The following is a 72,089-nucleotide window of genomic DNA, read 5'->3' on the forward strand; positions in this document are numbered from 1 at the left end:
ACTTAGAGGCAGTACAGACACTTTCTACTGCCATGGTCTGAATCCATTAGAGCTGGTCAAAAATCAGGGACATTTTTCCAGGGTTTGGTTTGGTTTGGTTTTGTGGAGGAGAAAAAAAACTCAAAATGTTGACAAATGTCTCCCAGCCTCTAGAGCTGGCTGGGAAATTGAATGGTTTTCCTAGGTTGAAATGAAAAATGTCAATGAAAAAATGTGTTGAAAGGTAAGAATTTGGAAAACTTCACCCAGCAGTAGAATCAAGGCCATCAGTCGTAAAGCACTGTGCAAATTACATAGCACTAGGAGAGTAACAGTGATAGGTCTGCGTAGCACAGACTCAGACAAGAACAGCATCATGTGGGTTATGTCTTCACTACACAACTTTTAGCAGCACAGCTGTGCCACAAGCACCGTGTCGCTAAAAGGCACGCAGTGTAGCTGCGGTCTGTCGGCAGGAGAGAGCTCTCCCCCCAGCAAAGCACTGTTCACACCGACGCTTTTTGTCAGTAAAACTTTTGCCATTGGGGGGGGGAGGTTTCACGCCCCTGAACGACAAAAGTTTTACCAAAGCAAGTCCAGTATAGACAAAGCCTTAGTCGTGAATCAGTACTATGTAAGGTATTTATTTCAATTTATAACCAATTTTTTTAAAAGCCATTCATCCTGGGCTTTAATAGAATCAAAAGTACAATGACATAAAATTTACACCAACAGCATTGGCTCAGCCCAAATTCAGCAAATAAGGACCTGGTCAGGAATTTTTTGATTAATCTTTTTGAGCTATAATGTACTGCATATTTAGTAATGTAATGCACATGCATACTTAGGGGGTGGTACAGAGGCAAAGTGCAGGGAGACAGGACTTCCCGAGATATGTTAAGAAACCTTATTAGTTTCAATGGGAGTCGACAGTACTGAGCTCATCCCAGGATGCATTCAACACCTTGCAGGATTTAATCCCTCTTATGCAGCAGTGTACTTAGTCTATTAAGTGTAGCGTGTTATTTTATCAATGAACTGTATTCTATTAACTAGCTTATTTCTTTAGTAAATAATGTACATATTCCTTCATAAATATGCCCTAAAGCCTTCTTATACCTATAAAATATCACCTACTTTTCATTCTCTGTGCACATCCAGTGGTATGGATTTGTCAGGATGAACACCTTACAGCAGAATTTTCAATCATTTTTAATCATGAGCTCTGTTAATCCTAAATATAAATAGTAAGGCAATAAATAAAATAATTAAGTCAAACCCCAACCCTTGGATGATATTCTTGTCATCTAGAAATTAATTACAAATTTAAAAGTTTTACTATATTGCATTATGAAAACCTGTTTAGTATGTAGTTAGGGCATTTTGTCAGAGTCTGTAGAGTAAAAATCATTTTACATAGCATTAAAAAAATCACAATGGATCTTATATACATATTCATACAAGATACTTCACACGTTCTTAAGCAGAAACAAGATGCTTAGAAAGTATGCCACTGGAAGAAAAAAAGGTGTAGAATATTTGCAAATGTTGCAGTTTTCCTAGAATACAATATACCTGAATATGCTGGGGGGTTTAAGTGTAGTTCTCCTCTGAGGTGTCAGACTGACAGCCTTGTAGAGAGACTGAAAATATCGGTTCATCTGTGGAATAAGTAAAGCATAAAAAGCACTTCCAGCCTCCCCACATTACCCTGCCAAAGTTGTTAAAATTATGGGCCACATCTAAAGGTGAAGTGGTAGATCAGTCTCTATCCCTATTCAGTTTTTTTCCCAGCTCTCTACTTTATCTCTCCCCCATCACCATGGTCTTCAATTACACACAAGTCTTTGCAGGATAAGGGCCAAAATTTGTAGGATGAGGATTGCCCTAATGAAATCCTGAAAAATATCCGTACATAAGGCAGGGGTGGCCAACCTGAGCCAGAGAAGGAGCCAGAACTTACCAATGTACATTGCCAAAGAGCCACAGTAATACGTCAGCAGCCCCCGCATCAGCTCCCACTGCCCCGCTCCCAGCGCCTCCCACCAACTGTCAGCCCCGCCAATCAGCGCCTCCCCCACCCTCCCCGCAGCTGTTTTGTGGCGTGCAGGAGGCTCTGGGGGGGTGGGGAGAGGAGTGAGGACACGGCAGGCTCAGGGGAAGGGACAGGAATGGATGGAGTGGGGGCAGGGCCTGTGGTAGAGCCAGGGGTTGAGCAGTGAGCACCGCTCAGCATACTGGAAAGTTGGCGCCTAGTAGCTCCAGCCCCGGAGTCGGTGCCTATACAAGAAGCCGCATATTAACTTCTGAAGAGCCACATGCAGCTCCGGAGCCAAAGGTTGGCCACCCCTGACATAAGGTATGAAATTAAATATTTTACCCAAACTAATTGTTGCACTAATCAGGAGGAATGTTATGTGTGTGCGAGTTTTCCTTACCTAAAAGAAAGCCATGAAGCAGGATCCTTCATCTTTTCTGACTTAACTCAGACAAAATTTCACTTTCTGACCCAATCATATCTTTTCTTATATGATGTGCCTTTTTATGGAACATTAAGAGGATAGGAACATCCTAGAATTTCTAAATATTCAAGAAGATGATGATCAAAGAATCATATGTATTAGTGTTCAACAAATCAATATTTACACCACGCATTTTGTAAAGGAAAAGTTTAAGAACACCTAGGATGACATAATATATTTGACTCTGCCACTTTTGATATTATGAGATGGAAGCACCCTGGAAGATAATGCCACCTGAGGATCAAATAAACTTCTCTCAAATCAAGATTACAGAAGAAAACACACAATCCCCCTGTACAAAAGGAAAACCAGTAAAGAAGGTGCACAACACCAGCTTGTACACCAGCTTGTACATCTGCTTGTTCAGTGCCTCTTGATGATGGTAAAGGGCAAGAAGACACTTTCTACTCATTCATTATGCATGATTGTGCATGACCTAGAGGACAGAAGTGTTTAAGTAGAGAAGATAGTTCACTTTGCTTTTAGCCACACCTGGGCAAAGGGTAAAAACAGAAGCACAAAACGGTGTGTAACCATCATTGCTCAGAGCCTGAAAATTCCTTGAAAGACAGTTGGAACAATCTATGTATTTCCCATTAATGGTCAATCATTGAAGGCATGCTATGAGTCCTCCCATGGATGCTGAGAGCTCAGCTGAGAGTTCCTGACATCATTCATATTTGCTGCCTTAGTGTTGTTGACCATTCCTGTTTTTTCAAGGATTAACCTTATTTCAGTGAGATGAATGCTTAGAGAGCATTAAAGGGGTGCAAAAATCTGTCAGGGCCAGTATAACATCACCCCATTGCCACATTGCACTGCACTGTTTTGTTGCAAGGTGCCATCCATAGGAGGACACTCTTTTAAAAAGCATCATTAGGCAATGGGTGGAAGTCTGTTTATTTCCCTGAGTTGTTCAAGCTCTCCATACAAGGAAAATTGATAATTTTGGTTCCTGACTGAGGGTTATGCTCCATTGAAGCCAAACTGTGAAAGTTTATCAACATGGGCTACATTTTCAAAAAGATGCATGGGGATTTACCTGTGTTTTTTCTCAAGTATTATGTCAGAAGTATGGCCTGCATCTGTCTTTTTAACAGAACAAAATCCATGTAAAGGGAAGAAGTAAAAAGACAATCAATACTTTTTGTCTTGTACATTAAAGTCAGAGTCCACTCAGTCTGCATGAATCCAACCTGCACAAGGGCTATGGAGGATAGGAATCACTGCTCAAGAAGAGGAATGTAATTTGACCTATGTGGGTAGGGGGGGTTGTTTCTTTTAATCATTCAAGTCTTTTATGAGTATTCTGTAGTTAAAATAACTGTTAATTAAGGAGAACTAACAACAACATGCTAGAGAAGCACATTATAGGCTACTCATTACAGGATTCTAGGTAGGGGATGTGTCATTTTGGCATGCATCCTGACAATCTTGTTACGTTTAGGAATATATTATAGTCTGCAGTAAGGCAAATGTCCTTGTTGTGAATCCTGGTAATAGGAAATTTTGTTATTAAATTGAATCTACTCTAATTTTTTGCCTCGCTTCACCAGTCTTATAACAGCAATTATAGCAAATATATTTCAAATAGTAGTATGTTCACATAAACCTGTGACTTTAATATTGCCAAAGAGCCTACAATAAACTTTCCTGGTTTTTTTTTTAATTTAGCATGATCAGAAGGATTTTTAAGGATAAATTCTAAGATTTAAAAAAGGTAGAGCTTAAAGGTAGGCTTCTATGTCCTCATTAAGACTCCTAAAAAAGTAGGATGATTTTCAGAAGTGCTCACCATTCCACAACCCCCACTAAGCTACTGGCTGTAAAGCAATTTTGAAAATCAGCTTGCTTATATGAGAGCCTAAGGCCCTGATCTTTCAAAGATTCATGTGTTTAACATTACACATATGAGTATTCCCATTGACTTCAGTGCAGGAGTATTCCCAGGACTTCAGTGCAGTTTTAATCAGGATTTTGGGGCCTAATTTTAAGCACCTATTTTTGAAAAAATTGGTCAAAACAATTTTAGGCATATTTTATCATCAGTTGACTTTAACATTCTATCTCCTTTTATATTGACATTATAGCTGACAAATCAAAATTCGTTTGTTCTGAGTTTCTCAGTATAAATCTAGACCACTAAAGCCAGATTGGCTTGTTATGTGCCAGACCTACAGATTGGCCAAAAATAGAAAAAAATAACAGGTTTTAATTTTAAAAAATTCAAAGACATTTGTCATATAAATTTGACTAAATGTGCACATATATATTCACCCTGATGAATAAATTGAACAAATAATGAAAAAAATTCAAACAGCATACTGAAACAATTGTGAAATTTGGCAAATAAATGATTTGATTAATATTATTTGAGCAAATATAGCCAGACCACATCCCAGTTGTTATGTTATATTAGAATGTATTTAGTGCACATTTTCTGATTTCATAAAAATTTAGCACACAAAACCGACATTTCAGCTGCGATTAACTGGAATGGTTTTTCAAATGCACAGTACTGTGACTGATACAATGGCACTGACGGTGCTTTCGTTTACAGCAAAATAACTCCATTGGAATATGTGCCACTTCAAAGTTGGTCTGAAAGAAATCAGAATCAGGCCTGCTAATGTTTACCACAGTAGCAGCTGTTACTACTCACAATCAGACCAATTTGGAACACATGCTTTCACTAACATGCAAGCTAAGCCAGGGTGGAACACAAGAGGGTGGATATAATTATCCCACCCACTTGCCCACAACTTCCTCAGAAAATCACACATTATGATTTCAAGAACAGACTAATATTGTGTGAGTAAATAAAGTCCACATTTGCTGTGTTCATCTGCTATATCATGTTCTTTTCTTCAACATGATCAAAATATTGGCAAGTAAAAAAGATTTGATGTTTCAGTAAGCACTACTATGGTTCTAAAGCAAGCACAGAACTTTCTGGAAATAAGAATCTGTGAGATTCATTATTGTCCCATTTCAGCACAGCATTAATCATGTGCTCAACTCCTTTGTAAATAAGAATGGACTGTTAAATCAGGGCTTCGATGAGCTAAGAAGGTTACTAAGGCCTGGTCTACACTACAGGGGTGGATCAACCTAAGATACGCAACTTCAGCTATGAGAATAGCTTAGCTGAAGTCAACATAACTTAGGTCGACTTACCACATGTCCTCATGGTGCGGGGTCAACTGCCGCCGCTCCCCCATCAACTCCGCTTCTGCCTTTCATCGTGGTGACATACAGGAGTCGATGGCAGAGCAATCGGGGATCGATTTATTGCGTCTACACTAGACGCGATAAATCGATCCCCTGATAGATCGATCACTACCCACCGATCTGGGGGGTAGTGTAGATGTACCCTAAGAGTACCCCAGGGGTACTGGAACTAGAGGAACTAGAGGGATGCGGGAGCACCCCAGCTAGAAGTGGTTTCTATCACATTCACATACAGGGTTTACAGCTTGGTTCAATAGCACTCAGCGCCCCCACTGTACAAATTCTTCCAGCACCCGTTGGAGTAACCTCAACACTTCTCATTATAAAGTTCTATCTTGCTAAAAAATTGCCTATTAATGGACTGAAGTAAATATTTAAGAGCATACCAAAAAGATAAGATTTTTCTATAGCTGTGAAAAACAAAAATTTTAAAATTATTCTAACTGTATATATTATTTATTTAGATTTCATATGCAAAAATGTGCCCATACACAAGCTCTAGGCACTCTGACAACTAATTAAATTGTTAGTCCATATAGGACTAGCATAACACCAAAAAGGAAATTACTTTACTAGCCAATAAATCAAAGTTGTGGAACACCATCCTCCCCTTTCAACCTCATACATGACTTTTGCTGCCAGCTCTGAAAGTCAGCTATGTTGTACTAAGAGGGAGGATAGGTTACATATACGACAATATATAAAATATTATTAAATATTTGCATTGTAGTAGCACCTTGAAACCACAGCTAGGGATGAGGCATCAGTTATTTTAGTCACTATATATACATAACAAAAACACCATGCTTATTATCTATAGTCCTGCAAAGACTTATATATGTGTGTTGCTTGAAATCGGTGGAACTATTTACAGTGGGTAACATTAAGCAAGTGCATAAATCTTAGCGGGATTGAGGCCGATATTTATTATATATAAAGCACATATATGTCTATACACACACGCCACATTTTTTCCAATGTCATTTTTCAGTTAACCAGTTTACATTTTGCCAAGCCATGTAGCTTTGAGTGCAATCGCACAATAGAGAAAAGAACAGTGCTAAACTGTTTATTCTAACACTGCTAAAAATGACCTAAATGTTTGGAATCAGAATATGAAATTGCGATTGGGGAACAGTTACTTAATAATGGACTATTGCCCCAATGAAGTCTTAATCAGTTCAGTATCCATTTCATGTGGGACCATAAAACCCACAGTATACATGACCTCCAAGGTTAGTTTATGTTGGATTATAACTTGCATCTCTAGAGACTGAGATAGTTAAGAGAAATTACTATTGAAGTACTCCTTTTCTTTTTGCGAATACAGACTAACATGGCTGCTACTCTGAATATTGACAATTAATCACTTTAAAGAGTTTTCCAAAATGTATTCTATGTATAATGTACGACTATATGCTGAATTACAAAAAAATATAGATGGGTACCTATATATTTCCATAAATATATAAAGTTTTCAAAAAAGTCCTACATAATTCCCACCCAAAAAAATTATCTTACTGAAATTTAAAGAAAATAACCCCAAGTACAGTTATAGGCATTCCCTAGGGACCTTTCTGATACTAGTGCACACTCCAGTAAAACAGTTTTATGAACATTTAATTTATTTAATTTTGAAAGGATTAGAAGTAGAAATGTTAGCATGACTGACTGCAATCCACATTCCACAGTACCACCCCCACTACCATTTCTCATTCCAAGAAAATGGGAATGCCTGATACGGTCAGCATGTTTGTGACTTGTGGCTGCTCAGGAAAGGTGATGAATAAATTTGAGGTTTTTCAGCTAACTAGCTACTTAAAAAAGAAGCTGTAAGCCAAAACCTCTCTGAATCATGTCAGCTAGTAAATCCCTGTCTCCAAGTCCACCATCTTAACTGGAAAGAAATGATTATTCTCAATTATCATATAAATTTATGTGTTAGCCTGCATGTATTATGGAGACGAGGTACTAAATTAGAAAGTGTGGGGGGAACTTTCAAAACACAGTTTCGTGTATTAAGCAGGTCTCACAGAGTAACCCTTAGCACACCGCTCACTATAATATATAGATATATCGCTAGTCAGAAAGTAAGATAGTTTTATGGTTCAGTCGCTGGACTAGGAAGCAGTAGTGCAGCATTCACTTCTTCACTCTGCCACAGATTTCCTTTTCCTCCTGCAGAAAGTTATTTTCTCTGTTCTCCATTTATAAATAGGGATAGCATTATTTCCTTTCTCCCACTCCTTGCCTATTTTGTTTCTTTAGACTATAAATTCTTCAGAAGAGCAACTGTCAACTTACAATGTGTCTGTACAGAGCCTAGCAAAATGAAGCCCATGTTAGGGCATCTATTTCCTATGATATATAAATAATGATAATATCTCCTAAGGCTACATATAATTAGAATAAAAGATTTTTCTGTTGCATCCCAATATTAATATTTGTTTTTATATAAGCACCAGGCTTTTTTCTGTAAATTTAAGAGTCTGTCATTTGGGGCAATTGTACCACTGAAGAGTTCGTCATGATTCATGATGGAAAAGAAAGAAAGAAAGAAAGAAAGAAAGAAAGAAAGAAAGAAAGAAAGAAAGAAAGAAAGAAAGAAAGAAAGAAAGAAAGAAAGAAAGAAACTACCACCAACAACAATAATAAAATGTATCTACTAGCTCTGTGTAAATGAGAGCTGGCATTTTAACCACAGGATGCTGGCTTTTCTGTGTAACATCCATTTAAGTTGGCAACTGACAACCTTCAGTGTTGCAGTAGCAGAAACATGCCAGCACTATCTCCATTCAGGATGACAGTGTAAAATAAAACAAAAACCAGATTACTGGCCCTGGTTTTACTACGGGGGAGGAACTGCTGTTTAAAAGGCATTTAAATAATGTCACTATGTTTCTTAACAAGATTATCTAAAAAAAAAATGGTTGAAAAAACTAGCTCTCCCACCACTACCACCCCACTCAACCCTTTTTGTACTATTGGTTTGAAATCTTCTTCATTTTACATCTCTAGCCTGAAAGAGTGAGATGGGCGGCCATGTGTGACTGCGCTGACTGGTCATTTGTGGACATCATGTGATGACCTAAACAGAGGTTGAGATGAGAATCTAGCGCCAAGGTTTAAAACACCACTCCCCTTTGTTGCAAAGTCAGTGGTATAAATTTAACCCTTCACTGTGAAGGGTGAACAAGGATGGGGAAGGCAAAAAAACACAAGAAAACCAGCTGAAACTGCTTGTGGCATCCAGAGCTATATTTCATTTTTATTTTAAAAATCAAACCGATTAACCAACTTTTTTGTATACATATATCCCCTTTCCCAGGAATCTGCTGTATATCCAAATATAGTCAAGAGGTTAACAAATTGGCTCTGGAACTGCAAAATATCAGGGCTCCTGCAGGGAGCAGCATATTCTATGGGCACAGAACTGTTAACTAATTTGTCATCAAATTCTCTTACCCTTTTTGCAAAAGTTGGGACTCAAGTGCTGCAGAATTTCATGGGCCATAACTGTGCATTAACAGTTCACCAAAGCAAATATATCTGTGTGTATGTGCATGCTGTAGGTCGATGGTAAAAAAGGGCATTTTGAGCAGCTGTAATTTAGAGATCAACATTATTTTCATGAAAAGAAAAGGAGTACTTGTGGCACCTTAGAGACTAACTAATTTATTTGAGCATAAGCTTTCATGAGCTACAGCTCACTTCACCGGTTGCATCCGATGAAGTGAGCTGTAGCTCACAAAAGCTTATGCTCAAACAAATTTGTTAGTCTGTAAGGTGCCACAAGTCCTCCTTTTCTTTTTGCGAATACAGACTAACATGGCTGCTACTCTGAAACCTGTCATTATTTTCATGGAGACTTTTATTCATGTTAGTTTTAAATTGTTAAAAGAGATATTGCTTATCTTTAAATGTTCGTCTTTATAATAATTTATCCACTCTATTTAAAAATATGGATGCTGTAATTTAGACTTTTAATTAAATGAATTAGCTTTTTGACATTTTCTTGGAAAAAGATATTCCCTGTGTGGTTTGTTTTTTCACTCACAATTAAACATTAGCACCATGTAAGTATTTTAGTATGGAAAATGTGATTTACAACCATGTAACAAGTTCTGAAGACACTCCAACAAGTCAGTTGTTAACCTCAAGGATTATTTACTTTTGTGAGGGACAGAAGCAGAAACTGAATCTGAATTTTTTGCTCCCAATAATAAACAACAAATGCAAAGAGTTATAGTACTGACAGCAAAACTTTTCTAACCTCCAAGATGTCATTAACTCTGGTCGCTTGTGTAATTACTTATAATGTTGCCATTCAGTTCACTAACTACACTCCAGATCTTGCCCGTACCTGGATATGCCTTAACACTGCTTTCATGTTTCGATGGCAAATGTTCCATTGGCACATTCCTGTTGCTTGAAGTTGTCAGAGGAGAAAGTTAACTCTGTCACTAAACAAAGACCTTTTCATAATTTCCTAAGCTTTTGCTGAGTGATCTATGCATATTTAACATTAAACAAAACTACAGGGACTGTATCATCATTGTGTAAGTCTCATGGAATCACACTCTACATAATGATGGGTGACAAAAAAAAAGCTATCAACAAAAAGACAACTGAGGTTTTTTCCTCACTGCCTCTGTCATTTTTCATGTCGACTGTTACAATGTAGCTATTGTCGTGTTCCTGCAGTGCCCCAACTACAAACCTTTATACTTTAGATAAAAGGATGCTGTCAGCTCCCTTTTGTATTGTAATTTTTACCTCTTTTTTCATACCAGCCTCCTAGAAGTTTAGAAAATAGTTCTCTCTACTTATTTTGTGTCTTTTTCCCCAAGCTGTATGTACTTATTACGATTGAAATGGCTCTTTTAAGTTGACTTCTCTGTGTGTCTTAAAATTGTTTGTTGCTTCCTGACAGCAGAACCAGCAGAGGGAGCATAAGAGCAGGACACAATGTTGTCTTGTAGGTCTTCCAAAAATGATACTGACAATTTTTTTTAGAAAATTCACAGCTCCATATTTGCTGATTTAGATAAATATTTAAATGTGATTTTAAATGTGTATTTAAAACCCAAAGGAAATACTACTCTAGCCTCCAAATATTTTAAAGCAGACAAGGTGGAACTTATCCTACTTGGCAGCAAAGCGGGTGGTTCGGGGGGTGGAGTGACCCTGCAGAAAATTTTGCCGAACACATTTTTTTCTCATTTTCATTGAACTTTTCCACTGAGAAATCAAAAACCCCAAAATATTTCTATCAAAAAGTGCAAAAATATTGAGGAAAGTAGACTCTTTCTAAAAAAAAAAAAAAAGCATTTAGTAGTAAAACCCATTTTCAGTTAAAAAGAGTCAAGACAACAAATTTTCAACCACCCTACTTGATGTAGCCTCTTAAAACATTTTTAAAAATCTGTCTTAATTTAATTAAACCAAAAAAACCTTCTTATTACAGTATCATTAATTTAGAGTAGTGACTCTATAGTTTAGGACGTTACGGTCACTTCTCTTTAAATCTCTCTCTCTCATTCATTCCTTACTCCCCAAATCTGTAATTTTGCATGCCTGGTGTCAAACTAAAGGTGACTGTATTTTGAATGACTGAAGAAAATCCACAAAGACATTTTTAGTTAAACTTGTGAGCCCACAGTGTGTGCATGAGATTGAAAGGAAAGTTTCTATCCTTCTTCTCTGGACCTTCTAAATTCATCTCTCTTATATGAGATGTGTAAAACTGGGCACAGCATTCCAAATAAGCGTGCTTCAATGTTATATGTATATTAATGCTTTCTACCTCTTTTTTAAATTGCTGCTGTAGAAGAGAGATATCTCAACAGGATTGAAGCAATGCACAAAAACTCCCTAGTCTTTTTCCCCCAAAAAAATACTACAAGTTCAGATCTCTTACTGTATGAGTTTAGAATATTTTTACCAATACCTTTACTTTGCACCAAGTTAAATGCATTTGTGCAGTTCATTTCCCAATTTCAATAAATGCATCTAGAATTTTTCACTGTTCTTCACATTTGCTAATTTAGACCACTAGCCAATTTTACTTACTTACTGTCTATCTTCTCATTTAAAATATTAACAAATTCTAAACATTAAACAACCCTAGCCTCAGTACAACTAGTGGGGACCCCACTAGGATTGCCAATTTTGGTTGGAGGCATTCCTGGAGGTTTCGTCACATAATATAATCTTTAATTAAAGATTAATCTTTAACTCCTGGAGACTCCAGAACAATCCTGGAGAGCTGGCAACCCTAGAACCCACTATTATTTTCTGTCCACTTTATGGAGCAGTCAGTAGCTACAATTAGTAGGAAAGAAATCTTTAAGAAGATAACTATATTAAACAATAACAATAACTATATTAAATCCAATTATTAACAAATATTAATAATTTTAAACATAGAAATCCTAATTCAAGGTTAACATTCCAATGCTGCACTGGGAACCTCTGCTCCAGCCCTCAGAATTCCGTCTGGCCTAAAGGTATAAGTTACTTCCCCAGTGTTCATAAACATTACCACTTCTATGAAGCGCTAATTAGCATGAGGTAGTGTGACCTATTGGATGGAGCACAAGGCTGGGACTCAAATGTCTGTTCCTGGCTCTGCCAGGGGTCTGCTGGGTAAGTCACTTCACCTCTCTCTGCCATATCTGTAAAATGTGGATAATGATACTGACTTCCTCTGTAAAGCACTTTGAGACCTATGGATGAAAAGCATTATGTAAGAGCTAGGTGTTATAAACATTTCAATGAGTAGCTCCACCTAGTACTAATCTATACATTGTCTGAGAGCCGTGAGTGAGCATGTTGGGAAAGAGAAGTAGCAAGGTCAAATAGCCCTTTGCTTATAGCACATAAACTGGATGGGGATCTTATATACACAATAGGATTGAGGCAGAGTGAATCAGCTTTCCTACCCAATAATGAAGGGTACAATCAGAGTAGTGGAAAGAAAAGATCTTTAATTTTCTGGAAGAAGAGAAGACTCCTGTGGCCAAGCTTAGCAAAGTGTGGTTTTCTGCTTCATACTTGCCCACCATGAAATATAGGAATAGCCCGAGTGCCAGAAGTGGAAATTTACTTTAAAAAAAAATGTCCTGCAAAAATAGTGTGCATCACCTTGTGTTAAAGAAGCAATCTTGTCTCATTTCTCCTTACCTTCAGGAACCTACTACACAAGTCCACTCCTTCTTACATCCCATATCTCATTATTTTCTACTTCCTCTTTGTTCCCTTCTGTAGTCCCAAACCTCCCCCTAACCACTACACTCTAGTCTTTATGCCCCCTTCTCTGCTGCCACTAAGTCCCTATGGTGAAAATCTTTGGCCCTATGAAGACAACAGCAACAGTCCGATTGATTTCAACAGGGTCAGGCTTCACCTTGGTCTACTCTCTCTTCTCCCTCCCTTTTCATCTGCCAGGTGACATCCTAGCCTTCTTTCAAATCCCTTCTGAGAACACAATTCTTAAGCATGAATCTTTTGTGCAATGAATGCTTCTGATTCCTGCCTCACCTGAAATACAAAGCAGCACCCACTGAACTAAAGAAGCTTAATCTAGTTAGATGAAGCATAGAACTGGGGAATTGAAACACAGATTCTCTTCCTGGTTCTGCCACTGACTTGATTTGTGACATTAAGTAAATCGTTTAACTCTTCGGTGCTTAAGTTTTCCACTCTGTAAAATTATTATTGCATGCCTCAAAAGGGAATAGCCAGGTTTGTGTCATTAATGTTATTAAAGGGCTCTTTGGGGCTGTTGCCACATCAGCAATCTGCTTCATAAAAACTATCCTGGATCCTGGGAAGGTGTAAGGCCACACTACTCACTGGGGAGGTACATTAGGGTGAAATGTGGACGCTTGCCCCATCAGTACTCATGCTATCTCCCCTCCCCACCCCACCCCATCCCCCGCACCACCTGTCTATCGGTTTGCCCCCTCTTACAAAGACAGCAGTTACTTAAGAAAAAATAATTACAGAAATTAAAGATGTGTTATTATTAAACACAATAAATACATTGTTTGAATGCAACTGAAACTAAAGGGAGCAAGAGGAGAAAGAAAACATTTTTTTCGCACGGAGAAAAATTAAATCAATTTTCACAATCCTAAATTTGCATTACAAATAATCAAAATGGGAAAAAATAAAAGTGATGAAGAGTAGTAGACTGTATTTTTAACTACCATGGTACAAACAGTTGACATTGTGTCATGCCACTAGATTAGAGATTAAAATATAACTGCACATGGGTTTTGAATATATAGTGCAATTATTTAATACTGGGTAATTAGTTTACCAAAATCTAAGGCATCTCCTTTGAAACAAAGTTATCAAAATTCCATATAAAGCTAGAAACTGGTCAAATTCCTAGGTACTGGTTTTGGTCTCATGGACTACTAGTTCATATACATGTATTTCAGCTGCAGAAATCTGATGGAGAATTAAATAAATGATTATGATCTCATTATATATAAATCAATTCCATTCTTCGAAATTTTTCACAAAGAGTATTAGATAATTAGGCTGTTCCATAGTAACTCATGCATATCAAATATCTCAGCCAAGAAGGTTAATTGAAGCTCCCTCTTCATCATTGTAAATGTCTTCAAACTGCTTTGACTGGGTCAAGTTGAAACAAAAAGGTACACTCTAATAAGTGCTCCGAACAAATTAATGGCAGAAAAACAGTAACAGGAATAATATATTTCTTTGCATATTTATGGGTTTTAAAAGAATATTACACTAATAATTCTTCTTGGAACTTGTTCCTTTACACCAAGTACCATGTTTCAAAATGTAAAACACATTGTGTGTGTGTGAGAGAGAGAGCGAGAGTGAGAGAGAGAAAAGAACTCTGACCCGGTCTACACTTAAAACTTAGGCCGACCTAACTGCATCACATAAGGCTGTGAAAAATGCTGTGCCCTATGTAATGTACTTAGGTCATGCTAATCCCCACTGCAGATGCAGTTAGGTCGACAGAAGAATTCTTCCATTGATTTAGCTGCCACCTATCGGAGAGGTGGATTACCTACATTCGAGAAAAAACCCTTCCGTTGATATAGGAAGTATGGACACTACAGTGGTACAACGGCACAGTTGCCGAACTATAGCGTAGTGAGGACATACCCTAAATCAGTATTTGTCAATAGTTACTATACAGTGGTAATTGACATGCCACGTTTTTCTGCCGTATTTAGGGTTGGAAATACAGATTTGGAACTAACTGCCAGTTTTAACTAAGCCAAATAAGTATGTGACATCAATATCTACAGTATTCTCTTATACTCCCCTACACTTAATACAGGATGTGTCTTGCACACTGAACCTAAATTAGGCCTCAATTCCACACTGAGCTCAGTGGCAGACAAATCCTCATATTTGCACAGAGACCCACTGAAGTCTTGTGCACTGGGGTCTGCCATCATGGCTTTACTTGGAGAATTGAGGCCTTAGTTATCTAAAGCAATTGACAAGTTTTCAATTACCTCCACTTTGATTGTATGCTACGTGTTGGCAAATGATGACTTCCTAACAGCAACCCCCACTGGACATACAAAATTCATTTTGCTTTCTTTTTCCTTGCTTTTATAAAGGATTTTCCCAAGAGAGAGATTCATGTTTCTAGTTTATGTTGTGCTCTTGTCATTGATTAATTTTGCTGGCCTCACTCCCATTGACTTAAAAGCTTTCCTAACTGTGCGACTATATTCCTCTCCTCCTTCTCTCCCCCCTACCTCTCATAAATATCCCCCCTTTATTCCTTTTTATAATGAGTCTTTAACATGACAGTATCAAAGGAGCCTCTAACAACTAAAGTCATGCTGCAAGCTTTCAATCCACTCATTTCCTCAAGGAGAAAGTGCTAAAAAATTATCAAAGTGTCATGGCCAACCCTATTAAAGTCCAGCTAACATCTCACTGGAAATATTGAAAAGTGTTCACTTACACAATTCTATCTATGTGTCCTATATTTCCTGTTTGTAATTCCTCTCTCTCTTATTTATTACAAGGGACATTTGCATGAAAACTGCATCTTTGTTTCTTTAGGTATTCATCTGCTCCGTCCCATTTACAGTATCATCCTGCTCCCACTGATGTCAATGGGAATTTTATTGTCGAGATCAATGGGAGCAGAAGCAGGTCCTTAGGGCATGATCCTGAAAAATGCTGGGTACCTTCAAGTCTATTGAATTTGACAGAAAACGTGTGGCACTCAGACACTTTAAAACATAATTCCCTTTTTGTGACACCGCAATTAGCTGTTGCACAGATGCTTATGATGTCACCAGGGATTATGATTTTATGTGAGGAGCAAACAGCAGGAGCAGATGAATTGCTAAATCAGAAAAAAAAAAACCTCTCTTTTCATGCAAATATCCCTAATAATACAAAAGAGGAAGATAAAACAGAAAATAAAGGACACACCAGACAAAGTTTTATTTAGGACAAAGTTTTCCATGCAGTGTTGGTGGCTGATTCATCATCTGAAGTCTGCAAAACTCTTCAGCCAGCAGCATAGTAAGCAGAGAAACACGGTTCTTTACATTTTTATTTTAGCAAAAAGAGCTTCTGTTTTAAAATGAAGGCAAATGATTCCTAACTAATTAATTGCCCATGAAAACATGCTGTCACTGTGTGGCAAAGTGCATTGCACAGACACATTTCCTCCATGATACATATTTGTTAAGCTCAGAGAGCAATCATTTTCAAGATGCTTTGTTGTAGGGTTTGTTTATGAAGATGTGACTTGTTCGTCAATAGAACTTCAATTATGTGTGTGACTGAGAGAGAAAGAAAGTTAAGCCAGTAGGGCCAGAAAGTGGAATCTTGATTGGAAAGTCCTGTCAAAGTCTGTATGAATGATGGTTGCACTTTTCATCAGCGTAATCTGTAATCCTCATTTTCATTGGTTAGATATAATTCATTGTCACAGACACACAGAATTCTCTTTCCTGTGCTGACAAGGAAGACACACTTCGCACAAGAAAGGATACTCCTGCATCCAGTCCAAAGCTATTTACATTCAGCCACAGTTGATATATAGGCTGATATTCACAAATTATCTAGTCAGAATCTTCCTTAGAAACACCTGTATATTGTAATGTAGTTGAGAATTTACCGCTTGTCAGGGAAGCACATGTCCTACCATGCTGTGTCAATCATGGCCTGAAGCCTTTTACTCGGAGCCTTCAAGCTGTTTTTCACACTGCTTGAGGAAGTCTGACATCTCATAAAATTTAAAAATGAATTTGTGCTGCAGAGAAAAAGAGGCGACAGAAAGTCTTGCTAATTAAGTAAAAGATAATATACTGTATGTCAAGTTGAGACATGAAACCTAGATATTTTAGAATTTTCACGAATGGAAAGCAGTACATTAGCAACAGGTTAGTATTTCTTGTTTCTTCAGTTTTCTTTCTTCTTATTTTTTCCCTCTAATTGCAGGTTTAAACTTGAAAGGATTAAAATCGTATGTCTTCAAATATATATTTTAATATTTAATTATTGAAGTTTTACAAATAAATTAAGATATCCAGCTGCAAGCAATTATTTTTATTTTCTAAGGGCCCAATCCGTGAAGATGGGACATTGGATGGGGTGGGCCAGGGCTCTGAGGTAGCACCGAGCATTCTGTCTCCTGGCTGGCTGGTTCTTGCTCATGATACTCAGAGTCTAAGTGATCATCATATATGGGTTGGGAAGGCATATTCCCCCAGGTTAGACTGACAGTGACCTGTTTCCCCCCCACACACAGAGAGTGTGGGCACAGGACACTTGCCAGGATTATCTAGGTATATCATTTTCCTGCCATTGCAGGGGCCTCAAGCACTGGTGCACCTCATTCCATCCTATTCTCTGTCTGTGGCATATCATAGTCTTGTCTTCTGTAGGTTGTAATACCTTGGTCTAATTTTATTGTTGGGTTTAGTGTGCGGGTGTTGGTGGCCTGTGATAGACAGGAGGTCAGACTAGATGATGTGGTGGCCCCTTCTGGCCTTAAACACTATGGCTCTACTAAAAGATGCCCTGGTGTGACTTGTGAACTTGCCGGGAGTCCTAGTGAATTCAGTGGGGGATCTTATGTGGGTGTAAGGAAGCATTCAAACACATCTGTACAGGACAGAGATCTAAATAAATGAATTCTGTTTGGATTCAGGTCCAAGATTCTGAAAGACAGTGAGTTTATCAGCAAGATTTTCATTTGACTGCAAGCCATGGGGCTGATGTCCTAATGACTAACTTCTTCCATATTGCCACACAAAGTACCATTTATGACAGTTTATGTGTTTTAAAAATAATCAATTGAATCATCAAGAAGTGCACACACCCTAAATGGGTATATACTTGATCTAAAGTATTGTGAGTGACCCTTGTCCTTCCTCATGCTCTCTCCTCCCCACTTTCTCTTAATTCCACTCATGGAATGACATCTATAATTAGCCTGGATGCTCTTTGGAGCAGTGACCACATCTACTTCTTTGTACTTGGAAGAATCTGTCACAATTTTGGGTGTGTTAATATTACTAAATAACAGAGCAATATCAGACACGGGGATGTTGTGAGGATTAGTTAATGCCTTTTTGAATATCGTGATGAAGGTGAGAAGTGCTGTATGTTCTCTATTTTAAAAAAGAGAGAAAACAAGCCAAAGGAGTATGGTCCAGAAAAATCACAAGTTCATGGTCACCAACCTGTCTCAGTTGCCATCCACAATGTTTATTGATTGGAATGCACACAATATTTGTAATGTGAGGCATTAACATGTGGACCATGATCAGGAACACTTAACAGTAACTAGGGGCCAATCATATGATAGGTAATACTTATGTGCTAATTGGGGTTTTTCTGCAAGAAAAGTTAAATTCAGCCTTCAAACTAAATTTCAGCCTTCAGACCATAGCCAACTGAACAGTTTAAGAAAATCACTTCATTTTGATTCATTTGCTCCTATTATTCATTATTAGCATTTGGAAAATAAGATATTCTGACAAAAACATTCATGAATCTCAAAATTTTCACAGATTTTAATATGATTGATTATTTGTCCAAACATATATTTTAAAATGTCATCATGAATCCAGAACTCTCAATTTTTCAACATGCAATCATCCAATCCAGGGGTCAGATCAAAGTCATCTGATTTAGATTCCCTGTCACACAAAGTGAATAAACAATATTCAAAGTGATCTTCTGCTGAACAATTAATACATTGAAAATTAGTAGCTGAAACTGTTCAATGAATGCTGAAGAATAATGGAAACATTAGCTGAAATTAGGATAGTTCTGTAGCACACTGTGCCTTAAAAGCAGCACCCTGGAACCCCCATATTCACCACTGTCATATAATTACTATATATTTTGTACAAAGCATGTCTTGCGAGGTAAAGGTCTTGATCTCTTGAATATTAATATCCTACTGGATTGTATGTACTATCATTGTATGGGAAATTATGAAGTTTTGCTATGTGTGTGTTATTGAAATGTGTTGTGAGGTTAAGAACACCCACAATCAGCCTTTCAGATACAACAATGGAGCAGCCAGACACTGCTGACAGCCCATTAAAGGGAGTCCACACTCTCAATGACTATCCTAGGAATTGTATACATTGGAGACTTCTCAGATATAGCACGTAGACAATGGAGACTGCTTGATCCACTTCATACCAAAGGCTGTTTTCAGCAAGTTGGAAGAAGCTATAAAAGAGGGGATGTGACATCATCACAGGGCCTCTCCCCTCACAACTCAACACCAGGAAACACATCAGAAGGACAAAGATCTTGAACTGGGGAGGTGGTCCTAGGCCGGAGGAGAATTCCAGTCTATGTATGGAAGATCTGTGACCTATTTGTACTATCTATCAGGGTGAGACACTGCTTGATTCAAATCCTGTTCAGGTTATAGAACTTAGATTGTGTGCTTATTTTTCTTTTCTTTTCTTTTCCATCTCTATGCATTATCCATTATAAGCCTACCACTTATAATCCCTTAAAATCTTTCTGTAATTAATAGATCTGTTTTATATTTTAGCTAAAACAGTGTGTTTTACTTGAAGTGCTGTGGAAACCTCTTCTCAGTGTATAAAAGCTGGAGCATGTCCTCTCCACATTGAGGGAGGGGTGGACAGGATAATAAACTTACAATGGTCATGCTTCTGACCAGGGCAAGACGATACCACTGTGGGGTCCTAGGCTAGTGAGCTGGGGGGAATTGGCTAGAGCTTCTCTGTTGTTGGTTCATGAGTGGCTGAGAGAGGCATTCCTGTAACTCAGCTGGGTGTGTCCCTGCCTATGGATGTCTATGTAAGTGCAATACCTGGAGCAGTTTGCAGCATGTCACAACATCACCATGTGAGAAGTAGCCCAGGTTGGTAAGACAGACAGCTGAGTGGTACGCCAGTTCTACTTCCTGTCACAAGCTCATAGCAGAGTCACTAACCAAAAAAGCCAGCTAAATACATTACAAATATTATACATAATTAATAGTTTAACCAGTGCTAATTCAGACTGTCCTGAATTGTTTGCATGTTTTTGTTATTGTATCTTTCCACTCCCAAAAATGTTGACATAAAAGTTTTGACTCAGAGTAACTATGTAAAAATTCTCTTTGTACATTTTCTAACAAAAAAAGGGTAATGGAATGAGGCAGTTGACAGAACACTCCACTTGCTAATCACGTCTCACCATCTAGGATTTAGCTGAACAAACCTGCACCCATAAGAGTTGTATGTAATAAACAGTTTTCCCAGTAAGAAATCTGACCAAGAGGTGGATCAGTTTGACAACACAGAGATACTTTTAATACCTGTGAATCACAAAATTTTGCTTTGTTTGTGGCCTGTCCAGATTAAGACATTCAGGAAAAGAGTTTTCTGAAGAAAAAAAAACAGATGTCATAAAATCATTTAATTATAAGGATCCATTTGGGTATTTAGACATTTGAGCTGGAAATGCAGAGATATCTTTAAGTCACTGACATATTTAATTCCAGGAGGGAGGAATTAGGTGTGGGCTGATTCCCTGAACTATACACTCATGATACACTGAAAGCATTTCCACAGCTTCAGGAGCAGTATTATCTTTCCCTTTCAGGAGTGGTATAATCTTCCCTGCCATAACTTATTTCATTTTTTTCAAATAAGACACTTCTGACACTTCTCTTTTAAAACTTCCAACTGTGTAAGAACTAGAGCAGCCTCTACTTAAGGAACAGACCATCAAAGGATTCATTTCTTATTACTTCTCCTGGTATTTGAAGCTACTTGGAGGATCAAATCTATTCAAGAGGACTGCACTTGGAAGCTATAGAGAGGGAAGAACTTTACCTCAGAAACAAGGATAGGCATCTTTCTGAATGTTCGCTGCTACCACATAGCAATTAACAGAGTCAGATGTGAAACTCCTGAGTATTCACAGTGGGACTGATTTTCAGAGTACAGTGAAAGTCAATGGGAGGTAGGCACCTAAGTTTGCTGATATATAAATAAACAGAAGTCTAAATACACTGAGATAGAATTCCAATCTTGATTATGCTTTCTGTGTATACAGCTGTGGTATCTAATGTATTCAGATATGACAAATAAATATAGATAGCTCAGTCTTGTGTCCAATGTGCAAACTTGGCTTCTCGTGCCATTCTGTTTGAAGCTACAGTAGTATGTCTGAGTTTCAGGAAAAGGACAGTGATTACAGTAATTTGTCAGCAAAAAAAATCAGTGAAAATAAATGTTCATTTTTTATCTCAGATGGTGATTTACTGGAAGAGTTATAAGGCAAAAATCTAGGACATGGTAACAAAAAAAAATCCATCTTTGAGAGTTTTTTCCATTGGCTTCAAAGAGATTTTTATTAGGCCCCACATGTTGCAAGCAACAGTTACAATTGATACACAAATACAGTCTAGAACTCTTGTCTTTCAATGCCAAAAACCAGACCTCTCCCACTTGAACTGAAGTGCACCTTTACTTATGTATAGCCGTAGTTACCGTTAGCCTGTCTGTGGATCAACCACTAGATAACAACATTACTCACTGATGTAGATTATACCCCTGCCTCCACCCTTTCCATCCCCTCAAACTGAGACAGTATTAAATATACCTAGACCATCCCTGACAGGTGTTTGTCTAACCTGTTGTTAAAAGCCTCCCAGGACAGGGATTTCACAACTTCCTTAGATAACCTGGAGACCTTTATGCCCACACAAGTTCCACTGAAGTCTGGTAGATTCTTAAAGGTTCACCTGGACAGGTCCAAAATACCCATTACAAGAGACTATTTAAATAAAAGCCCTGAGGATATCCCAGCACAGGCCTTTCGATTTAAAATGATCAAGATATATTTTTGTGAAAGTTCCCACTGGAGCTGTATGAAATTCACCATTTTATTTTTGTTTACTTTCACACAAAAATGCTTACCATTTGCTATGGCATTATTTGGTAGTCTCCAGGATTTGTTTTATTCATGATTGTGAGGAAATGGTTATGATTATGTAAAAGACTTGCAAAAATATGAATGTTCAAAGGTATTTTTGTTTTTAAAATGTACCCATTTTGGCTCAGAAACAGGCCCATTTTTACCAAAAAATTAGTCCATTTTCATTGGGAAAAGGATGCCTGTAAAGTTTTGCAGGGGTAGTTCTAATAAAACAGTTTGAACTGATAACAAAATTTTAAAAATTTGAATTTCAACTTTGGATTGACTTATTAAGTAGTTTGCACAGCCTTACAAATACTTAATGCACATGAGACTTAAGAACAGACATGCTTGTTCTTTCGAACACAGGCCCACACACTGTTTGCATTGTATATCCCTATTGTGAGGGATTTGACTTGTCATTTTTATAATAACTAGGCTTCAAATAATCATACTTTGCATGACACTTTATTCTATGAGTTTTGTTAACATTATGAGCCAAATTCTCTTCTGGCAGAACTTAAGGTTAATAATTGAGAATCGGGCCGATAATAAATTTTCTACACTATCTAATCTCCTATTCCAGATCATAGAATCATAGACTTTAAGGTCAGAAGGGACCATTATGATCATATAGTCTGTCCTCCTGCACAACGCAGGCCACAGAATTTCAACCACCCACTCCTGTAACAAACCTCTACCCTATGTCTGAGCTATTGAAGTCCTCAAATTGTGGTTTAAAGACTTCGAGGTACAGAGAATCCTCCAGCAAGTGACCCGTGCCCCATGCTGCAGAGGAAGGCGAAAAACCCCCAGGGCCTCTGCCAATCTGTCCTGGAGGAAAATTCCTTCCTGACCCCAGATATGGCGATCAGCTAAACCCTGAGCATGTGGGCAAGACTCACCAGACAGACACCCAGGAAAGAATTCTCTGTAGTAACTCAGATCCCATCCCATCTAACATCTCATCACAGGCCATTGGGCATATCTACCGCTAATAGTTGAAGATCAATTAATTGCCAAAATTAGGCTATCCCACCACATCATCCCTTCCATAAACATGTCAAGCTTAGTCTTGAAGCCAGATATGTCTTTTGCCCCCACTGCTTCCCTTGGAAGGCTATTCCAGAACTTCACTCCTCTGATGGTTAGAAACCTTCATCTAATTTCAAGTCTAAACTTCCTAATTGCCAGTTTATATCCATTTGTTCTTGTGTCCACATTGGTAGTGAGCTTAAATAATTCTTCTCCCTCCATGGTATTTATCCCTTTGATATATTTATAGAGAGCAATCATATCTCCTCTCAGCCTTCTTTTGGTTAGGCTAAACAAGCCAAGCTCTTTGAGTCTCCTTTCATAAGACAGGTTTTCCATTCCTTGGATCACCCTAGTAGCCCTTCTCTGTACCTGTTCCAGTTTGAATTCATCTTTCTTAAACATGGGAGACCAGAACAGCACACAGTATTCCAGATGAGGTCTCACCAGTGCCTTGTATAATGGAACTAACACCTCCTTATCTCTCACCTCGTCTGATGCATCCCAGACCGCATTAGCTTTTTTCATGGCCATATCACATTGGCGGCTCACAGTCATCCTGTGGTCAACCAATACTCCGAGGTTCTTCTCCTCCTCTGTTACTTCCAAGTGATGCAGCCCCAGTTTATAACAAAAATTCTTGTTATTAATCCCTAAATGCATGACCTTGCACTTTTCACTATTAAATTTCATCCTTTTACTATTACTCCAGTTTACAAGGCCATCCAGATTTTCCTGTATGATATCCCAGTCCTTCTCTGTTTTGGCAATACCTCCCAGCTTTGTGTCATCCGCAAACTTTATTAGCACATTCCTGCTTTTTGTGCCAAGGTCAGTAATAAAAAGATTAAATAAGATTGGACCCAAAACCAATCCCTGAGGAACTCCACTAGTAACTTCCTTCCAGCCTGACAGTTCACCTTTCAGTGTGACCCGTTGTAGTCTCCCCTTTAACCAGTTCCTTATCCACCTTTCAATTTTCATACTGATTCCCATCTTTTCCAATTTAGCTAATAATTGCCCATGTGGAACCATATCAAATGCCTTACTGAAATCGGGGTAAATTAGATCCACTGCATTTCCTTTGTCTAAAAAATCTGTTACCTTTTCAGAGAAGGAGATGAGGTTGGTTTGACACAATCTACCTTTTGTAAAACCATGTTGTATTTTGTCCCAGTTACCATTGACCTCAATGTCCTTAACTACTTTCTCCTTCAAAAATTTTTCTAAGACCTTGCATACTACAGATGTCAAACTAACAGGCCTGTAGTTACCGGGATCACTTTTTTCTTTCTTAAAAATAGGAACGATGTTAACAATTCTCCAGTCAGACGGTACAACCCCTGAGTTTACAAATTCATTAATTTTTTTTGCTAATGGGCTTGCAATTTCATGTGCCAGTTCCTTTAATATTCTTGGGTGAAGATTATCTGGGCCCCCTGATTTAGTCCCATTAAGCTGTTTGAGTTTCGCTTCTACCTCAGATATGGTAATATCTACCTCCATATCCTCATTTCCATTTGTCATCCTACCATTATCCCTAAGCTCCTCATTAGCCTCATTAAAGACTGAGGTAAAGTATTTGTTTAGATATTGGGCCATGCCTAGATTATCTTTAACCTCCACTCCATCCTCAGTGTTTAGCAGTCCTACTTCTTTCTTTGTTTTCTTCTTATTTATATGGCTATAGAACCTTTTACTATTGGTTTTAATTCCCTTTGCAAGGTCCAACTCTACATGGCTTTTGGCCTTTCTCACTTTATCCCTACATGTTCTGACCTCAATGAAGTACTGCACTGCAATTTGAGATTTCATCTCTTAGCAGGTTTCAGAGTAACAGCCGTGTTAGTCTGTATTCGCAAAAAGAAAAGGAGTACTTGTGGCACCTTAGAGACTAACCAATTTATTTGAGCATAAGCTTTCGTGAGCTACAGCTCATTTCATCGGATGCAACCTCTCCAATTGTGAACCTTTGGTAGACTTTTTCTTTACTGGAAACTATCTTATTTTTCTTTGTTATGATTTGATTGGTTGTAAAATTTAATCAGCATTTTTATAACAAAAAGATATGAATAAAATATTCTACATGATTCATCCATTTATTTTTATTTATTTTTACCAAATCTTCATTCGTTCTTTTAAACCCTGAAACAGAAATGGGCGTTGGCTTTAGCAATGACACCCTGTATTCTTATTTCACTCTGCCTTAATTTCAAGACTGGTAACAACTGAAGAATTCTGTGGAAGCCAACCATTGTTGTTTGTTATGTTTCAGGGATTACTACTTGTTTTTCTAAAAATAATGAAACCAGAATAGTCACCTCTGGAATCTTTACCACAAAGCACACAGATGCTAGAGGTATTTATGCATTTTGATAATACATATTCAGAATTATGACTAGGCAACACAAACACTGTCACTATTCAAGTGTGTCATATGAAAAAAATCATAGTAAAAAAGTGTAATGGCACATAACAATTTTTCTTTTAATGATGGAGTAACATAAACAGAGTAGATGTTGCCCATATAAATAGGGCATGGTGTTCCTTATCCATGAAGAATTTGCCTAATGAATTCTCTGAGTCTTTTGACAAGGAAAGATTTGAACAAACACCTGATGAGTTAGGTATTTAGTGTTTTGAATAGTTTACACCTATTCTGAAACTCAGTCACAAGAACATGTCAGGTTTCAGAGTAGCAGCCGTGTTAGTCTGTATCCACAAAATGAAAAGGAGTACTTGTGGCACCTTAGAGACTAATTTTCTTTTTGAAGAACATGTCAGTATTGCATTTTTCTCATTTACATTGCTGAACAAACCTACCACATAAGAATGAAGCAGTCTCTACTTAAGAAAGCAATTTAAAGAAGATATATACATTCAGATAATGCAATGAAAAAAGAAAAGTTTAGTATCTCTACATGAGAGTAGCACATCCTGAAATGAAGGGCTATTGGACATAACATATCTCTCTTTAATCTCCCACTACCAGCTGATCTATGGTATAATATTGACATTGGTTTAAAGATAGCCATCTCTGATCCACCCAGCTGGTGAATGAGTTGCCACCAGAGATGTCAAAAGGACATGTGGGAGAAAATGCAATTACAGATTTCAGAGAAGGGCAAAAATTAATTGCATGTTTTGCCACCTAGTAAAGAAGATATATTTCCCCTTTTAAATCCTATAGGGCTTGATTCAAAGTCCATTGAAGTCAATGGGCACATTCCCATTGACTTCAATGGGTTTGGATCAGGTTGATATGCACCTGGCTTTTAGATGGCAAAATAGTCACTGAACAAATAGTATTGTTTAACTAATGCATATAAGTCCATCAATACTGGCAATGCCATACTTTTCTTAAATTCACATACCACCTTGCTACAGAGGATGGGATTTTCAAAAGAGCTCACATTTGACTTAACTCTGCTCCCACTGAAGTCTCAGTAACTTCAGTCAGAGGAGAGTTAAATCAAATGCAGAGTGCTTTTGAAAATCTCACACAATAGGTAACAGCCAAAAGATTATAGCTATGTGGTGGCCTACATGAAATGGGTTGATAGCCTAAGGGTATGTCTTCACTACCCACCAGATCAGTGGGCAGCGATCGATCCAGCGGGGATCGATTTATTGCATCTAGTCTAGACGCGATAAATCGACCCCCAAGCGCTCTCCCATCGACTCCTTTACTCCAGCGCCATGAGAGGCACAGGCAGAGTCAATGGGAGAGTGGCAGCCGTCAACTCACCGCAGTAAAGACATTGCGGTAAGTCAATCTAAGTACGTCGACTTCAGCTACATTATTCACGTAGCTGAAGTTGCGTAACTTAGATCGATCCCACCCCCCAGTGTAGACCAGCACTAAGCCTAAATTGTGGCGGACAACTGAATATATCTCACATGAACACCATCATATTTGGCACTTTTATTGACAGCCTCAGCAAAGGGTGCTAGGACTACACAGGCATGGAGAGTCTCACCATTACAAGGAGAATGTATAAAGCACTTTGGTGAACAAGATAAGGAAGCTTGTACTGATGCTACTGGCACTATTCTAGTGAAGGACTTCATCCTCCAGGGAAGTCCATCCGACACCTTTACTGAGCACTAAATTCACTTAAAACCACCACACATACACAGGAAGTCTCTGGAAAAAGAGAATGTCAGAATTTTAAAGTTTTTAATAATGCAATTCATGCTTTTTCTCCATTAGAAATAAAAATCACAAATACTATTGTAGCTGAAAGTGTACCCTTTGTAATAACCTTTCACAATATATACTGTCATGTACTTCTCAGCTCTCTGATGCAGAAGTCAGGGACCCCTGATATGCATAAAACTAAGCCTCAAAGAAACAAAATCAGGGGCAGGGAGGGACTCAGATTTTCACTGGTCCCCAAATGTGTGTGAGAGTGCAGAAGGGGATAAAAACAAAATGAAGGAAACATACTGTACCCTCACTGCAATGTCCTGCTTTCAAGTATCAGTCACTATTGAGGTTCACTCCAAATCACTTATTTTTTTGAGGCAACATCCTTCAAGTTCTATTAGTGTGTAGATACTTTGGAGATAGACGGATTAGAAATGTCTCAGAGCCCTGGTCTACACTAGGACTTTAGGTCGAATTTAGCAGCATTAAATCGATGTAAACCTGCACCCGTCCACACGATGAAGCCCTTTATTTCGACTTAAAGGGCTCTTAAAATCGATTTCCTTACTCCACCCCTGACAAGTGGATTAGCGCTTAAATCGGCCTTGCTGGCTCGAATTTGGGGTACTGTGGACACAATTCAATGGTATTGGCCTCCAGTAGCTATCCCAGAGTGCTCCATTGTGACCGCTCTGGACAGCACTCTCAACTCAGATACACGATTGTTTGCCGTTGCTCTGACGCAGGGAGGGGCGACTGAGGACACGGCTTACAGGGTTGGCTTCAGGGAGCTAAAATCAACAAAGGGGGTGGCTTTACATCAAGGAGTATTTCAGGCAGGACTTCACAGAGGGTTCCAATAAGAAATGGTGCACCTAAGTTATTGTTCTTATTGGAACAAGGAGGTTAGCCTGGCCTCTGATTGACACATGGCTAGATTTACCTCGCTGCACCTTCTCTGTGAGTGACTGCAGTGTGACCTAGAGGAATGAGTCCCCTAGACAGGGGAGGGGGAGAAGCAAATGAGTACAAAACAAGTCTGGTCTATTTCTTGTTTTGATCCACTCCATCTATCTTTTACATCTTTGGCTGGCAGCAGACGGTGCAGAAGGACTGCATGCCATCCACATCTCATGGCTGCTCGGCAGAAGATGGTACAGTACGACTGCTAGCCATCCTTATCTCTTGCCTGCCCGGCAGAAGATGGTACAGTACGACTGCTAGCAATCCGTATCGCCTGCCTGCTCACCATAAGACGGTTCAATAGGACTGACTGCAGGACTAAAGAGAATGACCTGGTCAAGTCACTCCAAATTTAGTCCCTGCGCCCATGTCTGCCCAGGCGCTCCCAGCTGACGTGGCCAGGAGCACCTCGGACATGACGAGGACGACTACCAGTCGTATTGCACCGTCTGCTGCCAGAAGGCAATGGGTTGCTGCTACTGTGTAGGAATGCCGTACCGCGTCTGCCAGCACCCAGGAGACATACGGTGACGGTTACCTGAGCAGGCTCCATGCTTGCCCTGGTATGGCGTCTGCACAGGTAATTCAGGAAAAAAGGCGCAAAATGATTGTCTGCCCTTCCTTTCACGGAGGGAGGGAGGGAGGGAAGGGGGGGCCTCACGATATGTACCCAGAACCACCCGCGACAATGTTTTAGCCCCATCAGGCATTGGGATCTCAACCCAGAATTCCAATGGGCAGCGGAGACTGCGGGAACTGTGGGATAGCTATCCACAGTGCAACGCTCCGGAAGTCAACTCTAGCCTCGGTACTGTGGAAGCACTCTGCCGAGTTAATGCACTTAGAGCATTTTCTGTGGGGACACACACACTTGAATATATAAAACCAATTTCTAAAAAAACGACTTCTATAAATTCGACCTTATTCCGTAGTGTAGACATACCCAGAGACACACCAGTCAGAAAGATTTAAAACCTACCATATTGCATGGCTTTGTACATTAATGTTAGAGTACTTGAACATACTTTTCCCAGGTCAAGTTACTTGGCACTGAATTAAGGTGCCAAGGTGGTCTTTGAGGTGTTTTCCTGATTTTTTATGATGTAGGGGTTTTTAAAGTCACTTTTAGTTTCTTAAAACTCTATATTTTATGAATTTCTACTTTTAAAAGCTGTAATATAAGCTACCCAAATTTATTACCATAACCAAAGTGTACTTTGGAAAAGACTTATGGCTAGAATCTCTTTTTGGCACGAAGTTAAACTTGTGGTTCACAGAAGCACAGAAACTCCGCTAAGAAGCCTGTCATATTTTGAATAAGCAAATTTTTTTATAATCATAAGCTATTTTGGCTTGAAACAGTGATAACATATGAGGAGCTGACAAAGTATGATATCATAATCACACACTAAAATGCATAAAAAGAACCAGAAAAGTCCAGTTTTAGATTAGTGATTATTACAAGAAAAAATTTCCTCTACATTAGGAGACCCGTACAGCATGTGTTTTTATTAAGGGTGCTGCCTTTGTAAAATGGAACTAATGGAAAGTTATTTGCCAAAGTTTGAGATCACCCACTGGAGCCACTTTAACATTTTGGCATGTAAAATGAAAATGACAAAATGTGCCTTTATGTCAAAGATGAAAAAACTACTTTTTTTACCTGTTTTCCTTTTATGACTGGATTACAGGGGAAAGGCCTTCTAAAGTGAAATAAAACCTGCTGTAGCACAATAAGTCTCTGTGCATGTGTCACAGCATGTGGACTTTGTCACAGTAGGTGTGCACATGTCAAGCAAAAAGGATCAATATTCAATGCTAGCAGGTACATCCCCTATTAATTTTAATATTTGTATTGCAATAGTACCTGGAGACTCGAACTGAAATCAGGGCTTAATTGTGCTAGGCACTGTACAAACACAGAATAAGAGACAGTTCCTGCTCTTGAATAGCTCACATTCTAAAAATAAAAATTGTTATAGGCCTGTAACTGCCATTAAAATGAGAGTTCCGGCCCCTAAATCACTTGGGCAAGATTTTTAATGGAATTTAGGCTTTGCTCTGCTCAGCATTGCAAGACCTAAGTGATTGAGACAGCTAAATCCCATTTTCAAAAGTGCCTACATTACTTTTGAAAATGAGACTTAGCCATCTAAATTGCTTAGGCCTTACAAAGCAGAGCATAGCAATGCCTAAATATCTTTAAAAGTCTCGGCCATGGGCATGCTTGAAAAATTTTCCCTAAATCAATGAGACTGACAAAGAAGCATGGTGAGGGGAAATGGTTAGCCAAATGTCACACCCACTCAGTCACTGGCAGAGCTGGGATTAAAACCCAGTCCCATTCCCTATCCCTAGGCTATTCTCACTTGCTCTTGAGACGAGTCAAATTTCCTCCTTCAGCAGTTCTCCTTAGGGCTGCCAACCCTCCAGAGTTGTCCTGGAGTCTCCAGGAATATAAAATTAATCTTTAATTAAAGATTATGTCATGTGATGAAACCTCCCAGAACAAGTCCAACCAAAATTGGCATCCCTAGTTCTCAAAGAGACAGAATCAATCTCCTGGAAGGAAGGGCAATGATGACCAACTGAAGGCCACAGGGGCAAATGTCCTGGAACCATATACACTTGTTACAATCTGGTCTGATGAATCTAAATGGTTTTATTAATCTTGTGCTATTCCTTGAAAATTATACTATGCTAATAAATCAAATTCTTACAATGCCTGTTTTCTACAGGGAGTTTGATGTTAGGGACTCCATGGAATTGTTTCAGTAGTTGCCCTAATATCATGAAAAATGGATGATGGGCTCTAGCTAACTTTGGCTGCTGCCAGTTTGAAATTCACTGATATAAAATAGTCTTTTGGTATTCCAGCAGAAATATGGGACTTGTCAGTCTTTGTGGTATATGAAGATATTCACTGAGTAAGTTTCATTTCATAATTCTTACAGGAAATCAGCACTGCTTTTCACTGAGCTAGGATGGCCAACAACTATGATTTTTGTGCATAGGACAACTCTCCTCTTTTCCTAGACACAAAGCAAATTCTCATTGTTCAGGTTTGACTCATCTCCTGCTGAATTTTCTATTTTATTCTTGAATGTAGCTAGCTCATATTAGGGATGGATGCTGAAGTTTAGTTAAAATAAGAACCAACACCAGCTTATGCTCAAGACAAAAACAAATCTTTTTGCAGGTTCATAATTATTAAAGAAAAATACTGAAAAAATATTCAACCATCTTTTTATTGTAAAACCTAAACATTATAAAGATTAGACCCATCAGTCTCGCCTATCCTCAAAACTCAGCCCTCAATCCCACCTGTCTCTCTTTGAAGTGCCCATATGGTTTTCACCTCACCTCCAAACTCAAAGACACTGTTGCTCACCTCCAAATCTATCCAGGAGCCCCTACAGTCTGGCTTCTATCCACTCCACTCTGTTTCATTCAGTTGCTCTCATTAAGGTCTCTAAAGACCTCTCCTAGCAAAGTCTCATGGGCTTCTATTGCAGTGTCATTTCAACTGCATTTGATAGTGTTGATAATGCTACCTTTATCAATACCTTTACCTGTGTTGCTTTTGCAACTCTATCCTGCCACCTGTCTGATCCTTCAATGGGTCCTTTTCTTTTTTCCCACTTTCCATGGGGATCCCATAGGGCCCTTTCTTTTCCATTGGCCTGCTAAACCCAGGGTTGAGAGTTCAATGCTTGAGGGGGCCATTTAGGGATCTGGGGCAAAAATTGGGGATTGGTCCTGCTTTGAGCAGGGGGTTGGACTAGATGACCTCCTGAGGTCCCTTCCAACCCTGATATTCTATTTTTTTTTATTTGCAATCTTTGTGTAGGTGTTGTCATTTTCCCACATGGCTTCATCTAGCATCTGTATGCTGATGACTTGCAAATCTACCTCTCCATGCGTTAGGCTTTGTCTTCGTTGACATAAACTGGTTTGTTTTACAGTGTGATAACAAATGTGTGATGGTAATCTCACTATAAAATTCTAAGTGGAGACAAGGCACTTGTAGTGTTTACCATGAGGCAAATAAGCAAGGTTAGCACTGTGTCTGCAACCAGTGATTGACCTCACCTAGTCTAACCTCACAGTAAAAAGAAAGTGCCATGTCTTCACTATGTTTTAATAACAGGATAGCTTCCTCTCTGGCTTCCTTGACATCCGCATCATTCCCCTCCAGATTATTCAAAATGTAGCTGCTAAGATCATCTTCCTTGTCCCTCATGTGTTGATATAACAAATTTCCTCCTTCAAATCCTTTTCATTGCCTTTCTCCTTTTCCATCCCTTCACAACATATAGTTCAAGTTTCTTCTCATCACAGTTCTGCCACTCCCTGCTTCTTGACTCTTGTCTCTGTTACCCACCCACCCCCGTTTACACCACCGCCAGTCTCACCAGTCTTAATCACTCACTTGTCCACCTCTCCCTCAAATATCTGTGTTTCCCATGGCGCTCTTTAGGCATGGAATGCCTCCCTGAACAGATCCATGATGCTACTACCCTCTCCTTCTTCAAATCCTTACTCAGGGCCCCTTTCTTTGAGTAGCTTAGAGAGATCTTGAATGTCATAATAATCATGCTGAGGCACTATTGGGTGTATTTGGTACACTTCTTAAAAAATATATAAAATATAGATGGATTAAATTATTTCTATTTTGCCCAACTTTCATGTGTTGCCTGTCTTATGGAAAGGGTGGTATAGGGGAAAAAAACTGCACACACAAAGAACAAAACAAATGGAATGAAAAAGACATGTGCCTAGCATCACCCAGCCATTTTAACTGTATGCTGTATCTTGACACCTACACACGCACGCACACATTTTGGGCTCAGACTCAGCGTTGAGATATCGAACATTTAGGTGCCCTGCTGACTAGTGGACTCCACAGCTCCAAGTTAGGTGTCTAGGTTCCCACTACAATGCAGGGAAAGAGTTAAAACACCTAAAAATGGGATTCACAAAAGCCAGCAAGCTGAGTGAAGAACCACTAAACTAGCCAGTAGGAAACGTCAAGACAGGGATGTGGCCTAAGGCCCACCCCTCAGTGTGAGGAGGTGCCTAAGTCCAGGCCATTCAGAAATACTTCTCTCTGCTGAAGATTTATAGCCACAAACCTCCTTCTTCGTATGCCGGCATAGCAACCCCCTAATAATATTTAGACCAGTAGCTGGAGCATTCACCCAAGATGTGAGAGACCTAGGTTTGAGCCCCCTAATTACAGGAGATACAGCAAAGATTTGAACTTTCTTTGCCTCTCATATGAGTGTCCTGGACACTGGCCTCTAGAATCAGTTTTATGCTTTTGGTAACGCAGTGACTGTTAAGTGTGTTCTACAAAGTGGAATATCTTCAACAGGAGAGACTGACCAAGACCCAACCCAGATTAGGGCACTCACATGGGAGGTGAGAGACCTGGGTTCCAATCGCTGCTGCACATCAGGCTATGGGACAGGTTTTCTAAACCTTTTATCATTTTTGTTGCTCTCCTCTGGGCTGCCTTTAATTTGTCTACATGTTTAAGAACATAAGAACATGAGAATGGCCAGACTGGGTCCAACCAAAGATCCATTTATCCCAATGTCCTATCTTCCAACAGTCACCGGTGTTGGGGACACTGGGCACTATACTAGGTAACTTGGGAGGGTGGAAGACCATGAGTGTTGAGGAAGCCCTCCTGCTCTAGGCCCGGATAAACCAAGGCTCCTTTGGTCATTGAACCCTCTGTGATCCTGCATAACTCTGAGGAAGCTAGCACACAAACAGACAGGTTTGCACACGGCTCGCCAGCCAAGGCCAGCTTCGGCCTGGGAAACAGATAGATAAGGCAGAAATGTTTAGCAAAAACTGGTAACAAATAGGACCAAATAAGGCAAGGCTCGGGCAATGCTACTGAGGAAAAACACAATTGGCTGCTTTAGCTGATTGGCTATGGTATTGTACAGGGCAACAGGTAATTGGTTGCATAAGCTTTTGTAGTGAAATAGGCAAAGGTATAAAATGTATACTGGAATCTGCTGCGCTGCTGCAGGATTTGAGACAGCTCAGTCTCCCTGCACCCTATTTGGAGCTCCAAATAAATCTCTCTGCTTCTCCACCCCGTTGTGGTCATTGGCGCAATGCATACCGGGCAACGAACCCAGCTATTGCTTGCCTCGGGCACTCTGTGCCGGCAACACTGGTACCAGATGCTTCATAGGGAATGAACAAAACATGGCAACTTATCGAGTGATCAATCCTCTGTTCAGTCCTCGTTTCTAGCAATTAGAGATTTAGGGACACTCAGAGCATGGGGTTGTGTCTCTGACTATCTTGGCTAATAGCCATTGATGACCTATCCTTCATGAACATATCTAGATCTTTTTTTAACCCAAATATACTTTTGGACTTCACAACATCCCCTGGCAATGAGTTCCACAGGTTGACTATATGTTGTGGAAGAAGTACTTCCTTATGTTTGCTTTAAACTTGCAGACTATTAATTCCATTGGGTGACTGGTTCTTGTGTTATGCTGAGGAATAAATAACACTTCCTTATTTACTTTCTCCACACCATTTATGATTTTATAGAACTCTATCATATTACCCCACCCCCGTAGTCATCTCTTTTTTAACATGAACAGCTCCATACCCCTAATCATATTTGTTGCCCTTCTCTGTACTTTTTCAAATTATAATATATATATTAATGGTTTCCTAAGTTTGTTAGCTTTTTTTTAACTGAAACTGCACAATAGGCAGATGTTTTCAGAGAACTATCCAGAAAGACTCCAAGATCTCTATCTTGAGTGGTAACAGCTAAATTAGACCCCCGTCATTTTGTATGTTTCATTTTACAATGTGCATCAATTTGCATGTATAAACATTGAATTTCATCTGCCATTTTGTTGCTCACTTACCCAGTTTTGAAGATCATTTTGTAACTCGTCACAGTCACCTTTGGACTTAACTATCTTGAGTAATTTTGTATTGTCTGCAAACTTTGCCTCCTCACTCTTTATCCTCTTTCCCAGCTCATTTATGAATATGGAGAAAAGCATTGGTCCCAGTACAGATTCTTGGGGAATTTACTGTTCTTCACTGTGAAAACTAACTATTATTATATTCTTATTATATTAATATCTTCATTTAATACCAGGATCACCCATATTGATTTTTAGACTTCTAGTATTTGTATACAAGCACTCATAAAACTTGTCAATATTTAGTTGTCTGCCTTCATGTGACATAACTGAATGGGACTCTTTCATTTGACTCTTTTCAGCTCCTACCCTTTCTGAATCAACTTCTAGACTCTCCTTTTTACTCAGTGTCATAAATATAAAGGAAAGGGTAAACACCTTTAAAATCCCTCCTGGCCAGAGGAAAAACCCTTTCACCTGTAAAGGGTTAAGAAGCTAGGATAACCTCGCTGGCACCTGACCAAAATGACCAATGAGGAGACAAGATACTTTCAAAAGCTGGGGGGAGGGAAAAAACAAAGGGTCTCAGTCTGTCTGTGTGATGCTTTTGCCGGGAACAGAACAGGAAGGGAGTCTTAGAACTTAGTAAGTAATCTAGCTAGATATGCGTTAGATTATGATTTCTTTAAATGGCTGAGAAAATAAATTGTGCTGAAAGGAATGGATATTCCTGTCTTTGTGTCTTTTTGTAACTTAAGGTTTTGCCTAGAGGGATTCTCTATGTTTTGAATCTAATTACCCTGTAAGGTATTTACCATCCTGATTTTACAGAGGTGATTCTTTTTACTTCTATTAAAATTCTTCTTTTAAGAAACTGATTGCTTTTTCATTGTTCTTAAGATCCAAGGGTTTGGATCTGTGGTCACCTATGCAAATTGGTGAGGATTTTTGTCAAGCCTTCCCCAGGCTTGGGGTGCAAGCTTCCCCAGGAAGTAGGGTGCAGGTGCAAGGCATTGGTGAGGATTTTGGGGGCAAAGATGTTTCCAAACGGCTCTTTCCCAATAATAAACCCGGTTAGACGTTTGGTGGTGGCAGCGAAAGTCAAAAAGGGCAAAAAAGGCGAAAGGGCAAAAGGTACAATAGTTTGTACCTTGGGGAAGTTTTAACCTAAGCTGGTAAAAGTAAGCTTAGGAGGTTTTCATGCAGGTCCCCACATCTGTACCGTAGAGTTCAGAGTGGGGAAGGAACCTTGACATCGGCTAGAGAGTATTCCCTTTAAAAAATCTTCCCCTAAGGCATAGAGCTCTGTCTGAACCATGTGCTCCTTCACACCTGTCATTTTTCCTTTCGCTTTCAGTTTCAAAACTCTTCTACAACCTTTTTAATTTAACATGCCAGCAATCTGGTTCTGTTTTGGTTTAGGCAGAACCCATCCTACCTTGATGGGCTCCTCCTTTCCAAAAAGATTCCCCACTTCCTAATAAATCTAAATCACTCCTTCAAATACCATTGCTTCATCCATAGGTTGAGACCATGCAGTTCTGCCTGTCTAATGGCCCCTGTGCGTGGAACTGGAAGCATTTCAAAGAATGCTACTGTGGAGGTTCCGGACTTTAATCTCTTACTCAGCAGTCTAAATTTTGCTGACCTTTTCCTATGTCATTGGTACCTACTTGTACCACCAGCTCCTCCCCAGCTCTGCACATAAGTCTATCTAGATGTTTCAAGAGGTCCGCAAGCTTCACACCCAGCAAGCAATTCATCGTGTGGTTCTCCCTGTCATCACAAACCCAAATATTTACAGGCTAGTAATCAAATTCTCCACTACTTTTACCTGTCTTTTCCTAATAATGGTCATTCCCTCCCCTGGAGGGGCATCCTCAATGTGAGATCATACAATTACATCATCTGGAAGGAGGATCCCAACTATGGGATCACTTCCCTTTGCTTAAGCTTGATGTTCTCCTTCCCCAACACTTTCATCCTCCTCAACAGCACACAGGCTGTCAGCCTTAAAGTGTGGCACGCAAAACTGAGGCTGAGGCCTCACCAGCACCAAGTAGAGCAGAACACTTACCTCTTGTGTCTTACACATGACACTCTTGTTAATACATCCCAGAATATTAGCCTTTTTGCAACTGCAACACATTGTTTGCCAGTATTCAATTTGTGATCCACTATAGATCCAGATCCTTTTCAGCAGTACGACTGTCTAGCCAGTTATTCCCAAATTTGTATTTGTGTATTTGTGTTTGTGCATTTGATTTTTCATTCCTAAGCATAGTACTTTCCACTTGTCATTACTGACTTTCCTCTTGTTGATTTCAGACCAATTCTCCAATATTTCAATGTCCTTTTAAACACTAATCCTGTCGTCCAAAGTTCTTGGAACCCCTCTTATCTCAGTGTCATCCACAAATTTTACAAGCATATTCTCCCTTCCATTATCCATGTCATTAATGAAAATCTTTAATTGTACCAGACCCAGGGCAAACGTATGTGAAACCCCACTAGATACTTCCATCCAATTTGATGGTGAACCACTGATAACTACACTCTGAGTATAGTCTTTCAACCAGCTGTGCACCCATTTTACTAAAATCAAGATAAATCATGTCTACAGCTTCTCCCCTATCCACTAGGCCAGTAACCTTGTCAAAAAAGGAAATTAGGTTGATTTGGCATGATTTTGTTCTTGACAAATCCGTGTTGGCTATTAGTTATCACTTTATAATCTTCTAGCTTTAGGTATTACAAACTGATGGATTAATAATTTGATCCAGTATCTTTCCAGATATCAAAGTTAGGCTGACGGATCTCCTTTCCCCCCCTTTTAAAAGATATGTTTATCCTTTTACAGGTCTCTGGGACCTCTCCCATCCTTCATGAGTTATTGAAGATAATCGCTAATGGTTCCAAGATTGCTTCAGCTAGTTTCTTAAGTATCCTTGGTAACTTTTGTCAGACCCTGCTGACTTGAACACATCTAACTTACCTAAATATTCTTTAATCTATTATTTTCCTGTTCTGGCTTGTGTTCCTTCTCCTGACTTACTAATATTGAAAACTAAAACAAAATAGGCATTAAACAACTCAGTCTTCTTGGTGTCATCTGTTATTAGCTTTCCTACCCTGTTCAGTAGTGGACTTACACTTTCCATCATCTTTCTCTTCCTCCGAATGTATTTATAAAACTTCTTATTGCCTTTTATGTCCCTTGCTAGGTGTGATTCATTTGGAGCCTTAGCCTTTTAGGTCATCAAAGAGTTCTTGATGGCCTCCTACTTTTCTTTCTTTTTTAATTTTGCACTGAGATAGAGACAATATTAAAGGTACAACAGCAAACTGCCATCTCTCTTGCCAATTCTGTGAACTTGTTAAGTCTGATTTCTTGAAGTCCACTGTTCTTATTCTCTGCTCTTACTCCTTCCTTTTCTTAGGGTTATGAAGCCGATAATTTCATAATCACTGCCACGCAAGGTGCTTTCCACATTCAGATTCAAAACTAATTCCTTCCTTTTAGCCAGAATCAAGTCTAAAATGGCTGACCCTTGGGTTACGTCCTCCACCTTCTGAAATAGGAAGTTGTGCTCAATACATTCCAAGAACTTATTGGACATTTTGGGTTTTGCCATATTATTTTTCCAACAGATATCTGGGTAGTTAAAGTCCTCCATTACTGCAAGGTCTTGTGTTCTAGATATTTCTGTTATTTGTTCTAGAAATTCCCCTTCCAAAACCTCCTCCTGATTTGGTGGTCTATAGTAAACCCCTACCATGTAGTCACCCCTGCTTTCCCCTCTTTTATTTTCACCCAAACACTTTCAAGTGGACTGCCCTCACCTCCCTATGGACCTCAGAACAAGTAAATATATTCTTGATGTACAATGCAGTTCTCCCTCCCTTTTTTCCCTTCCTGTCGTTCCTGAACAAACTATACCCTTCTATGCAACGAATACCCTTCCAGTCATGAAATGTATCCCACCAAGTCTCTGTGATGCCAGTTACATCATAAATTGGTTTGTGTACTAAGACTTCCAGTCCTTCTTGATCATTCCCCATACTCCTTGAATTTGTGCACAGACATCTAAGATGTTGAGCAGATTCCCTCACTATTTTTGTTCTTGTTGCTCCTATGACCCTATTATATTTTTTTATTTCCACCCCCAATTTCCAGGTGGCTTTTGTAACCTGTCCTGCCTAGGTAGGTGAGTAGGTGTCTTAAAATGCTCTTCCTCTTCTCTGTCAGGTGGACCCCAACTCTTCCCAGCAGTTCTTCACAGAACAGAATCCCTTCTAAGTTTTATTATATTATATTTTATATAGTATAATATAATGTTTCAGACTTATCAAAACAAAACTGACAATATCCAAATAAATTTTTTGATAAGATATTTTCTGAATTGCTGTTCTTCAGAATTTCCATTTTACAAAAATTCTAAATTTTGCCTGTTCACCCCCAAATGGTCTGAATACAAATTTTGAACTGTCAAAATTTTCTGTGGGATGGAAAATTCAGTTGTTTTTCTGACTAGCTTTACTAAACAACAACAACAAATCTTGCTTGCCTTAGCACTATGTCTGAGTAAGATGTAGCTCCACAGCAATACTGAGAAAAGGAGTTTCTTAAAGCAAATAATTAACTGCATTTCATACACTGAGTAAATTCTGTGGAAAACGTACAATTTGGATAACTAGCATATAGTGAGCCAAATTCTCTGCTGAGAAAAGAGAGTGAAATTCCATTAATACCAGTGCAGTTATACCTGCTTACCTTAGCAGTATATTTGGCCTATTGTGGTTTTCAGCTGAATCTTCAGTTTGAAATTGTCGGTCCCAACTATGGCATTTGGATGTTAAATTCTTTGCATGTCCAAAGCCTTCCGTACACAGTGTTATTGTAGCCTGTCTCTCCCACCAACAGAAGTTGGTCCAATAAAATATATTACCTCACCCACCTGGTCTCTCCAAAGCCCTCTGGGCAGGTTTGAAAAAAAGGTAGTTTAAATGTTACAAAAGCTAATTCTTCCCATATTTAAAATGTGATTTCCAATGCAGTTTTAAAGTATTACACTTTTGTGGGCTTTAAATAATATTATAAAATGACAATAACTACTAGTGGGATGCTAACTAATATGCCACATTTGGACTCTATTTCATTGTATCTTTTTTAATTCCACCACTATCCAAAACAACTCTGATTAAATTAGATTACAAGATACAATATGTTAAGTGCCACCACAAGCCTTTTAATCAAAAGCATTCTTCTGTCAGGGCTTGTATTAAATATCAGTCCTTCTTCATGTTTAATTAAAAATGAAAAGATAAAAATTTGAAACCTATGAAGAAATTACTTTAATTATTGACAGAAAGCCCTATAACAAGCTTCAAATTCAAATCCTTTGTATTCCAACATGTTTAGCTAGTTATTTTGGTGCCCAGCATCAGGAGACCATTTTGCACAATCTCTTCCCTTTCCTCTCACAGCACATTGCATCAGGAAGAGGGCATCTTCAGAGAGACACCAGTTTTTTGCCTGTCCCAGCAAAACAAGTGCCTGACCAAATACTGCTGTGTTTTAGGCACATTCAGCACAATATTTCTGAAACCTGTAAGCTAAATCCAGCCAGCAGGTGACATTCAATTCTATGCAAAGAGGAATCCCAAGGTCTAGGCAACAGTGAAATAGGGGGACCAAAGGGAAAACGGGACACCCTACAAGGCCGGCCTAAGGTCCGCCTCCCCACCAGTGCCCCCGCTGCTGCCTGTCCAGACCCAAGACCACCTAAGGCCCCCTCTCCCCTCTGCATGTAGGGCAGGCTGGCTGGCCCAAGCTGCTCTTCTGAGCCTTCCCTCCAGTGCAGGCCTGGCGTTGCCACTCCCCCCGCAACCCGCAAAGTTCCTCCACGCCCTACTATGGGTCCCACCCCCCTTTTTTTTGCCAAAACTGGATGTATGGTCACCCTACACTGAAATCCCACGTCAGCACTATTTGTGATGTCCCTTTGCATAAGTCCATCTGTGGGAGGATCAGCTTACTCCATCTAGTGCTCTGTGCCTCAGTTCCTCTTCTTTCTATGCCCTGGAGGTAATTTCACCACAAAATTGGAATTTTACATTAATTTCTTCTGAGGTTTATTAACAATGAATACACCCACTGTTAAGGGCACCTCAAGTCCCTTTGGACCTCTTCCAGGGCTTCCTGCTAATCTTGTTCCAAGGTTCTTGCTCAGCTCCTGCACAACAGGGAGACAAAACCCTAGCCCTGATCTCTCTATAACTAAGCAACAGACCCTACTTTTTATTTTATGCCTTGTTCAAATGACCAGTCACATGACTCCCAGGTACCTATGTATTGCTTGTAGGCAGCTGTGGCCCTTTCTGGGCAGAAGGGTTAATCCTTTTAGTGCCAGTCTAGAAACAGGGTCTGTGCACCCTGTTACACCATCTTTTTTACTTCAGTTGCTGAATCAGGACCAGAGTGCAGAAATATGATGCTTTGTTGGAAAGGGATGGGTGGGTAGGGATTCTGAAAATTGTCCCCGTGAATTGAAATATGGATACACTTCATTGTAGCTATTGGTAGAAAGAATTATTGTCAGGTAACTCTCAGTAATTAATTGTACTTAGAACAATCAGGTCAACGTATGCAAAAATGATATAGTGAAGTAGAACAAAGTAATTATGATCATGAATTTGGTGCTTAATATGAAAAATGCAGAAGAGAGCTTCAAATCTTATGACATTTTTGGATCTTGAAAATGCCATGTGGTCCAATACCCCTGCCCATTTTCTGATTGGTCACTGTCCCAGCTTTCCTGCTGTTTCACCACATCCCTCATTCTCCAGAAACCAAACTACATGTCTCTCAAGCTATTAGTACTCTTTGTTTCAAATTGCTTTTCCCTGGTAACCTGTTTCATATGCTTATTAACAATTGCATGAAGCATGAAAGTACATATTGTGTTTTTTTCTACGAGGCATGTAACTTCAGTAAGCACTGAAAATAGTGAATTACATTACCAAAGTCCCTTATGAAAAACTAGCGTGCCAAAATGATGCATGTTAGACAATGCAATTAAAACCCTAAAAGTTGTACAGTAAGGGCTTGTCTACACTACCGCTTAAGTTGATGTAACTTTGTCTCTTGGGAGTGTGAAAAAACCACCCCCCAAGTAACGTAAGTTACATCGACTTAACGTGCTGTCTACACTGAGTCTACACTCATTGAGGTGGAGTAATTATGTCAATGGGAGAGCGCTCTCCTTTTGGCGTAGCACATCTTCCAGATGCTCTAGTGAAGAGAAGCACTAAGTAACACTTTCAAATAAAGAGTATCATTTTTGTTTCTCTTAGAATCAGGCTATTTTTCAGATCTCCTGGATGCACCTTAATAACTATAATAAAAGGCATCTAATCTGCTAGGGTTCAAATGTATTATGTATAGATCACGTCATATTTTTATAGCTGCATTTGACTGTGTGTTTATGCACTGCTGCAGTCTGAATTCAGACATTGCAAATGGAGTAGCTAGAGTTGTCTTCCCAGACAATGTCACTGCCTGCTTTAGGGGACAGCAGAGTCCCTCACATAGTCTCCCAGACAGTTCCCATCCCAACCCCTATTAGTTATTGGGTGCATGTATTTCATTTTTTAAAAGAATGGCCTTCAACCTGAAACTACACATAGCTCCCCTCAACCTATGGTAGTTTATTTTACACCAAACCTAAGGAAAATACAAACACAATCAGTTTTAGTATAATACACATTGGACATAGAAGCCAAATTTAAAGATGATATTTTAATCATGAGGCCTTTTACTGGGGTCAAGAATAATCACAAGGCTGGTTAAAAAGAAAAGAGGGGACTGAGTCTTGAGTAATGCAAAAGAGTGAGATAGAAAAAGGAAAGTAAAAGCCTTGGATATAAACCAAGGTCTAGAGAACAATTTGGACTCCATGCTCCTATAAGAGACTACGAACGTACTTCACTACACAGGCTAGCCAGACCTTGTGCTCCAGTTTGAAAATGTAAACCGGGGAGCTTGGTTCCTTATTCTCCCAGCATCACCTAGAGCAGGTGGTCAGGAAATGGACAGAGGCATAGCTCCTCCCACACCTCTCCACTCATTGTCCATCACAAGTGAGTTTTTGTGAGGGCTATTGTAATTTACTGCTGGCATAGGCTAGCAGCAGATTACTTACTCTCGTGAGCTAGGAGAGAACTATAACTCAGAGTGATGTCTCTGAGTCAGTGTCTCCTGGGGCTATTCCTGGGTTGTTGCAAATTATACATCACCTCTTGCTTAAAGAGGTGTCTAAATTAACAGTCCTGCCAGAAAAAGTACGACCCCGGGGTGAGAGTCACAGCCAAGGTTGAGGGAAGGAGAAGGTTGTTTTGCACCCTCCCAATCCTGGACTGCTCTGAGGGCTGGAAAAGTCCTAGACACACGTGAGATAGTCTGGGGGATGGAGGTGGAGGCTGTCTAAAGTAGGGCAGCCCAGAGAAGCTGCCATAAGAGCTACAGCACAATCCAAAGTCTCCACAGAGGTATGTGCTGTATCTCCACCTCTAATAAACCCCTCCTCCCCCATGTCTCACCCTAACATGCCCCCTTACACTGGGGTTTGTAAGGAGGGATCTTTGGAAGCCACCTTACAGCTGTCTACTGTCATCCCCCCCCCCCCCCCCACATACAAGGATTTGTATGGCCCCTTTACACTGCTCCAGCCCTTTTATTTTTTTTTAATTCCCTGAAAATTTTCAGTTTAGGCTAAGCTGTAGCTTTCAATTTTTTCAGGACTTGCAGCTCAATGAGAAAAGAAGCCAAAGCAGGAGTGAGCATCTCACCCTTAATGTTTTAGAGTGCAATTCGCTACCATGCAGAGGGCCAGACCAAGGCCTATGCACCGTAAGTCACACTTGAGGGCTTACGGGGGCATAGGCCCTATGCTGGCCCTCTACAGAGGGTGGAATTTGATCCACAACTTGGGACACCCCACACAAATCTCTCTAAATCACTTAATCCAGCCTTGGGGTTCTTTAGCATGGGGTAAAGAGGGGACAGCATGGGGAAGACTGGATCCTATGGCCCAAATCCCCCAAGATAGGTGCTGATGGACAAATTGATGCTGCTATTGCTTCTGCTCTTCCTTTTCAGGGCAATATTCTTTGTGATAATTATTTCACCCGTTTTTTCTGGTTTATGTTGGAAGACTCTAACCTGATCTCTAAGGGCACATCCAGGTCAATCTCTGTTAGAATGTTTAATTTACATTGAACCAAATGAAAATATTTACTTGTCCAGTAAGACTACTAAAGCCAAGTCATCTTTTCTTTCCATGTGGAAAGTTCACTACATGCCACAGCTATTTCCCTAGTTTCCCTGGCTTTTGAGGCACCTAATACAGAAGCTAAAACTTGTGAAGCAATTTATTTTCCACCCACAAAGAAAGATGCCGTATGGTAGGATTTACAATCTTTCTGAATTTTAAAGCGTTGGAAAATGAATGTGTACAGGAGGAGCGGTGCATTCATTACATACACTGAAGATGCTGGAGACCCCATTAATAATCTTCCTGTATAGCTAGCCCATTGCCTTTGCTTTTGTGTTAACAAAAAAAATCCCACCCCTTTTTTCTTCCCACTCCTGACCCAAAAGTGTTCTAAGAGACCAATTCTCATAGAAGTAAAGAGCCAGTTGTACAAAATGTGTTATTTTCACACACAATGACTGGGCTTCCCTTAAGGAAATACCGTGATTTTAACAGTATGCAAGAATACCAAAGAGGGAGCATTCTTATGTTAATTGACTATTCCAAGCCATTCACAGACGAAAAGCCCCTTGAATAGTGCAAAAGTTGAGTTGTTAATGGGGTTTGTTTGGTTTAAGGAGAGGAAAAAAATTAGAGTTTACAACTTGTGGTGCAGTTCAAATGGTTTGGGGTTTCTTACGCTTTTCTAAAAATATCTATTTTATATGACAAAATACAACAAGGCACCTTTCCAAGAAGAGAACTGATCATAAGTGGGAAAATCAAGTGCTCGTATTTGGGGAAATAATTACTTGAGTCATGGGACAGCATGAAACCCACACTGACTGAGCTGAGGTCTAATTTAATGTGATTGTTGTTCTTGACATTCAGAGTTTGTGAATGGTATTTTGCCCTTTTGGAAAGAAATATATTACTTTTCATCAATATCACACCAGAAATTATATGGTGTTATTAAAACCAGAATCTACAATAGGGGGTTTGAGCTATGAATGATGTTTGGTATGAGGACCCGCAGACTGTTATTTACTAGCTATCACATTAAGCTTTATTACTGGAATTAGAATACAAAGGTTCCATTATATAAGGAAAATATTTTGTTTGCTAATTTTAAAAAAAATCACCTGGCAATTAAAGAAATTAATATATACCAATGTAACTCTACTTATTTCCAAGACGACTGTAAAAGAATCCTGGAAATAATGAATCATAGATAAATTTCATCCATGATGAATATTCTCTTTAGAGAAGGCCTACAAAAGACCTAGGTAACATTTAATATTTCCGTTAACCCTAATTTGAGGGTTTAAATGTGATCTATAGAGTTCATAGGCTTCTGTTGGCTCTCTGCCTGGGGTGATTTTCAATTTCTGAGAACAACAGAAGGTTCCTGATTAGAGCTGAGCAAATAACTGATTTCTCATTGAGCTGCAAGTCCTGAAAAAATTGAAAGCTACAGCTTAGCCTAAACTGCATCAAAAAATTGTGAAAAATCTCAGTGAATTGAAAAAAATTATTTCAGATCAAATATAACATGTTTCATACAATCCAAAATGGACTTCTTCAGGCTGGTGGATAAGGTGGTTCTTGTTCTGATAGTGGCAGGCTTGGCTTCTTTATAACTTTTAGCCCTGTGGCTAAATCGCTCACCTGGGATAGGGGAGTCTCAGGTTCAATTCCCTCCTTCAGCTGTGTCTTATGAAAGACAGTGAATAGGCATTAGGACAGAAAACAAGAGAGAATGATTGCATTGCCAAGTGGGAAGGGCACTCACCTAGGATGTGTTAGCTATTGGAGAAAGGACTTAAGTCTTGTCAAGGTTCCTTCCCGACTCTGAACTCTAGGGTACAGATGTAGGGACCTGCATGAAAACCTCCTAAGCTTCTTTTTACAAGCTTAAGTTAAAACTTCCCCAAGGTACAAACTATTTTCCTTTTTCCCTTGGACTTTATTGCTGCCACCACCAAGCGTCTAACAGATATATAACCGGGAAAGAGCCCACTTGGAAACATCTTTCCCCCTAAAATCATCCCCAAATCCTACACCCCCTTTCCTGGGGAAGGCTTGATAAAAATCCTCACCAATTTGCATAGGTGAACACAGACCCAAACCCTTGGATCTTAAGAACAATGAAAAAGCAATCAGGTTCTTAAAAGAAGAATTTTAATTGAAGAGAAAGTAAAAGAATCACCTTTGTAAAATCAGGATGGTAAATACCTTACAGGGTAATCAGATTCAAAACATAGAGAATCCCTCTAGGTAAAATCTTAAATTACAAAAAGACACAAAAACAGGAATATCCATTCCATTCAGCACAGCTTATTTTCTCAGCCATTTAAACAAACACAATCTAACGCACATCTAGCTAGATTACTTACTAAGTTCTAAGACTCCATTCCTTTCTGTTCCCAGCAAAAGCATCACACAGACAGAGACTTTGTTTCTCCCCCACTCCAGCTTTGAAAGTATCTTGTCTCCTCAATGGTCATTTTGGTCAGGTGCCAGCGAGGTTATCCTAGCTTCTTAACCCTTCTTAACCCCAGATGAAAGGGTTTTTATTCTGTCCAGAAGGGATTTTAAAGGTGTTTACCCTTCCCTTTATATTTATGAGACGCCACCCAAATCACAGATAGGGTGAAACGCTGGCTGGGATTTCTTCCTGGAGCTCTAGGAGAAAACAGAGTTAATAAGAAACATGCACCTCTAAATATACTACCAAGTGTATAAAGACTAACAATATTTTCTACATCTCAAGGACGATTTTAACCAGTTGATTCTGGGAAACTTTCACGGGAGAGTGCATCAGTCACTTTGTTAGAAGCTCCTGAGATGTGTTGGCTGTCAAAATCAAAATCTTGGAGAGCTAAACTCCACTGAATAAGTTTTTTGTTATTTCCCGTGGCGCTATGAAACCACCGTAGCACAGCATGGTCGGTTTGCAGGTGGAAACGCCGTCCCCAAACATATAGGCGTAGCTTTTCCAGAGCGTAGACAATGGCATAACATTCTTTTTCAGTGACTGACGAGTTGCTTTTCCCTCTTAGACAGCTTCTTGCTGAGAAACACTACAGGGTGGAATTCTTGATCCAGTCCTTCCTGCATTAAAACTGCTCCCACACCACGCCCGGATGCATCTGTGGTTACTAGGAACGCTTTGTCAAAGTCTAGGGCCCTTATACAGGGTCAGACATGAGTGTCGCTTTAAGCTGGTTAAAGGCCTTCTGACGCTCTTCGGTCCACTGAACAGCATTTGGCTCTTTCTTTTTGGTTAGGTCTGTCAATGGGGCGGCGATTTGGCTGTATTGCAGTACAAATCGCCTGTAATAACTGGCCAAGCCTAAGAAGGATTGAACCTGTTTCTTTGACTTTGGGACAGGCCACTTTTGGATAGCATCCACTTTGGCCTGTAGGGGGTTGATAGTTCCTTGACCCACCTGGTGTCCAAGGTAAGTCACTCTGTTTAGGCCTATTTGACACTTCTTAGCCTTAACAGTTACTGCTGCCTCCCTTATGCGCTCAAAGACTTTTTGTAGATGTTCCAGGTGGTCTGCCCAGGAATCCAAAAATATGGCCACATCATCAAGGTAGGCGACTGCATATTCTCCTAATCCTGCTAGGAGACTATCTACAAGTCTTTGGAAGGTGGCGAGTGCATTCCGCAGCCCGAAAGGGAGTACATACAGCCTGACATGGGTGGTGAAGGCTGACCTTTCCTTGGCAGATTCATCTAGCGGTACCTGCCAGTACCCCTTGGTTAAGTCCAAGGTAGAGATGAACTGGGCCCGTCCCAGTTTCTCTAATAGATCATCTGTGCATGGCATTGGATAGTTGTCTGGGCGAGTTACAGCATTTAGCTTATGATAGTCCATGCAAAAACATATCTCCCCATCTGGTTTGGGCACAAGAACCACTGGAGATGTCCATGGACTGCCAGAGGGGCGGATTACACCCATCTGTAACATATCCTGGATCTCCCGTTCTATAGCAGTTTTAGCTTGAGGAGACACCCAGTAAGGCTGGACTTTAATTGAGTGAGCATTTCCTTTGTCAATGGAGTGGTATGCCCATTCAGTCCGTCCTGGGGTGGCTGAGAACATTGGCGCGTAGCTGATGCACAGCTCCTGGATCTGCTGTTGCTGCATACGCCCAAGGGTCATGGAGAGGTTCACCTCTTCCACGCCACCAGCACTTTTCCCTTCGTAGTAGACACCTTCAGGCCACTCAGTGTTATCTCCTCCCTGGGCTGTAAACTGACAAACCTTTAATTCTCTGGAATAAAAGGGCTTTAGAGAATTAATGTGGTACACCTTAGGCTTTCGGTTGGAGGTGGGGAATGCTATGAGATAATTAACAGCTCCCAGGCGCTCCTGGACCGTGAATGGCCCTTCCCACGATGCTTCCATTTTATGGGCCTGGAGCACCTTTAAGACCATGACCTGGTCCTCTACTTTGAAGGAACGCTCTCTGGCATGTTTATCATACCAGGCTTTTTGCTCTTTTTGAGCATCCTGTAGGTTTTCTTTTGCAAGGGCTAGAGAGGTTCAGAGGGTGTTTTGTAGGTTGTTTACAAAGTCCAGAATGTTAGTTCCTGGAGAAGGTGTAAATCCCTCCCATTGCTGCTTCACCAACTGTAATGGGCCCTTAACCTCGAGGCCATATACAAGTTCAAATGGTGAAAACCCTAAACTGGGATGTGGTACAGCTCTGTAGGCAAAGAGCAACTGCTGCAACACTAGGTCCCAATCATTGGAGTGCTCATTTATGAATTTACGTATCATGGGCCCCAAAGTTCCATTAAACTTCTCCACCATGCCATTTGTTTGATGGTGGTAAGGAGTGGCAACCAAGTGATTTACCCCATGAGCTTCCCAAAGGCTTTCCATAGTTCCTGCCAGGAAATTAGTTCGTGCATCTGTGAGGATGTCGGAGGGCCAACCTACCCTGGCAAAAATGTCTGCTAGTGCCAGGCACACACTTTTAGCCCTGGTGTTGCTTAGAGCTACTGCTTCCGGCCATCGAGTGGCAAAATCCATGAAAGTCAGTATGTATTGCTTTCCTCTGGGTGTCTTTTTCGGAAAAGGACCCAGAATATCCACAGCTACTTGCTGAAATGGAACTGGAGAGGGGCTTTGACCTGGTCTTGGGGTTTTCCCACTTTTTGGCATACCTCACAAGACTGGACATAGGTAGAAACATCCTTGCCCATTCCCTCCCAGTGGAATGACCTCCCCAAATGGCCTTTTGTCCTGTTCACCCCAGCATGGCCACTAGGATGATCGTGGGCTAAGCTCAAGAGCTTGACCCAGTACTTAGTTGGAACTACCAACTGTCTCTGAGGATGCCAGTCTTCCTGGTGTCCACCAGAAAGAGTTTCCTCCTCTTTCTACAACAAACCTGGATCGATTAGAAGAACTGAGAGGTGGTGGGTTGCTCCATGCCACCATCCAAGCTCTCTGGAGGCTTTCATCTGCTTCCTGTTTGGTCTCAAACTGTTCCCTTGATGCTGGAAACATCAGTTTCTCATTGGACTGTGGACCTATACTTGGTCCCTCTGGAGGAGATGTAGGGGATGGGGCTGTTTCCGTTGACTGTGAACCGCTCTCCGCTGGTGCACTATGTTGGGGTTCAGGCTCCTGCTGAGCCTCTTGTATAGGGTTATCGGCTGCTGCTGGTTCAGGTTCAGTGGGGCCCTCTGGTGTTGGGGTTGCAAGTACTGGATTCAGTGCTGGCAATGGTTCTGGTGCTAGTTGTTCCGCCGGTTCCGGTTCTGGGACTGGCTCTGTCTGGGTCTCTGGGACTGAATCCACTATTGATGTTGCAGACATTGGCCTGGGGTCCGGGTCCATCACCTCTGACCGGGTCCTGGTAGAAGTTTCCGGAACAGAGCTAGGCATGACGGCTTGTTTAGCCTGGCTGCGGGTGACCATTCCCACCCTCTTGGCTAGCTTCACACAATTGGCCAAGTCTTCCCCCAACAGCATGGGGATGGGATAATCATCATAGACTGAAAAAGTCCATGTTTCTGACCAGCCTTTGTACTGGACAGGCAACTTGGCCGTAGGCAAATTGAAAGATTTGGACCTGAAGGTTTGAATCGTCACTTGAATCTCTGGGTTGATGAAATTGGGGTCCACTAAGGAAGCATGGATAGCTGACACTTGTGCTCCAGTGTCCCTCCATGCGGTGACCTTCCTCCCGTCCACACTCACAGTTTCCCTCCACTCCAAGGGTATCTGGGAGGTATCTGGGCCTGAGGACCTATGGTGTGATTCCAGTGCAATAAACTGTAATCTGTTGGGGTTCTTGGGGCAGTTGGCCTTTACATGCCCCGGCTCGTTACATTTAAAACATCATCCAGCTGACGGGTCACTGGGGTGAGGTGGGTTGCTGGAGAACGGTGTGACGGGACGATAAGGTGGCTGGAGGGTTCCTTCGGGGTAGTTGGGGCCTTGGGCTGCCCCCGGTAGTAGGGTGTGGTCTGAGGTTGTCCCTTCTGGTATCTGCTTCAACTGCGACCAGTTTTTTTCTTTTCTGCCACCTTCACCTGTTTGGCTCCAATCTCCCCTGCCTCAATTACAGTTGTGAGCTTCCCATCTAGGATGTATCTTTCTATTTCCTCTATTTCCTCTAAGAACTGCTCCATTTGCATTAGGAAGGGCAAATATTCTGGAGATTTAACACTTGCTCCTGATATCCAGGCATCCCAATGTTTCACAATGTGGTAGGCATGTCGGGTAAATGACACGTCTGGTTTCCATCTTAGGGCTCTGAACCACCGATGGGAATGCTCGGGTGTTAGCTCCATTCTGACTCTCACCTTGGTTTTAAACAGTTCATACTGGTTCATGTGTTTCTTAGGCATTTCAGTTGCCACCTCAGCTAAAGGTCCACTGAGCTGCGGCCTCAGCTCTACCATGTATTGGTCTGTAGAGATGCTGTACCCAAGGCAGGCCCTTTCAAAGTTTTCTAAGAAGGCCTCGGTATCATTGCCTGCCTTGTAGGTGGGGAACTTTCTGGGATGGGAAGTGGTACCTGGAGAAGGATTGCTAGGGTTTGTTGGTATATTCTGCTGAGCCTTTGCCTTTTCCATCTCCAGTGCATGCTTCCTCTCTTTTTCCTTCTCCTCCAGTTCTTTGTCCCTTGCCTCCATTTCTTTGTCCCTTGCCTCCATTTCTCTTCTGTGGGCAGCCTCCATTTCTTTTTCTTTGGCCACTTGTGCATTCATCTCCACCTGTCTGAGTTCTACCTGTCTTTCATGTTCCTTTTGTCTTTCCTGAGCCTCAAATCTGGCTAATTCCAGCTTCTGTTGAACAGTGCAGTCTGTCATCCTAACCTCTCTGTTTTTAACTAACTTTACACCCTAGAGTTAGAAAGAAAACAAACAAAAAAAAACTTGGCTTGTAAAATTTTGCTGTGCTGTCCGGATACCTATCTTCTCTGATAGTGATTGTCAGCCTACAGAAAAATCCTTTAAAAAAACCCTAACAGCTTTGTCTCCGGGTAAATAGGCAGAAAACCCCTCTAGTTGCTCTTAGGAAAAAAAACTTGTTCAGGTCTGTGAAGACTTATGGACTTCCCTGCAGGAGGTTAACTACCCTGCCTTTAGGTAGAGAAAACTCAAGCTCACAAAAGACAATTCCCTTTTGTCTCTGCTCTGACCCCAAAGCAGAGGAAAAACACCTAACTGCTTTCTGCCGAAAACCGGCTTTTCAGCAACCCAAAGGGGAAAAAAAATTCCTTTTTAAGATCTGTGCTTCTTATTCAAAAAATCAAAATCCTTAAAAAAAACCCCCAAAACTAACACCTTTGTCTCCAGGCAGAGAGACAGAAAACCCCTCTATTTGCTCTGAGGTAAAAAACAACTTCAGGTCTGTGAAGACTTGTGAATTTCCTTGCAGGAGGTTAACTGCCCTGCCTTTAGGTAGAGAAAAATCGAGCTCACAAAAGACAATCCCCTTTTGTCTCTGCTCTGGCCCCCAAGCAGAGAAAAAAAACTAACTGCTTTTAGTTTAAAACCTGCTTTCCAGCAGTCCAAAGGAAAAAAAATATTTCCTTTTAAAATCTGTGCTTCTGGTTCAAAAAATCTCAAATTGATCTCAAAATAATTTCACGTTAATCCCACCTCTACCACCATGTCAAGGTTTCTTCCCCACTGTGAACTCTAGGGTACAGATGTAAGGACCTGCATGAAAACCTCCTAAGCTTCTTTTTACAAGCTTAGGTTAAAACTTCCCCAAGGTACAAACTATTTTCCTTTTTCCCTTGGACTTTATTGCTGCCACCACCAAGCGTCTAACAGATATATAACCAGGAAAGAGCCCGCTTGGAAATGTCTTTCCCCCTAAAATCCTCCCCAAACCCTACACCTCCTTTCCTGGGGAAGGCTTGATAAAAATCCTCACCAATTTGCATAGGTCAACACAGTCCCAAACCCTTGGATCTTAAGAACAATGAAAAAGCAATCAGGTTCTTAAAAGAAGAATTTTAATTGAAGAGAAAGTAAAAGAATCACCTTTGCAAAATCAGGATGGTAAATACCTTACAGGGTAATCAGATTCAAAACATAGAGAATCCCGCTAGGCAAAATCTTAAGTTACAAAAAGACATAAAAACAGGAATATCCATTCCATTCAGCACAGCTTATTTTCTCAGCCATATAAAGAAATCATAATCTAACGCATATCTAGCTAGATTACCTACTAAGTTCTAAGACCCCATTCCTGCTCTGGTCCCGGTAAAAGCAACACACAGATAGAGAGAACTTTTGTTTCTCCCCCACTCCAGCTTTGAAAGTATCTTATCTCCTCATTGGTCATTTTGGTCAGGTGCCAGCTAGGTTATCCTAGCTTCTTAACCCTTTACAGGTGAAAGGGTTTTTCCTCTGGCCAGGAGGGATTTTAAAGGTGTTTACCCTTCCCTTTATAATAATGACAAGTCCATTTAATTATTTCTGAACAGTGGAAAAGTTTCAAAAGGAGACACTGAGAAACACCCACGCCAGAGTATCTCATAGTCCAGTGGCTAGGAAATGCTCCTGCAATGTGGGAGAACCAAGTTCTGCTCTATCCTTTACAGCTTGCCATACAGTGCACATCATTGTAGTATCTGAGACCTTTCCATTAGTACTAAGCAAACATGACAGATGTGTGGGCATGTTGTTCTCTCACCCTCTGACCAGAGGGAGAAGCATGTGCAGGGGGGTAGTTTGTGGTTGTGATGCTTCTCAGGGCACCTAGGGATGTGAGTCACCTAGGCTATGTCTATATTATAGCTTATGTCAGCATAATTTATGTCACTCAGGGGTGCAAATAAACCACCCCCAAGTGACATAAATTACACCAACACAAGCGCCTTTATGGACAGTGCTATGTCGGCAGGAGAGCTTCTCCTCCTGCCGACACAGCTAACGCCACTCTCGGGGGCTAGACTAGAATAGTTAAGCCAATGGGAGAGCTCTTTCCCATTGGCTTAGCACAGCTACATTTGACAGCTTACAGCGGCACAGCTGCACCAATGTAGCTGTAGCCCTAGTCACAACCTGCCTCCCATGGGAGGGAGTCTTGCCTGCTGGATGTTAGCTCCCTAGCACAACCAGTCTTTCAGCCATTCAAGCACCTTCCTCTGTGCTACACCAGCCCTGTCTTTGCCTTGCTGGTTGACAATAGAACCACCCCAGTCTCCAAGTCCCTTCAAAGCGTCCCCATGGTATCCAGCCCCTGATCACTACATGCCCACAGAAATCCCAGATCCTCTGTTCTCAAAGGACCAGTGTACCCCAGTTTTACCTTAGCTCCTGTATCATGCACAGCACTTGAGCTCAATTATAAAATAAAATAATTTATTTAAGAGAGAACAGAGATTTCAAATAAAAATCAGTGAGAGGAAAACAAAAGGTTACATATAAAACAAAATAATAACACGCATTCTTGAGGCTAATCTTATGTAATCCTGCATAAAGAAGTTTCTCACCCAAAGTTCCTTCCATCATTTTCAACCAAGCCTGGTTGAGATCCCTTTTGAGAAGCAAATTCTCTGTCAATTTACTCTAAGTGAAGGATCCTAGGGTGTGTCTCAGCACCTCCAAATTTATCAGAACAGAACTTTAACGTTTAGTTCAAAATAGGGTGTCCCACCCCCTACTGTTTACCTCTTCCTGTTAATTTCCTTCTGAAGTCTCCACCAGCTCTTCATTAGCTTTTGACTTACAATGCTAATAGACTCCTATTGTATGATATATAATACACAATAGTCTACCATGGAGATAAGTGTCTTCTACCCTCTGTTGGGAGACATTTGTCTCAAGACATCCTATCTTTATGTTACCTAGTTTTAACAACAGACCTAGAGAACATACCTTTTAGTATATGTACATAACCCCTCATTTAGTTTCCTTCTATACATTGTGTAATGATTATGATCAGTGTGACACGGCTTTTCAGTAAAGACCTTACATGACCCCTTTCGGTGAAACCATGAGATCCTTGTACCCCTATGTACTCCTGTGGCCTATGAAACTTGGCATCAAGAGGTCTTTGGGTTACAGTGGTTCGTTTAATATGAATATACCAATAGCCATGTGTTTAAGTTAGAGAAGGCAAATTCAAACCCCTTCTCCGCATTCCAGGTGAATACCCTAACCATTGGACAAAAAGTTAAGGCAATCACTTCCTCAACTTTGTCTGGCCATTCTGTGAATAATATGAAATTTTTAAAAAAGGCTAAAACTATTCAGCATGTGTGTGTCAATTTCATGAATAGTTTCAAGTTGACTGAAAGTGTGTTTTTTGGTGAATAAACTATGAGTCAAAAAATTTTTGCCCAGCTCTATTGTTTATACAGGGCCAGATCTAGTTCACACTTGTCAATGGAAAGATTCCCAATATCCTGAATAAGCACTGGATCAAGCCCTGCTATAGGTCTGGTACCCATTTGGCTCACTGGTCTTATTTCATTGGCTTCAGTGGAGTTGCTCCTGATATGTATAGCTGTAAATTGAAAGATGAATCATTCACAAAGTGTAAAAATATGTTATGAAAAAGTAACATGAAAGCTGATACTGATTTCTAGCATTTTTCTCCATATTTCACCAGAAAGAAGTCTTCCCCAATCTATTACTCCAGAGCAAATGACACCTATTCACTGATCACTTTACTCATCTATAGTGACTCTGTAATCAGTTCTTCAAATGAAATTATGGGTCCAATACTGCTTCCATTGAAATCAATGGCAACACTCCTATTGACCTTAATGGGGGCAGGTTCAGGAACAATGTAACTTTCACTTCAGAAATGTCTTAATCACCACCAGAAGCATATGTAACTAATCAGCTACATTATGCTGAATAGAATTTTAAAAGTTAGAAAGATGACATAATCATAACAACAGCTGCTGTACAAATGGCACATCTGATTCCTGTCAGAAATGATTTTTGAACAAAAAAGCAACAATAAAATGTGTGGTAAGATATCTTAGATAAGTTAGACTAATGTACACTATATACATGGTCAAATCCTGCTTTTCTCACTGACATAAGTAATCCCACTGAAATCAATGGCATTACTCATGTAAATACGGAAAGCAAGATTTGATCCTATACTGCCTGTATACATGTACAATACATGAAGGTCTAAGTGTGATATCACATCTATCTTCACTTGTGAGGACAATACCTTATATCAGGAAAGCTTTCTAGAAACCAAAAAAAGGAAAAGAATCAAAGATTCCATAAAGTCCAGTAGAGACTTCACTAATGACATTCTAATTAACGTAGAAAGTGCTAAACTAGTGATGGGTACAAAAGGCCACGTGATAGATTTCATTTTTCTTCCTAGTATTCGGCAATTCTCTAACAGCCAAAGCCTGATGGGCTCAAGTCTGTGCCTTGCTCCTCTGTGTAGATTCCATGCTGCTAGCTGATCCAAGGTATTACCTAGCTCAGTGCATGATGTGACTTAATGTCCAAGTCAAAATTCAACAAGGATCTATAAAAGCAGAAAGTGATTTTTTCCCCCCAGAAACATTTGCAGTCTATTTCTTTGGACACTCATCAGCTCACACTAAATATAGGGTTTTTTTAAAAATATATATTAGTTACAAAGACTTCAGATCACCTTTTTGTAAAAAAAACAAAAAAAACCCTCTCCATGAAGGAGAGCACTTCCAGTTTATTGTTCAAATATGGATTCAGGAAAATATTTTATTGATGTATTCTTTCAATTTTGTACTAACAATGTACTCAAATATATTTTGGGTGCATGTACAATTCATAATGAAAACAAACAATTGTATGTACAGAGAGCGCTAAATGGATAACAGTATCAGCCAAAAGTTTGGATTCCCTTCAACCGATAATTTAATCCCTAAAAGTGAAATTCAAATCCAAAATAGGACACAAGTGGGACTTAACTGATGGCCGTGTACAGTACATTGGTGAATTTCAATAAGTGTCTGAGCTTTGGAGGGAGTTCTCTGAAGTTCAGCAAATACAGGCTCTTGGCTGAAGAGGTGCTAGTTCAAGATTCAAACACCTTCTACTGAAAGCATCCTGCCATAAACCCCCAAGCATAGAAATCTCATGCCATGGTATAACACAGACGGAGAAAAAGTCTCTTGGTAAACAGTTCATAAAGCAAAATTTTATATTTAAACTTAATATTTTGGCCCAAAACTCCTCTTTTGTTCCATGCTGCACAGAGAAGCAAATGATCTAATCCCACAAAAGTGGCCTGAAAACTGATGTAGGGAGACAGAGACTACACAACGTGTTTGTCTTCCCTCGCCCATCACATTAAGGTCCCAGCAACCCCTCTGTGGCATCTCTGAAAATTAGGGCTCTCTGGGCTTTTGGAGAGGCATTGAACTCGGGAGCCACCTGCAAGCTCCAGAGTTGCAATTGAGGAAACCAATAGCAGAACAACCACAAAGCCGGTTCAGCTCTCCTCCCACAATAGAGGTGGGGTCTAAATATCACAAGGACGGGTGCTGCTATATGTTGATTTTTCCAGTTCTGCCAGGATATGGCCTCTTGTTTACTATGTCTCCATGCAGTTAGGAGGTCATACACTCCTGACCATTGCACAGGACATCATAGAATATCAGGGTTGGAAGGGACCTCAGGAGGTCATCTAGTCCAACCCCTTGCTCAAAGCAGGACCAATCTCCAATTTTTGCCCCAGATCCCTAAATGGCCCCCTCAAGGATTGAGCTTACAAACCTGGGTTTAGCAGGCCAATGCTCAAACCACTGAGCTATCCCTCCCCCCAAACATCCACTTCCAACCATGGCTTTGGTTCTTCCTAAAAAGCCTGAAATTTAAATGAGTCAAGCAATGCAGTCCAGACACATACTGTACCAGATTGGAACATCTTTTGGTGGCACTCTAAGATCGCTGCCCCTTTAGCTTGTTTTTGAAAATATCATAATTGCGTCTGTGATTGATTAGCATTAAAAGGAAGTTAGCCTCTTGGCCGCATGCCTTGCACTTCACTTATTTTGAAAGAAAGTATAAAATAAATCAGTAAGAAATGTGTGTAGAACAAACAATACTACCTCATCTATTTTAACTATATGACCACGGCATGGATTCATCATTTGCCAAATTTCAGCCTTTAAATCAAAGCTAGTTTTCAGTTATACTGTATGAATACAAAATGGCATTTTAAAGCATCAACTTTGGCAGGGGAAAATAAGAATTAAACAATGATGGCTACACTTATAAAGGGATTATTTTCAAGCTGTTATTTTTTAATTGGAATATTCCTGAGCTGAGATTGTGTGTACCAAATCTTAGCCCAAAGCAACTATTTACAGATTTTTAATCATTTCTACGTATATCTTTGTACCAGAAACATAAAACATCTAACTAATAGCAGAAATGGAGCCTGCATAATATATAAACGTGCAATTTACGTTAACAAAACGTAACAAAGAATGTGGGATAATCATGTGTAAATGGAGTAGAAAGCTCAAGGACACTAACCCGCCTTACATGATAAGGCAAGTTTCAGGTTTGCTTTGATCTGTAAAAGATGAGTTGTAAAAAGCACGTCTCTTCCTCTGCTTAGGAATGAAGAATTCTATTTGCTGCATTATGCATAACATCATTACAGACAAGGTACAAGTCAAGAGCAAGTGGTTCACCTATCCCACTAGCATACTAAAATAGCAGTGAGGCAAAAGCTGATTTAGGTACTATATTACACAGCTCTTCTTTAAATACCACTTATACCATTATATTTACCAGCAGTCTTTCTTTTAAGTTTTCTAAAGTTTCTGGTATCTGTTCCCTGGAGGGAACTCCAACCAGAAGAGGCAGGTTGGTACAGCAGATGACTATCTCTTACAAACTATGCTTGATGTAGTATGTAGTGATAAAAAGGCCCTTATCAGTTTGGATCCCAACCTAAAGGCAACTGCTGTCCAGATTGTATAATGAAAGATAGCACGGTGCAATTAAAGCTCTTGACCCACAGATACAGAGTACCAAACGGTGCTTGCTTTTTTCAGGCTTGAGGGCTGGAAATTTGGGCTTTACATTTCTTCTGTAGCTTTCTGAAACCCACAAATAAAGCAACCTCTCCCCTCCCAGATCCTCTCCTCCCTCCCTTCACCCAAATACATGCACACATTACAGGCAAGGCTAGTTGCATTACTTATTAAAGTTTCCCAACACTTCCCATTTTAAGACCCTGTTTAAGTTGCTTAGAACTTTGCCAAACTTGAACTGTGACAGTTGAAGTTTCTATACTGTGCATATGCCTCAGGCTATTTTGCGGGGCATGGTTAGAAAATTCCAGGCAAAACAGTTCAAATATTTTCAAGAATGAGGCTAGAGAAAAATATGTTGCTTTCCCCATGTTAACAAATGTTAACCTTTCTTTTGAAAAGCTCTAGCGCCCCAATGCTTTGGATCAGGGACTTGAAATATAGTGGGGGGTGGCCTTTGAGTCAGGGATGTACCCAGTGATGAGCTGCCAAAATCTTAACAACCGGTTCCCTATAAAAAGTTCTGATTTAAGGGATGCGCCCCAGTATGTATTTTTTGTACCAACGGGGTTACCATACATCCATATATTCCCGGGAGGAATTTTTAACATTCAAAAATTCCTCCTGGATGGCGATTTAAGAACCAAAAAGCCTGACCTGTCCGGGAAAATACGGATGTATGTTAACCCAGTCTAAAGTTCTTTTTTAAAAAGATGGGCCTGAACTAGAAATGAGCTCTGTTTCACATGTATGGGTCCCCGCCACTCCCTGGGGGTGTGCTACGGTGACCAGATATCCCGATTTCATAGGGACAGTCCCGATTTTGGGGTCTTTTTCCTATATAAGCTCCTATTACCCCCCCACCCCATGTCCTGATTTTCCACACTTGCTGTCTGGTCACCCTAGGGTGTGCACATGTGTGGGTCCCAGCTGCTCCCTGCCCCCCTCATTGAAGCAGGTGTGCAGGGTTACTGCCCTGGGAACTGCAGGGCACCAGTGGACGTGGGGCCAGCTGCAGACAGGGGCGTGGGGCAGGGCTAGCTGGAGGCAGGGGGTGCAGAGCTGGCTGAGACAGGAGGGTGTGGGGTTGGCTGGTGGCAAGAGGGTGTGGGGCTGGCTGGAGACAGGGCAGGAGCTAACTGGAGATAGGAGCTGGTTGCAGCCAGAGCAGGGGGGTGCAGGGCTGGCTGGAGACAGGGGCTGGTGTGAGCAGGGCAGGGGGTGCGCTAGGGACTGGTGCAGGCAGGGCAGGGGGTGCAGGGGTGGCTGGAGATAGGGGCTGGTGCGAGCAGGGCAGGGGGTGTAGAGGTGGCTGGAGACAGGGGCTGGTGTGGGCAGAGCAGGGGGTGCAGGGGTGGCTGGAGACAGGCTGGTGTGGGCAGGGGGTGCAGGGGTGGCTGGAGACAGGGGCTGGTGCGGTCAGGGCAGGGGGTGCAGCAGGGCTGGCTGTGGGCAGAGGGTGCGGGGGCGTCTAGAGACAGGGGCGGGCTGCGGGCAGGGGGTGTGGTGGGGTTGGCTGCGGGCAGGGCAGGGGTGCGGCAGGGGCTGGCTACGGGCAGGGAGTGCAGGGGTGGCTGGAGACATGGGGCTGGTGCGGGCAGGGGTGCGGGGGTGGCTGCAGACAGGGGCTGGTGCGGGCAGGGCAGGGGGTGCAGGGGTGGCTGGAGACAGGCTGTTGTGGGCAGGGGGTGCAGGGGTAGCTGGAGACAGGGGCTGGTGCGGGCAGGGCAGGGGGTGCAGCAGGGCTGGCTGTGGGCAGAGGTTGCGGGAGCAGCTGGAGACAGGGGCTGGCTGCGGGTAGGGGGTGCGGGGGTGGCTAGACAGGGGCGGGCTGCGGGCAGGGGGTGTGGCAGGGGTTGGCTGCGGGCAGGGCAGGGGTGCGGCAGAGGCTGGCTACAGGCAGGGGGTGCAGGGATGGCTGGAAACATGGGGCTGGCTACGGGCAGGGGGTGTGGGGGCGGCTGGAGATGGGGGCTGGCTGCAGGCAGGGGCTGGCTGCAGGCAGGGTGGTGGGTACTCATGGGGAAAGCAGCAGGACACAGCCCAGGCCCAGCAGAGCAGCCAGGGACCCACCAGGCAGCAGCGGGAGCCCCAGGGCCGGGGTGGGGGGAGCAGCAGCAGCATCAGGGCTCGTGCTCAGGCCAGGTGGTAGCCCACATGGCTCCCGCAGCACCCCCGGCGGCCGGAGGAGGAATTACATCACTTCCCAGCTGGAGCTCATCAAAGCCTCAGCGCCCCCTGCAGGGAAGCGGGTTAACAACAGGTTCTAAAATTGCTTCAAAATTTAACAACCGGTTCGCGCAAACCAGTGCGAACAGGCTCCAGCTCACCACTGGATGTACCTCTTGCTATACCTGTGAAAAGATAGATCTGACAAGATGCTGGAACATGGGGGAGAACTTGGACGGACTTGGCAAAGAGATTGGGATGAGGAGCCAAGGATTGGGGAGACTGGGACAAGGACGTGGGGAGAGAATGAGATTGGATGAAAACTGGGGATGGAGACGGGGACTGTCAGCCAGTGGAGAAGGGGGAGAAAGGAAAGAACTCTGATGAAGAACTGGGAGGGGGAACTGCAACTGGTTGAGAAAATAGACTGGAGCAAGGTGTAGGAAAGATTGGGAGTGGCCAGGGAGATATCCGGACTTAGACAGTGAATGCAGAGGGGGAGACTAGGATTGGTTGGCCAAGAAGACTAAAAGGAGAAGCCTAAGGAGTGGAATGTAGGACTAGGGAGACAAAGGAGAATGAGACTGGGACAAGAAACCTGGGGTAGGAGGAAGGGATGGGATTGGGACAGGTTGGAGGGAATGGGAAAGAAGCAGTCAACCGCAGGGGGAAATGTGCTGAGAAATCTGTGCCCCCTCAATACACTCCCTTTCTGAACCCGGAATGGAACCCAAGATTCCCCACCATTTCTCTACTGTCAGCAAATATCTGTGAAACTCCATGGGAAATATGTTACATCTCCCTCCAGTGCGGGTCCAGATAGAAATAGTAGGTTGTTGTCCTCCATCAGTTACTCCATTACCTTGAATGGCAGGGGTCAGTGTGGTGGATCTAAAGGTTCCAACATATACCAAAACAATTGTGTCCGTATAATGCCCCATTACAGAATTTCTGGCCTTTTTTTTCCCGCTTGCTTTTTAAAAACCTAGGTAGAAACAGAGACCATTGGTTTGCAAAGTCAGAAGGTAGGAAATGCCAAAATTAAGGTTGCCTATGCTCCCAGAGCCCAGTATGAGCTCAGTCATACAGTCGTTGTGCCAGCAACACTCCCATTGCAGACAATGAGAGCTTTATTGATATAAGGACTACAATTCTGGGTGCACAGAAGTCTATTTAACCCTAGTGATCTTTCCATTATAATCATGAGAAATACCTCCAAAAATACTTGCCAGGTGGATTGCTCCTTTTTCACTGACTGTCTCTGGGTAATACACTACTGCCATTGCAATTAGTGGTGGTACTAATGCTAGGTCCCCCTAGCATTGTAAGAGAGAGAGAGAGCTGCTGGCAGGAATGTCATCCCATACCTGGCCTGAAATAGCCCAGATTTCTGACTTTCAGAGCTTGCTACAAGGACCATTTGTGCCGAGTGTCATTTGAAGAGGGTAAATGGACTGAGGTCTGGGATGGCAGTATTGCATCATATGCTGAGGACTGGTAAGAGGGATGCCCTGATTTTGTTGTATGTTGATTTTATAATCTTAAATAACTGGCAAGGTGGTCAAAGCTTAGGGAAAGACTTTTTATTTACTCCAAATCAAAATAAATAAAAATGTCTGTCAGTTAGACTCAGGAGGAGATTTTCAAAAGTGTCTAAGGGATTTAGGAGCACAAATCCCATTATTTTTTAATGAGCAAAGAATATTTAAGAAATAATGAAGGCATTTCTGTGCAAAGAATTAAAACCCAGCTCAGAGCATAATTGGCAGCCTAAATGATGCACTATTCTCCAATTCCTTAGCCCCTCACTAGTAAATGTATGTAAAAAGGGAATATCCAGAGATAGAGAACTGCTGCTTTAGACTCTGGACTTTGAAAGACCAGTAGATGGACAATATTCTTTATGAGATTTCTGGAATAAGAGAAAGACTTTGATATATTTGTAATGCACCAGATGTCATGCTACATGCTTTTTATGGTTTGTAATATCTTAAGTGAAAAATCAATAAAACAATTTTTTTTAAAAAATCAGACATATATGGATTAAGAAAAGAAACCTGTGCATGGTTGTGTGTGTGTTTGTTTTTGATTTTTAAATAATCCTGTCCATTGCCCTAAGAAAGGAATTCCTTAGCAACATAAAAGACACAATTCAAGTAATCAGTGGTCCATTCCCATTTTGTTCTCTCTCTGTTCACACTCTGAAAGACCATGAAATTTGTTAACTAACTCTTTGTATAAGCAAGTTAGTGCCAGCTCAGATATGTTTTAAATCTTCACTATTTCTGCCACCAAAAATAGAGGGTCCTAGACTCTGTTTCTTTTCATTAAGAAATAAATGATTTAGTAGTTATTAAATGATTTGCAGTGCTTTCCCCCCCACACCTTGGCTGCCTCCTGGGCCCAATGCCTGGATGCTCCTATGTACTGAGGCTGACAGTAGCTGAACCTGCACCCAAATTTGGCCCATAAGGAGGTCTTTTCTATGCAACACCTCACCTTTTATGAAGAAATTCATTATGTTTCACAAGAGAACAGGAAAACAAACTGGCTCCTCCAGAGAAGTAAACAGTATAATTACAAAAATTCTATTTCAAGCTAGACAGCAAAAGCAATCACCAATAAACAATAAAACTCATACTCCAGATGACAGGAAACAAGAGACTCCATATTGAGAGTATTCACTCGTGTCTTTTATAGAGCCACTTGAGTTAAGGATATCAAGCTGAAGGTTGATATGAAAGTTGTCACAACAGATGCCAAGTTTGGCAGAGGAGTTTTGTTTTGGTATGTTTTGCAAAACAAAGTTAGTGTTTAACAGTGATTTAAATAATTTAAACTAAGGCCCCAGTTCATTCCTATGCTGGTGCTGAGCAAGGCACAAGGACTAAGGAGACAGTAACAATGCACTTCCCTTAGCTGCCGGTTGTCATGGAGTTCAGTGTCACACTCCTATGCTATAGATGTTGACTACCCAAGATTAGACAGGGCATAGGAGTTCCCTGGCCATGCTTCCTTGTCCAGAAACTTTTTGTTCTGAGTCATCGGAGGTGAAGGGGAGCATACAGAGCTAGCTATGCTAACTCTGCGCCTCTTGGGGGGACCTGATACCCTGGGAATATTCCCCAGAGGGAACCTTTTGTGCCACAAAGGAATGGGATAAATATTGCTCTTCTGTCCCACCACTGCAAAGGCCTAAGAGTTAAATCCTGCAGACTTTACTCATTTAAAACTCCCAGTGAAATCAATAGAAGTTTTACTCTGAATGAGAAATGCCAGATTTGGGAGACTAGAGTTAAGAAGGTGATTGAGTTGTATCTAAGACTGTGAAAAACTCATCTATTTCCGTCCTCATGGTTTTGTAAGGGTTACTTTGGTTTTAATTTCTGTAGGGTTCCACCTCATGACACTGAATTTGATTTGTTGAACCTGAAACCCAAAGGTTTCAGAGTAGCAGCCGTGTTAGTCTGTATTGGCAAAAAGAAAAGGAGTACTTGTGGCACCTTAGAGACTAACAAATTTATTTGAGCATAAGCTTTCGTGAGCTACAGCTCACTTCAAATAGCTCAGGAAAGCTCATGCTCAAATAAATTTGTTAGTCTCTAAGGTGCCACAAGTCCTCCTTTTCTTTTTGTGAAACCCAAAGTAACACAAAGCAAGTTTTTGAAAAAGCAGCAGAATTTCAGCTGGTTACATGTCAGACACATGCAACAATAAATCAGTCCGGGTTCACTTGAAATTAGCGATAGATTTGTTTGAAAATTCAAAGACTTTTGTTACCTTTCCATAAACCTGGCTGAGCTTTGAAATTGTGTAGGTGTTTTTAGTTTTCACAGTTGCAGTTGTCATGTGCACATTGCACCCTATTCATCAATATTACAAGACAGGGACTGATTCTCAGCTCTTATACTAGTATCAGTCAGGAGTAGCTCCCTTGGAGTCAGTGCAGATACACCAGTGAGAGAAAGACCCACGTCAGGCTCCCAGTGCTTAAATAACTTTTATTTATAGGAAAAGTTTTGTTTGAATTGACTTGATGGACTGTTATTTTCAGAAATAGAGTGCAAATTTGTCCTTGCCTTTGTATATAAAAATGCCAAATCTGGGGAAAGGAAACAAAGTTGTAAAAAGTGAAACCAGTGACACAGATTTAATTTGACTGTAAATGCACCACCATTAAAAAATAAAATATGCTTTATAAAAGCATGACGACTTCAGTTAAGTCCTTACTTCAACTTTTGTGTTCATTTTTCTAAAGAAAATGATTAAGTGTTCAGATTGAGCTTGCTTTTTTCAACTGCTTTTATGCCTGTGGCATTATGTGATCTGGAGTTCCACTTATTGAAGACGGGCACTCTCAGGAAAATATTCACTCTCAGGTCTGTGCAACTCCCACTTGACATTTGTTGAAGACAAAAAATAAGGCAAGGGACACAATGTGGTTAAGAATCAAAAGGAATAATATTCAACCTTTGAAAAATTCAGAGTTGAAATCCAATTACACACAAGGTGCAGGTAAAAGTGTTGAGGTTTGTTTTTCATGTTGTTTCTAGTTTGTGCTCCCTAAGTTACTGTAGGGCTCACAGTTCGGTTTGCAGTTCATATTGCTTTCTGTTCACAAATATACCATGCTGAGCAGTGGACTCAGGTGAATGCCTATACTTAAAAAAAAACAAAAAAAACCACCTCTTGGAAAGCTTAAAATACTTTCAAACATGATTCCAAAAATAATAGTGTGAAACTTATCTGAAATTTAGAATTTTATTGCACAATAAGATCCTAAATCAGGTATATGCAAGACTTAACAGAAAGATTATGATCCTATTGCGGTTAATTATGGGGATAGAGTCCAGAAAAGAAATACCATTAAGACAGACCACATAAAGTTACAATAATGTATTAATTTGTATTATTAATGTATTGCAGCAGCACCCACAATATCCAAACACAGAAACAATATGGATTAAGCATGTAGCCACCAATTTCTGTTTACGAATTCCAGAACTACCACCAATTCACTGTGGAAAAAGCTCGTATGGTCAGATTTTTAAAAGTATTTAGGCAGCTAAAAGATGCAGAGAGGTGTCTAATGGAATTTTTGAAAAGCAGCTAGGTCCCAGATCCTCACACCTAACTCCCTTAGGTGCCTATCTGCATCTTTAGGCACCTAAATAGCTTAACAAATCTGGCCCTTAGTCTCTCTGTTCCCCATCTGTAAAGCAGGGATAATACTCCTTAGCTAGTTTATGTTGTGAGAAGTAATTCATGAATGCTTGTACAAGGCTCTGAAAAATGTAAAGCATTGTGTTGTTAGTCTTATGTGATATAAACCAATTTGTGTAGTTAATGTTGGATTCATGCCAAAGCTGCACCCTAGTATTTTATGAAGGAGCCCTGTTAGTTCTTGTAATGATAAATCAGACTAAGTGAAAGGAAGCATTCCTGTTTCAGGCAGCTACATTCCAAAACTAAGTGAAATAAAACAAAAATCACCTATCTCTGTGCAACCTTGCCTGTGATAATATCTGCTAAAATACCTTTTCTATCAACTACTGGACATATCTTTCCCTGTGTAAGTGTCTCCAAAGATTCCTGGAATGCCTGGTCATTAAGTGACAGCCCAGACTAGCCCATCTTTTTCCTATTTTAGATCATATGTGCAATTAAAACAAACAAACAAAAAACCTATGTTAGACATCCAGTCACTACTAACCTTTTTGGTGAAAACCGAAACAAGCAAAAAAAAGTCATTTAGCACTTCTGCTATTTCTGTAATTAACGCCTCCTTCTCCCCCCCTACTCCCCCCCCCGCACTGAGTAACGGGCCCACCCTGTTCTTGGTCTCTCTCTTGCTTCTAATGCATTTGTAGACTCTTTTCTTGTTACCCTTTATGTCTCTAGCTAGTTTAATCTTGTTTTGTGCCTTGGGCTTTCTAATTTTATTCCTACATACTAGTGTTACTTGTTTATAGTCAGCCTTTGTAATTTGACCTTGTTTCCACTTTTTGTAGGACTCTTTTTTGAGTTTCAGATAACTGAAGATCTCTTGAACGGTTTTTCCACTTAGACTTGCTTCCCATGGGATCTTACTACCAACTCCCTGAGTTTACTAAAGTCTGCCTTCTTGAAAGCCAGGGAAAGCAGTGGATGTATTGTTTCTTGACTTTAGCAAAGCTTTTGACACGGTCTCCAACAGTATTCTTGTCAGCAAGTTAAAGAAGTACGGGCTGGATGAATGCACTATAAGGTGGGTAGAAAGTTGGCTAGATTGTCGGGCTCAACGGGTAGTGATCAATGGCTCCATGTCTAGTTGGCAGCCGGTGTCAAGTGGAGTGCCCCAGGAGTTGGTCCTGGGGCCGGTTTTGTTCAATATCTTCATAAATGATCTGGAGGATGGTGTGGATTGCACTCTCAGCAAATTTGCGGATGATACTAAACTGGGAGGAGTGGTAGATACGCTGGAGAGTAGGGATAGGATACAGAGGGACATAGACAAATTGGAGGATTGGGCCAAAAGAAATCTGATGAGGTTCAATAAGGATAAGTGCAGGGTCCTGAACTTAGGGTGGAAGAACTCAATGCACAGCTACAGACTAGGGACCGAATGGCTAGGCAGCAGTTCTGTGGAAAGGGACCTAGGGGTGACAGTGGACGTGAAGCTGGATATGAGTCAGCAGTGTGCCCTTGTTGCCAAAAAGGCCAATGGCATTTTGGAATGTATAAGTAGGGGCATAGCGAGCAGATCAAGGGACGTGATCGTCCCCCTCTATTCGACATTGGTGAGGCCTCATCTGGAGTACTGTGTCCAGTTTTGGGCCCCTCACTATAAGAAGGATGTGGATAAATTGGAAAGAGTCCAGCGAAGGGCAACAAAAATGATTAGGGGTCTGGAACACATGAGTTATGAGGAGAGGCTGAGGGAACTGGGATTGTTTAGTCTGCAGAAGAGAAGAATGAGGGGGGATTTGATAGCTGCTTTCAACTACCTGAGAGGTGGTTCCACAGAGGATGGTTCTAGACTATTCTCAGTGGTAGAAGAGGACAGGACAAGGAGTAATGGTCTCAAGTTGCAGTGGGAGAGGTTTAGGTTGGATATTAGGAAAAACTTTTTCACTAGGAGGGTGGTGAAACACTGGAATGTGTTGCCTAGGGAGGTGGTGGAATCTCCTTCCTTAGAAGTTTTTAAGGTCAGGCTTGACAAATCCCTGGCTGGGATGATTTAATTGGGGATTGGTCCTGCTCTTGAGCAGGGGGTTGGACTAGATGACCTCCTGAGGTCCCTTCCAACCCTGATATTCTATGATTCTCTTTATTGTGTTATTTTCCCTCCTACCATTCCTTAGAATCATGAACTCTACCATTTCATGATCATAGGATCATAGAATATCAGGCTTGGAAGGGACCTCAGGAGGTCATCTAGTCCAACCCCCTGCTCAAAGCAGGACCAATCCCCAATTTTTACACCAAATGGCCCCCTCAAGGATTGAACTCACAACCCTGGGTTTAGCAGGCCAATGCTCAAACCACTGAGCTATCCCTCCCCCCACTTTAACCTAACCCGCTTTCCACTTTCAAATTCTCAACCAGTTCCTCCCTATTTGTCAAAATCAAATCTAGAACAACCTCTCCCCTAGTAGCTTTCTCCACCTTATGAAATAAAAAATTGTCTCCAATACATTCCAAGAACTTGTGGGATAATCGGTGCCCTGCGGTGTTATTTTTCTAACAGATGTCTGCGTATCTAAAGTCCCCCATCATCATAAGTCCTGTGCTTTGGATGATTGTTTGTTTTAAAAAAAACCTCATCCACCTCTTCTTCCTGGTTAGGTGGTCTGTAGTACACCCCTACTATAATATCACCCTTGTTTTTTACCCTTTTTATCCTTACCCAGAGATTTTCAACAAGTCTCTCCTATTTCCATCTCAAGCTCAGTACATTTTAAATATATAAGGCAAGACCTCCTCACTTTTTTCTCTGCCTGTCCTTCCTGAGCAAGCTGTATCCTTCTATACCAGTATTCCAGACATGCGTATTATCCCACCAAATCTCTGTGATTCTAGCTGTGTCATAATTGTGTTTATTAACTAGCACTTCAAGTTCTTCCTCCTTATCCCCCATACTTCTTGCATTTGTTTACAAACATCTAAGATACTTATTTGACTTCCCTCCCCCTATGTTTGCCCTTGTCTCTCATCCCTGCTATAATGTCCCATGCTCCTTCCAGATTCTGACCCTTCTACCAGGTCTCCATGTTTTTTATTTACCTGTGGGCTTTTGTCACCTGCCCCTGTCAAACCTAGTTTAAAGCCTTCCGCACTAGGTTAGCCAGTTTGTATCCAAATATGCTCTTCCCCTTCCTCAATAGGTGGACCCCATTTCTGCTTAGCAGTCCTTCTTCCTAGAACAGCATCCCATGGTCAAGGAAGCTGAAACCTTTTGGTGATACCATCCTCATTGCCAGGCAGTCACCTCCAGGATGCATCTGTCTCTGCCTAGGCCCCTACCCTTGACCGGAAGGATCGAAGAGAACACCACTTGCGCTCCCAACTCCTTCACCCTTACTCCAGGACCCCTGTTGTCACTTCTGATCTGCTCAGGGTCATACCTCTCAGTATCATTACTGCCCACATGGGGCAGTAGTCAGAGGGTCAGAGGAGCCTTGACAATCCCTCTAACTCTTGGATACGGGCCATGGCAACCAGCATACCTCCTGGGATGCCATGACATGGTGACAGAGGGGGGCCTCCATCCCCCTCAGAAAAGAGCCACCAAGCACCAATACCATACGTTTCCTCCTGGGAGTGGTGGCTGCAATCCTCCCAGCCTTGGGGGTACACAGCTTCTCCTCCACCTTTGGAGGTGATTCCTCATCGCTCATTGCCAGGGGAGTATAATGGTTCTTCATCACTAGGGTGGGCGGGTTGGGAGTAGGGATGGAGCAATAGCTGGTGCCAGAAGTAACCAGCAACCAGTTTCCTCCCTGTGACAGAGCCATATCCTCCTCCCTCCATGGCTTGGCATCAGTCCTCTCCAGCTGGATAGCTTCCTCAGCCATGGACATCTCGATATGAATATTTAATGAATTCCATGAGGGCACGGATGCTCCTTAGCCTGGCCACCTCCTCCTGTAGCTCCCACCTGCTTCCTGAGAGATTCCACCAGCAGGCACCTTTTCATACTGGATAGTCCCCCCAGCCTGGCTTTCTGTGAGTGGGACATGCAGGCCACAGTCTCTGCAAATCCACACCAGGATCTGGGTAGAGGCATCCATGGTTAGGTTGTCTCGATGGATACAGGCGCAGGCAGAGGAGACAGGAGCAGTGTTGGCACTGACGATGCAGCCCTTTCTAACTATAGTGATTATATTATGACTCCCTGTTACAAACTCCCCTTGTTCTCTAGCTCCTCTTGGTCACTTAGCCTCTGTTTTTTAAGGTCTTCTCTCCTAGGCCAGCCTAATGTTAATGTTAATCACACAAGGGGATTTTACCAGGGCCGGAACCCACCTATCACGTGCCCCCTCTCCGGCCAAAACATGCCTGTAATCACTCAATTTTGAATGGGGCAGTACCGACCTCTTGCAGGCACTCCTTTTCTGGTTGGGAGTGAGCCTGATTTTCTTTCAGTTCTTACAATGGGGTGGCACTTGCCTCTCACAAGCACCCTGTGACCAGTTGTGCCTTGGGAAGCCCTCACTGGAAATCCCAAGATCAGGGCAGGCTCCAAAAGGAGGAGAGCAGATACCCACCAGTCTTGGGAGTAACACTGAAGTTACACCTCCCAACTAGTCACAAACTATGCTTCTGATCCCCCACACTGGTTATCAAGAAGCAAAAAAAGAAATCACACAGCCCCCTTTATTGCATTCCAGTTCTCTGGCTCCCAATCACTTAGGTCCAGGATAGTGAGAAGTTATTTAAAAAAAACCTCTACTCACATATACAAAATGTTCTTCGGACCCCAAAGAGTCAGCCATGTTACCAGGTCAGTTTAGGTTTGGATCTTACCCAAAATACCATGCTGCCAGCCAATCTTTTAGTGTCTAAAGCTCAAGGTTTATTATAAAGAACGAACAAGAAGAGAGATGCTAAATGGTAAAGCAGACATACATACAAAGATTCAAAGTTCATGAGGTTCCTAGCAGCATTGGTGAGTTTGCCGGCTTGAAAGTCTCTCTGGAACATGTCCACAGCTTGGATGGGTCATTCAGTCCTTTGTTCAGAGCTTCGTTTGTAGAAAGGTTACTCCAGAGGTAAGAAGAAGAAATGAAGACAAAATGAAGAAGATGCAGCTGCCTTTTATAGTCTTTTGCCATGTGGTCTGTGCTTTCTTTGTTTCCAACACAAACTGCCCAGCACATGGCTTGGAAGCCTTTTCTGTCCACAGGCATACCCATGCATGCCTGGCTGAGTCCTAAGGTGTATCCTCTGCCTTCTCTCAATGGGTCAGTTCCTTAATGGGCCATCAAGCAGGCTAGACAGTGCTGATGCCAAACTGTCTGGGGGTGTCATCCAGAAGCATAGCCCAAGTTTTGTAATACACACATACATATCTACAATCCAGAATACATAGTCAATACAAACACAAATGAGATTATCATATTTGGCAAATTATAACTTTTTTTGCAGATATCTTACATGGCATATCTGGCACAACTCATTGCAATTTTACAATATTGATATTCATAATATCCTCAAGTGTCCCCCAGATTCCATACAGCATTACATGCCCCCTACCCCCCGCAGCTGATCGTTCTTTTGGCAGGTCTTCAGGACACACTATCCTCCCTTCCAGGGTATACAGTCTCTAGTTCTTACTCACAACCCCCGTATGGAGCTATAGCACCAAGGCTTCCTCCAAAAAAGCACTACCTTCTTTAAACATCCAACTGGGACCCATCTCAGTTGGTGTCCTTTGAGCAGC

Source organism: Lepidochelys kempii, chromosome 1, assembly GCF_965140285.1.
Source record: "Lepidochelys kempii isolate rLepKem1 chromosome 1, rLepKem1.hap1, whole genome shotgun sequence".
In the NCBI taxonomy this organism is placed as follows: domain Eukaryota; kingdom Metazoa; phylum Chordata; order Testudines; family Cheloniidae; genus Lepidochelys; species Lepidochelys kempii.